The 72,089-nt window shown below is 39.0% G+C and overlaps 2 protein-coding genes across 2 annotated transcripts; both read right to left on the reverse strand.

Moving 5' to 3' along the window:
- Positions 1-2,067: 2,067 nt before the first annotated feature.
- On the reverse strand, positions 2,068-10,470 carry LOC432062 (uncharacterized protein C3orf38 homolog). The gene is made up of 4 exons (XM_041581597.1): positions 9,878-10,470; positions 9,356-9,588; positions 6,059-6,142; positions 2,068-3,973 (listed from the first exon to the last, which is right to left on the reverse strand). The coding sequence occupies exons 1-4, from the start codon at positions 10,002-10,004 to the stop codon at positions 3,440-3,442; spliced, it is 978 nt and encodes a 325-aa protein (XP_041437531.1). The 5' UTR covers positions 10,005-10,470; the 3' UTR covers positions 2,068-3,439.
- A 14,053-nt stretch (positions 10,471-24,523) lies between these two features.
- On the reverse strand, positions 24,524-46,080 carry znf654.L (zinc finger protein 654 L homeolog). Its single transcript, XM_018245988.2, has 9 exons — positions 45,854-46,080; positions 41,071-41,216; positions 37,611-37,692; positions 37,023-37,158; positions 36,087-36,289; positions 35,792-35,931; positions 29,645-29,786; positions 26,749-29,044; positions 24,524-25,045 (listed from the first exon to the last, which is right to left on the reverse strand). The coding sequence occupies exons 1-9, from the start codon at positions 45,983-45,985 to the stop codon at positions 25,035-25,037; spliced, it is 3,288 nt and encodes a 1,095-aa protein (XP_018101477.1). The 5' UTR covers positions 45,986-46,080; the 3' UTR covers positions 24,524-25,034.
- Positions 46,081-72,089: the final 26,009 nt, after the last annotated feature.

A 72,089-nucleotide genomic window follows, 5' to 3' on the forward strand; every position in this document is an offset into this window, starting at 1 on the left:
TACAGAATACTTTGATGTCCAGTCACCCAAATTGATATACTGTACAGTATAGCAGATAAAATTTCCAAGGGCAAAAAAAAGTAGTAAAGAACAATGTGAAATGCAATAAAACCACATAAAACCACTAAAATCAATGTTTTTTTTTCAGGAGTCAGAATCACAGTTTGAATAATTTGGCTTGGCCAAAAAAGTTTTACAGACAGAAACAAGCAAACAACACCTATGTAGAACTGTAAATGCAATACAATGGCTAAAACTGCTATACAATCACCAAGATAACATACAAAAGGTATTGCGCAGTGTGGTTAGCGAATATTCTATTCCCAATGGCTATAAAAAATATTTTTCTTCAAGCAAAAAAAACATGAAAATTGTCAATTAGACAATTTAGTATCTCATTTGACATTCTCTGAACAGTTCCTTTTAATTAATATCTTCTGAAGAAAAGGCATTCAACAACAATCTAAACATTTGAGGTGTGATCGTGTCCCCTGTGCTCAGCAAATACCTCTTAGATGCAGAATAGTACTTGGTTTATTCACTATACCAAAGTTTACTAAACTTCTGCTGAAATTATACAGTGGTAATTAGTTTACAATTTACAATTGTAAATTACAATTTAGCGCACGTTCTGCATTATATATTTTTTTCCCTATATGTACTATTTAAAACATCTTGTTCAAATTCCAAATCCATACCCATTCCTGTAGATTCAATACATCATTTTGCTTTTTACTTACCCTCATCAATTAAAAAACGAAATTGCAGATCTTTTTGCTTCTACCCCTGGGAGAGGTTTAGAGGTCTTGCAAAACTGTACCTTGAAATAAACTCAAGCTCTTGCTCCTGACTTTAGAAAGGGAACGATCAGGTCCCTAAGGAGACTTTGTTTCTATGCTTATGAAATCCTAAAAGCCCCCAGTTAGATTGTCCTAACTATACAGAAAACAAAATCACATAAAAAAGAGAGTAATTGCTGAAGTAATACAAACAATGTGTATAAATATTAAATTTAATTTTCAGGAATGACACTGCTAAAAACCTTCTTAGGAACACTGTACAGCAATCGGACACCCAGAACATTCATTTAAACAAAGCCTCCTCCTCCAATTGTTACTAGATGCAAAATTCCAAAACCACCACGCTGGAGGGATATCAGCCCCAACCCCAACAATCGAAGAATGGATGGCTAATGCAAATGACATATACTTGATGGAGGAAATCACCTCCTCACTCGCAGGAAAGCAACATCAATGTATTATGATATGGCATCCTTGGATCACCTACCTCCATGCACACAACAAACTATATAAATCTTTTCTGTACCATATTGAAATCTTCACTTCCTGCCATATCCCATATCTCTTACCTTTTTCTACTTACAACTCTTTCTCTTGCTCAGTTAAAATGTTCTTAATTACATAGTAACATAGTAAGTTTTAACTCTATTTTAACCTGCCTCTGTTGATCCAGAGGAAGGCAAAAAACCCATCTGAAGCCTCTAGAATTTGCCTTAAGGTGGCCATACACGGGCAGACAAAGCTGCCGATATCGGACGTTTGGACCAATTTGACAGCTTGTGTATGGGGGCTTCCGACGGGTCTTCCCGATCGATATCTGGCCACCCGACTGACCCGTCGAAGCCCCTTAGCGTATCGTAATTCGATCATTCGGCCGATCGTTCGAATTACCCCCGATATAGCCATGCCGTTAGTGGCATATCGGGGAAAGATCCGCTCATTTGGCGATGTCGCCAAACGAGCGGATCTTTGAGTCTATGGCCAGCTTAAGAGGGGGAAAAAATTCCTTCCTGACTACAAAATGCCAATGGGACTAATCCCTGGATCACTATCTTCCATAACCCTGTATTCCCTCACTTGCTAAACACCATCCAACCCCTTCTTATATCTATCTAATGTATCAGCCTGTACGACTGATTCAGGGGGAGAATTCCACATCTTCGCAGCTCTCACTGTAACAAACCCCTTCCGAATATTTAGCCGGAAACCTCTTTTCTTCTAATCGGAATGGGTGACCTCACGTTAGCTGGAAAGACCTACTGGTAAATAAAGCATTAGAGAGATTATTATTTTATCCCGTTATTGTACAATAATGTTTTGAGTAGTTAATGTTATGGAAAATGATGTAAACTGAAATTGTCATCAATAAAATCATTTTTGCATAAAAAAAAAATAAAGTAAAAATAATAATGATATAAACCTGACCTTCAAATGCTTAGCAATTTGCTGGGTGTCACTGACCAGTTATAAGGCAAAACAAAATCTCAAAGTCTCAGAGAAGCAAAATACAAAGGCAAACAATTAAAAAAAACACTGCACAGTGTTAGTGACCAGACTTCTGCCACCCCTAAAGACTGCAGAAGTTTTTCAAGTGGGCTTTCTCCTAAATAGGAAAAAAAAAAATTATATTTACACAAAACTTTTTCTTTTGGATTTTCTGGATTTTCACAAATAAGAATAAATTGCTAACATTTCTCAAACAGTGCACAGTAGAATGAACTTGCATAATACAATATTAAAAGAGCTCTCTAACTGTAAACGCCATTTTCTATATTTTCTATATGCCACTTGTACAAAAACTAAGCTAAGTTAAAAGGGTTGTTTACCTTTAAATTAACTTTTAGTATGATGTGGAGAATGATATTCTTGGACAATCTGCAACTGGTTTTCATTATTTGCGTTTTTTATTTCACTTTTTATTCAGCAGCTCTGTACTTATTATACTATTCAGCAGTCTGCAATATCCTGCAATCTGGTTGCTAGGGTGATTTGCACCCTAGCAACCAGATTGCAGGATATTGCAGACTGCTGAATTTGAATAAGAGACTGGAATATTAATAGGAGAGGTCTGGATAGAAAGATGAGTAAAGCAAAGTAGCAATAACAATAAAATTGTAGCAGTACAGTCTGCAATATCCTGCAATCTGGTTGTTAGGGTGATTTGCACCCTAGCAACCAGATTGCAGGATATTGCAGACTGCTGAATTTGAATAAGAGACTGGAATATTAATAGGAGAGGTCTGGATAGAAAGATGAGTAAAGCAAAGTAGCAATAACAATAAAATTGTAGCAGTACAGCTGTTAAGCTGGTAAAAGTAAGAAGAAGGCGGCAAATAATTAAAAATCTATAAAAAAATAAATAATGAAGACCAATTGAAAAGTTTCTCAGAACTGGCCATTCTATAATTTACTAAAAGATAACTTAAAGGGGAATCACCCCTTTATAAAGTGAAGGGAGTTTGTTATTCAACGAATCCATGAAAAGCACAGCTTACACACATTAAAAAAAAAGATTTTCTTGAATGAATTCAAGGAAAAAATAAGGTATTACAATATTTGGAATTTCCGTTTCGATTCAGATCTTCTTAGGACTGGCAATGTGAAATGTTTTTGTATTAAAAAGACGGAGAAAATAACCTTTAGTTATAAAATTTTTCTAAATCGCTAATCTTGTATTGAATAGAAGGTCTCAGTGCTGATGAACACATGGCACTCTGTCCCAGGATATTCAGATTAACATTTTTGATCTTCCACTTGTCAGTAGCTGGGCAGCGAATAAGCCCAAAGATATGTTCAAATAAACCCAGATATTGGTTGTCCTTGTGGATTGTACCAGCCACTGCCACAACCACCAAACCATATGGACAAGTGGCACATTTCAATCCCTCGGATGCAATGTTTGGGTTGAACAGTAGTCTCTCCTCCCGTGTGAGCGCGAGCAGGCGCAAGCTTGTCATCAGGGCCCCGCAGTGTTCTTCTGTATAGTCTCCTATTGTACGATAGGCAAATTTAAACATGGCATTCTCCCAGAAGTGCTGAAGTCCCCACTCACCATTTGCAAGGCCAAGTGTTGGATTCTGTGAGTTTAGGAGTTCGTAAAACCACCTGCAGAAATGTTCTCCAAGCGCGTAACAGTCAAGTGAACTGCGATGTGAGGGGTCATTGCTCTTTTCCTGAATCAGATGTGAATAAGAATATATTTTTAATAACTAAAGCACAACCATAGAGTCCGAGTACTACCAGGGCAGCAGATGCAAATGTTTACTATGTGGAAGAGTATGTGGTACAGGTATGGGACCAGTTATCCAGAATGCTGGGTACCTGCGGATTTCTGAATAAGGGATCTTTCTGTAATTTGGATCTACAAACTTTAAGATAGAGACCTGAATGGGTCTGTTTTTTAAGACCCGCAGCCAACACGTACCCACTTTCCCTTAGCTTGACCCACACTGATCGTCACGCCGACCAGAAGTGATGTCACAATTACTAGAGTCCGAGTAATACCACGGCAGCAGATGCAAATGTTTACTATGAGGAATAGTATGCGGTACAGGTATGGGACCAGTTATCCAGAATGCTGGGTACCTGCGGATTTCTGAATAAGGGATCTTTCTGTAATTTGGATCTACAAACTTTAAGATAGAGACCTGAATGGGTCTGTTTTTTAAGACCCGCAGCCAACACGTACCCACTTTCCCTTAGCTTGACCCACACTGATCGTCACGCCGACCAGAAGTGATGTCACAATTACTAGAGTCCGAGTAATACCACAGCAGCAGATGCAAATGTTTACTATGAGGAATAGTATGCGGTACAGGTATGGGACCAGTTATCCAGAATGCTGGGTACCTGCGGATTTCTGAATAAGGGATCTTTCTGTAATTTGGATCTACAAACTTTAAGATAGAGACCTGAATGGGTCTGTTTTTTAAGACCCGCAGCCAACACGTACCCACTTTCCCTTAGCTTGACCCACACTGATCGTCACGCCGACCAGAAGTGATGTCACGATTACTGGCTTTTTAACATTAGAAGGCTTTGATTTTGGTGTGTTTCCCCTGGATTAGCCTCCTGTAGCACCCCACACTGCAGTGGATTAGGTACCCACGGGCCAACCGCATACTGGGAAAATCAAGTAAAATCCAGCCGAATTCCGATCATATTGCGGGTATTCTACAGGTACCGACCCAATGCAGAACTCTACTTTATGGAGCCTATTTATAAACAAATATTGCTTTTTTCCACAAATGTCTAAAAATTTGTGGTTTTCCTATTTTTTAAAAAAAATTCAAGATTCATGGGGAAGCCCATTTATCAAAGGTCGGATTTCGAATTCATGTGAGGTTTGTTTTTACTCGAATAAATTCGAATATACTCGATAGAAAAAAATCTGATGCCTAAAACTCAAACGAATTTTACAGACTCGAAAACTCTAATCAAATTTGATTTGAATTATACTGAACTCAAATCAAGTTTTTTTCTCTGAAAAATATCAGGAAGGTTATTAACATCTACAAATGGGTCAGTGGACCTCTGCCGCTGACTTATACATGAACTCGGCAGGTTTTAGGTGGTGAATTGTTGAATTCGAATTATTCCAAGGTTGAATGTTTAAATAAATCATGAAACTCAAATTCGATTAACAGTTTGCATTATTTCCAATTCAAATTTTAAAGTTTTGATCAAAACAAATTCGATTTGACCCTTAATAAATCTGCCCCTAAGTGTAAAAAAAAACACAAAAAAACCTCTAATACAAAACTTTGTCAGGTTAAAGTTGTCGTGGTCTTATAGAAGGCAATGGGAGCTCTGCTGATCCTATTGAGGGTATTTGTATTTTAACTGCATTATTTTCTGTTTGTCCTTTTTTTATTCAAATCTTTTACTAAATTCCATGACATTCATAGACCTTTGATAAATAGGCCTCCATTACAATTATCAATTAAACATTACATAAACCCAATAGGATTGTTTTGTCTCCAGTAACAATTAAAGGGGTTGTTCACCTTCCAAACATTTTTTTTTCCAGTTCAGTTGTTTTCAGATCTTTCAACAGAAATAAACACTTTTTTCGTTTGCTTCCCATTTTTTAATGTTTTTTTCCAGAATTGAAGTTTGAAATTTAAAGTACATTGCTTCATCTTTTTAGAGAAGTGATAGTACAGTACATTATTCATTGCGTCATGGATAGACATAGTGCATACCCATCTCAATACAAAAAGATAGTGTTAAAATAAGGATAATAAAAACAATGGTACCTTTTCCCTGGATTGGAAAGTTTCAGCTACACCTTCTGCAGGGCAGTGCTGGATCTGGGACCATGTCATAGTTATACTGCGAACCTTCAAAAGAAAGGAAGGAGCGTTAAACAATGAAATATACAAAACAATTTACTTACTAAAGGGTGTTTACTGACAATAGAACAACAGGGTATTTACCTTAGATGAAAGAAATAGGTATATACTCTTTGTTAAGACCTTTTGGCCAAAGTGTATCTTATTTTTTAATCCAAAACATCGCCCTTTTTCTAAGGGCCTTCAGTCGATCACCTCCCCTTCTCAGCCTTGGAATCCCATCAATAACCTGAAATCCAAGTTGGCTAGATGTGTGTCTAACAGTGAGAAAATGTGCCGGTACCAGACGTTACAAGTCATCACATACTATAGTTGATTTATGTTCTGAAATTCTGCCTTTAACCATTTGAATTCTCTCCCCCAAGTCTGCAGGGGCATTTTATCAAATAAACCACATATGAGGACTCACAGGTGAAAAACTGTTTGATTTTAAAACTTTTCCCAGTATGGGGATGTGAAAAAGTATTGCCCTTAGTCACATTGGGCCCAATTTAAATAGGAAAAGTCCCTGGTTTAATTCAAGCTAAAAGCTGTTGCCCAGAATTCTTTTGTGGGCCAATGTCTGCTTTCACCAGGGTATCTCTTATATTTTTACCCCTTCTGTAGGCAAGATAGGGGGAGATAGAAACTCTTCCATGTCTGGGGCAAACTTTTGTAATAAATGCCAGTGTCTGCGTAGAATAGAAGCAATGCTTATACTGGCGGATGTGTATTGGCTCACAAGCACTAGTCTTTTATATTCCTTTTGTGTTTGTTTTGCATCAAGTAAGGCTTGTCGTGGCATTTTTTAATATGCTCTCTACTTTCAGCAAGAACCTCTGGTGGGTAACCCCTGTCTTTGAAGAAGTGGAAGTGTACAAACATCCCACATCCAAACATACCAGATAAACCTCTGATTCAGGTAAAGAAATGCTGCTCAGCAGATCCAGTAATTCCATATAATACACAAAAGCCATGAATATCTTATAAAAAATATCCTTATAAGTGGTGAGTAGTGATGTCATCAGTTATAAATTGTGAGTAGTGATGTCATTTGTCACATGAATCACTAAAACTTGTGTATTATAATAAATAAAGTACCCCATTGTTGTAAAATATGAGGATATTAGAAGTAACCTTGGGAGTTCCATGACCTGTATAAAAGCACTCGGCCTTCGGCTTTGTGCTTTAATATGGTCATGGAACTCCTCGGCGACTTATAATATCCTTAAATTTTAAAAGGGGGTACTTTATTCACTATATTAACTCTAAGGAAAGCTCTGGTATGAATTACCAATGGCTGCAAAACCTTATCCAAGAAAATGTCTAGTGGGGAGAAAACAGAATCAGTTCCAGCTACTATTGGTCTCCCAGGGGGGTGTGGTGGGTTTTTATGAATCTTGGTTAATGTGTAAAATACAGGTGTTATCGGATGCTCCCAATTACACCTGATTCAGCAGCCTGTTCAACAATTTGTGCTATATGGTTCTGTCTCAGGAAGGGGGTTCCTGAAACCTCTTTATATAGCTCAGTGTTGCTAAGATGACTTACAATTTCCTGTACATAGTATTCTTTGTTCATTAAGACAAGTGCACCCCCTTTGTCAGCAGGCTTGAATATCAGGTTAGGATTGCTCATCAAAGCCTGTAAAGCCTGTCTTTCATTCCTAGTTATATTCCACCGTGTATTATGGGAAATGGTTTTCACATGTGTCTTTTTGAAGGATTCAACATCCGCTTTTACCAGCTGTGTATAGGTTTCAATAGCACTGCCACCCGGTGGAGGAATGAATGTACTTTTATTATGCAGACCAAGCTTTTTTTAAACTTAATTGAGAATGTCCCATCCCCACATTGCAGATGGAAACAGAGGAAATATTGTATACTAACGTTTCCATGGCTCTCTTGAGCCACTATTGTATCAATTCTAACAGCTGCCTTTAATGAAACCCAGGGATTCTGCTCAGCAGGGACAAAGATATGAAATGTATCAACTAAATGTATCAATGTAGAACAGTTACAGTCGGTGACCCGCCTCCCAGAGCTGCTTCAGAAAGACATAAGTTTGCAACTCTCTCCCAATTTCCTACAGCATTACACCTCTCTCAATGTATTTATTGTTTAGAGGCAATGGTATGTGCATAGCCAGAGGCATGTGAATTTACACTATTTTAAGATTTTGCTGTACTCTTAAGGTTCAAATTGAAAATGCCATTTCCTTCTACAACTGTGAATAGTAATTAAAATGGAATTTGTTTTATGCTCAATAAAAGTTTTTAAAGTTAATTCTCAGGCCGTTTGGCTGATTTGGACCATTCTACTTCGCCAACTGAGCATATTTGCCTATTTGGGGGCAGTTGGACAGACTATCCTGTGACCGTGTGACAGATCCGACTCAAATTCCATCTGAAAGTGCACAATGTCAGCAAATGCGCGATGAATTGCAGACGAGGAAGTGAAGAGGAGCAGTGCAGTTACAAAAGGAGAACTAAAGTCTAACTAAAGAAGTAGCTAGAAATGTTGTACATTATGTTTTTTGCTTCTGTACCAGCCCAAGGCAACCACAACCCTTTAGCAGTAAAGATATGCGTCTCTGAAGATGCCCCAGTAGCTCCTCATCTTCTTTTCTGCTGATTCACTGCACATGCTCTGTGCTGCTGTCACTTACTGAGCTTAGGGACTCACTCACAATATACAGTACACATAGAATAGAAATGTCACAATATACGACTGGTTAGTAATTGATACAGATAATTACTACATGGCAGCACAGAAACCAGTGCAATTAGCATCAGAATTTAATAATCAGCTCTGTAGCATCAGCTTAGATTACAGACCAACCTCATTTTCTGTTTGATAATTAGTGACGAGCCCTAAGCTTAGCTTCTCAACAGCTGCTCTGAGCCCACTGAGCATGTGAGTGTCACAGAAGCTTTCCAAGATGGTGACCCCCTGTGACAAGTTTGAAGTCCTGGATCATTGCTGCTATTGACAAGCTGAAACTTTAGGCTGGTGCAATAAGTTCATTATATAAAATATGGCATTTTGAGCCATAACAATTGTTAGGGTTTAGTTCTCCTTTAACAAACAGAGACACTAAAAAGGAGGCCATACATGAGAATGTCCACGCGTGAGGGATCTGTTGGTTATCCCTGTGAGCTGATTAGTCAGAAACCATATGGGAAAGGCCCCCATTAATTCACTAATACAGATAATTCTTTACCTGTGAGGGCATTGAGATTTGCTTATCTCCGTTATTCCTCTTAGGCGCTGAGGAAACACCAGATTCTGTCCAGAACTCCAGGGCACGCTGGATAAGCTGATTTTTATCGCTAGAAGGGGCCATGGTTATTTTCTTTGAGGCCAGGTACTTAAATATGACGTCACGGTAAACCTTCTTGCGCCTCAGGAGATCAGCCGCAGTCTCGCTGTACGTTAATATCGCATCCAGCGCCTCTTCAAAAGAAAAGGAAAAACAGTCAATGAATTGGGCTTTTGTTGACCTCCATGTTTCATTGCTATTGGTGCATACCCTTATCAATAAGCCCCAGGAGTTACAGTCCAATAACTGCAGGACTGTCACTTGTAGAACATTCCTTATTTGCACCAACCCCCAATATAGGGGCCCAGGCTCCAATAATGCCAGACTGAAAATTCAGTGGTACTACATCTCCCAGAATTCCCTGACAGCCATGTAAGACCCCTGCCCACCCTCCTCCCAGGTTCCATTAATTCCATCACTCACCACCCCTGCTATACACTTGAATCATGCGATTAGTGACGGTCTCAGCCAGAGACATCAAGTCAGGAGTCTCCATCTCTCCCAGCAGCTGCCGGCATCCCGCCTTCTCCCTGCTATTCAGACCCACCATGGTCACAGAGTCGAGAAGCCGCTGGGAAGGAGACAGTAAAGCGACTGCCTCAACTGAGCCAGGAAACGAAACCAAAACACTTCACTTCTACATTCCTACGTCAAAAGCCACAGGCGCTTCCGGTAACGCCCACGAAGCAAGACGATTCTCGCTTACTTAGCAACCGTTGCTATGAAGCTTTTGGGCAGCGGGAGCCGGTTAAATCATGTTAAACTCTATGGAAAGGCGCACGTTAAAGCCTAGGCTATTTTATTTCCCAAAGCAATGTGTGTGGTTTCCAATCTGATGGCTCTGGACGTAATACCACTAGTTTTTATGATGTTTGGCAATAATACCACTAGTTTTTAATAACACACGTTTTGGAGAACAGCTACTTATCCCTGATTTAGGCCAAATCACCCCCTCTGATGGGGTGCCAGCAACATACCTCCCAACATTTGGAAAATAGAAAGAGGGACATAAAAGATTTGCATAACATGGTTGAAATGTTTGACCACGCCCATTTTATGGCCACACCCCCTAAATACCACATCTATATTACAAAATTTGGCAGGCTATGGAAAGTTTTAACACATTTCTGGGAATTATTAACTAGGGATGCTAGATTCGGCTGAATCCCCAAAACCGTCGCGAAAGATTCGGCGGAATAACGAACCGAATCTGAATTCTAATTTGCATATGCAAATGAGGGGTGGGAAGGGGAAAACATTTTTATTTCCTTGTTTTGTGTCATGTGATTTCCCTCCCTGACCCTAATTTGCATATGCAAATCACACTGATAAAGGCTGAATCCTGGCCAAATCCCAAACCGAATCCTGGATCCTTGTTTTATAACAGTTTTGCTAATGAAGGTGAATAGCCCTTTAAGCTGCATGTTTCATATCTCCCAAGAGACCTGCTTATCTTAAATAGTTACAATTGTATCTTTGCTTATCTTAAATTGTTACAAATGTATCTAAATGCAGCCGCCACATATTCTGGGCTCTCTGCCAAAAGCCTCTTATTTACTTAAAGCTTTAGACTTGTATCTTTCTGGCTGTTCAGCGCAGGAGATAAAAGAGAAAGTCAGGACATTTCAGTAACAATCTGGGACTGCAGGCTGAGCTGTCAAAATTGGGACTGTCCTGCAAAAACAGGACAGTAGGGAGGTATGCAGCAATCCTGTGCAAATACAGGGGTCCCTCTTCATTGACTTTATTTTATTAAAGTTAATTTAAAATCATCCACAATTAGTGTTGCCCCTTTGGTTGGTATTTTATAGGCACAGACAATATATATGATCTAATAAACCCAATGTAATTAAGAGTTAAACTCACAGGAGATTTTGTTGGATGGTGTTGGATGGATAAAACACATCCTACAAATTAGATGTAGTCACAGGGGTCAAAATTAGTGATGGGCGAATAAATTCTGCAATGAACAAATTCACAGCGAATTTCCACATTTCGCCGCCGGCAAATAAATTCATGAAACTGCTGAGAAAACTAGGTGGCGAAAAATCAGACGCACGTCAAAATAACTTTGTCAACCATTGAATTCAATGCTGTTTGCTAATTTTTCACCATTTTTGCAAATTTTTCTCAGTTTCAAGAATTCCATGGGAAATTTACGAATTTATCCGTGAAGAGAAACGGGACAAATTCGGCCATCACTAGTTAAAATTGAAATGCATTGACTGTTGGATGTCGATAGAGATGTCGCGAACTGTTCGCCGGCGAACTTGTTCGCGCGAACATCGGGTGTTCGCGCTCGCCGGAAGTTCGCGAACGTCGCGCGACGTTCGCCATTTTGGGTTCGCCATTGTTGGCGCTTTTTTTTGCCCTCTCACCCCAGACCAGCAGGTACATGGCAGCCAATCAGGAAGCTCTCCCCTGGACCACTCCCCTTCCCTATAAAAACCGAAGCCCTGCAGCGTTTTTTCACTCTGCCTGTGTGTGCTGAAGAGATAGTGTAGGGAGAGAGCTGCTGCCTGTTAGTGATTTCAGGGACAGTTGAAAGTTTGCTGGCTAGTAATCGTTTTGATACTGCTCTGTTATTGGAGGGACAGAAGTCTGCAGGGGTTTGAGGGACATTTAAGCTTAGGTAGCTTTGCTGGCTAGTAATCTACCTTCTACTGCAGTGCTCTGTATGTAGCTGCAGTGGGCAGCTGTCCTGCTTCTGATCTCATCTGCTGACTGCTGCAATAACAGTAGTCCTTGTAAGGACTGCTTTTATTTATTTTTTTGTTGTTTTACTACTACTACTACTACTACTACTATAAGAGCCCAGTGCTATTAGTCTAGCAGTGTTGGGGAGTGGGACTGGTGTGCTAATCTGCTGCTCCTAGTAGTTCAGCAGCACCAACTTTAATTTTTTTTTTTTAATATTCATTTTTTTTTATTTTACTTTTTTTTATTTTACTACCGCTGTAGTAGTGTATAAGTTGACCTTTTAGGCATTATTTGCCCTGTAGGCATTATTTGCACACTGTTTTCTTCAACCCGCCATCGAGCTGTGTGACCTTGTTCACATTCTGTCTAAATATCCATAATATTACCGTCTCCAGAAAAAACACCGGAGTCACTTTTTTCAAGCAGCCATAATATATTTTACGTAATCCGTATCCACCGCTGTAGTAGTGTATACGTTGGCCTTGTAGGCATTATTTGCACACTGTTTTCTTCAACCCGCCATCGAGCTGTGTGACCTTGTTCCCATTCTGTCTAAATATCCATAATATTACCGTCTCCAGAAAAAACACCGGAGTCACTTTTTTCAAGCAGCATTCATATATTTTACGTAATCCGTATCCACCGCTGTAGTAGTGTATACGTTGGCCTTGTAGGCATTATTTGCACACTGTTTTCTTCAACCCGCCATCGAGCTGTGTGACCTTGTTCCCATTCTGTCTAAATATCCATAATATTACCGTCTCCAGAAAAAACACCGGAGTCACTTTTTTCAAGCAGCATTCATATATTTTACGTAATCCGTATCCACCGCTGTAGTAGTGTATACGTTGACCTTGTAGGCATTGTTTGCCCAGTTTTTTTGGCCGCAGCCACTGAAGCACAGAGGCCAGAAAAAATATGCCATATAAATGCTGAAAATAGTCATTTTTTGCCATACGTTGACTCAACGTATATGGCAAAAAATGACTATTTTCAGCATTTATATGGCATATTTTTTCTGGCAACTGTGCTTCAGTGGCTGCGACCAAAAAAATGCATATTTTCTGCATTTATATGGCATAATTTTTCTGGCCTCTGTGCTTCAGTGGCTGCAACCAAAAAAATTTATATTTTCAGCATTTATATGGCATAATTATTCTGGCAACTGTGCTTCAGTGGCTGCGACCAAAAAAATGCATATTTTCTGCATTTATATGGCATAATTTTTCTGGCCTCTGTGCTTCAGTGGCTGCAACCAAAAAAATTTATATTTTCAGCATTTATATGGCATAATTTTTCTGGCAACTGTGCTTCAGTGGCTGCGTCCAAAAAAACTGGGCAAACAATGTCTACAAGGTCAACGTATGGCGAAAAATTACTATTTTCAGCATTTATATGGCATATTTTTTCTGGCAACTGTGCTTCAGTGGCTGCGTCCAAAAAAACTGGGCAAACAATGCCTACAAGGTCAACGTATGGCAGTTGTTTAAAGAGAACAGTAGATTACTAGCCAGCAAAGCTACCTAAGCTAAAATGTCCCTCAAATCCCTGCAGACTTCTGTCCCTCCAATACAGAGCAGTATCAAGCAGATTACTAGCCAGCAAGCTTACTATCATCTGTCCCTGAAATCACTAACAGCTCTCCCCCTACACTATCTCTTCCAAGCACACACAGGCAGATTTTTCAGATACATTTTTGCCCTTGATCCCCCTCTGGCATGCCACTGTCCAGGTCGTTGCACCCTTTAAACAACTTTAAAATCATTTTTCTGGCCAGAAATGTCTTTTCTAGATGTTAAAGTTCGCCTTCCCATTGAAGTCTATGGGGTTCGCGAACCGTTCGCGAACCGCTCGCATTTTTGCGCAAGTTCGCGAATATGTTCGCGAACTTTTTTTCCGACGTTCGCTACATCCCTAGATGTCGATGCATGAACAAAACACACTATCTGAATTTAGCTGATCCGACTTTACAGTCTAGGTATTGGGGGATCAGACTTCGTAGGATCTTGTGGTGTTGTGTGATGTTGCATGACAAGATCATATAAAATCTGACTCACAAAATCTGATCAATATCTCATGTGTCATTTTATCCTGATAGGGAACAAATATAACAGATGCAGGAAGGCTGGGCAGTTCTCCCAGAGAAGTTCATAACCCTGGCCACAATGGGGGGACGGGGACAAGAAGTCTCCATATCTCTGATAAAGGGTCATTTCTAACTGCCCCAATAAGGTCTTTATAGTCATTAAAATTATCAGTCACAGGGAGGCACGAGATATTGTCATCCCTACCCAGACACAATTGTGTGCCACCACCTGAGGCATAAGCCTGTATTCCACAATCCCCTGTACCTGGAGTATAACTAAATATGTATAATATTACCAGAATATGCCAGTATAAGGCCCAATCCCTTCTTACTTGCCCAGTGCCCCCTGTTTTCTATTCCCCCTTCCTATGGCATCCCATATTTCTCACTCCATATTCCATACCTCCCAACTATCCCGTTTTTCACAGGATGGTCCCGCTTTTGACAGCTCAACCCGCAGTCTCGCATTTGGACTTTCTATTTGATCTCTTGCACTGAACAGCCAGAAAAAGATAAATAAAAGTTTCTAACTTAATTGGCTTTTGGCAGAGAGCCCAGGATAGATATTTAGATACTTTTTTAACAGTTTTAGATAAGGAGGTCTCTTGGGAGAACTAAGACTCAATTCACCTTCATTAGCAAAACTGTAATAACACATAAAAACCAAAGAAATGTGTTCAAACTTTCATAACCTGGCAAATTTTAATTAGGGGGAGTGGCGCTACGCTTCGCAAAACTTTTTGTCCCTCTTTCTGTTTCCAAAATGTTGGGAAGTATGCATATTCTCCCTTTTCTGAAATCAAAATCTCTCAATGTCCTGTCTTTATTTATTATAATTGTGTACACACTTAACATTCGGTTGATGGGGGGGGGGGGTGGCTAAATCCTGACCATCAAAGGTTGCTTGAGGAAAATAAGGAGAAAAAGGATCATTTGAAACCTCAGTCCTACTGTCCAGCTTCGTGGTACTGGCTCACTATCACGCAAAGCTCAGTGTATAGTACATATATGATTCCCAGTGAACAAACTTGTCTATATAGAATGCAGGTAGGTCTGAACTGGGGCTCAAAATTGGCCCTGAAATTTCAAGTACCATTTCAAGTACACAGAGGCCCAAACAGCTCCTCACAGGCCCAATATTGAATCTTAAAGGAGAAGCAAACCCAAAAGTTAAAAAACCCTACCCTACATAGAATCCCTACCCTCCTCCCCCCAGCCTAAGTGTTACCCCGAGGCAAATGCCCCTAAATTTTTACTTACCCCTCGGTGCAGATTCAGGCATTGGAGTTCACGGGCACCATCTTCTTCTCTTCAGAATGATACCGGCGTGGTGGCGCATGCGCAGTTGGAGTCATTTTATATCGCGACAACCGTGCACGTGCCGAAACTCACGAAAATGCTGAAGCGACGGTCTCTTTCTGAAGATTAACGAATCGGCAGAAAATGGAGCCCATGAACACCGATACCTGAGTCTGCACCGAGGGGTAAGTAAAAAGTTAGGGGCATTTGCCCGGGGTAACACTTAGGCTGGGGGGAAGGGTTTTTAAACTTTAGGGTTTGCTTCTCCTTCAAAGGAATTGTTCAGTATAAAAATAAAAAATGGATAAATAAAAAAAAATTCTAATATATTTAGCCAAAATGTAATGTATAAAGGCTGGACTGACTGGATGTGTAACATAATAGCCAGAACACTACTTCCTGCTTTGCAGCTCTCTTGGTTTCCACTGATTGGTTACCAGGCAGTAACCAATCAGTGACTTGAGGGAGGGGACACATGGGTCATATCTGTTGCTTTTGAATCTGAGCTGAATGCCGAGGATCAATTGCTAACTCACTGAACAGAAATGTCCCATGTTGCTGACTAACTCAGAGTTAGAGAGCTGCAAAGCAGGAAGTAGTATTCTGGCTATTATGTTACACATCCAGTCACTCCAGCCTTTATACATTACATTTTTGGCTAACTAACTATATTGGAAACATTTTTTTATTTTGCACACCCTATCTATTTACCCAGTTTGTATTTTCACACTGAACTGTTCCTTTAAAGCAGCCCCTCTGGCATTTGAAGTCCAAGGTATCATGTCTGGCGTGCCCTGGGTACTTCTAGGTTTGCCTCCTTTTAGACAGAGCAGGGGGCGGGCCTTGACACAGAGGGGGCGTGATGCGGATGGGGCAGGCAGTGACGTCGGGGGTGACGATTGGCCAATCGCTGTGTCAATCATAGGGAATCCTGCTCGGTTTCCTAATTTGGAAAACCAGGCAGGCAGTTTTGAACCGGGCAGCCCTTCAAAATGGCAACCCTAGGTACTTCTTCCTCACAGTTGGCAGCTTCAGGGGTGTTATGTAATGAGGTGAGTTGAGAGACTTACCTCATGTGGCAGTGCCCCCCCCCCCCCAGTTACTAGGGGTAAATTCAAGAGCCGATTTTCAAGTTTGATAACCGGAAATTTAGCTCTTCTAGTGCAAAAAGCGCAATTGAGCGACTGCGGAATGCATGGCATTTACCAATGCCAGCATAAAGTAGCATGGAAGTTGCAGCACACGTTTTTCAGTTTGTGCACGAGTCGCTTTACTTCTGGGTGCTGATGAATGTGTAGTCAATAACGGGGTTACAGTGAGATATACAAGGTGGAAATCCAGCACAGCACCCTAAGGGAAGTAACAGCAACTCATGTTAGGGGTTAATTCTAGGGCTTCTTTGCTCCTTGTAATTTGCACCATGAGTTCAGTAGGTGCAAGTACTTTTGTTGCTTGTTACCAACCACAATCATGAATCACAGCCACGCCAACCATTTCTATATCAACAAAGACAACTTTATTGAGAAAATCTATGTACAATACAAAACATGAGTAATAAAACACCAGTGATTTATTGGAATCCAATGGCTCAGTTTTTATTTCGTTATCAAAGAAAGAAAAAAAAATCATTGAACTTGAAACAAGTTAAGCACAAAAGATGTCGGAATCATCTAAAATATTACAAACACGCTCTTAATGCAACACATGCATTTATGAATTACTTACAAATACTTCCCAGGAATAAATAAAGGATACAAATTGCATCGATCCCCGTTTACCATTATTCCACTAGGTGGAAACAAAAAGTCAGGCTAAGCAAGTACGGCTGAAAGGCGGTTTTTAACCACTTGGTGGCAGCACTTTGCCAGGCGAGGAGAATGTTATTGCACTTTAATTGAAAATACCACGAATTGTTCTAACGCAACTGTCGATTGGTTTGTAAAATGTTAATATTGGGAATTTATTTTTTATACTCGGAAATAGTCAGCGGTTCTGTTATATGAACTTCTCCATAGACCTCAATAGATGGTTATGGCTAGAGCTACATTTGGGTGGAAGACAAGGGGAGTTTGTTGGGAGTCAATGAATGACATTAATACGATTGTTGGATTTACTGGGGCAAAGGAAACAAAGATATAACCCCCTGGCAGGTAAATGCAGCCTTGTCTATTTTCAACAATGGACGATTCACATTCCCTGTTCAGGTTTTGGCATGTTAATTAAATCGACGGATAAAACTTGTACAGTATTTTATTACAGGTATGGGACCCATTATCCAGAATGCTTAGGACCTGGGCTTTTCAGGATAATGGATCTTTCTGTAATTTGGGTGTTCATGCCTTAAAGTGGACCCGTCACCCAGACACAAAAATCTGTATAATAAAAATCCTTTTCAAATTAAACATGAAATCCAATTTCTATATTTTATTAAAGCATTCATAGCTGTTGTAAGTTCATTTAAACATCTCAGCTGTCAATCAAATTTTGTCTGCACCTCCTCCATGTCTTAGGCATAGAGGCGGGGTAGACAATTACTTTCACTTTCCATTCAGCACTTCCTAGATGTAATTGCTCTCCCCACATTCCCCCGTTCTCTTCACTGTTTAATTGTGTAGCCAGGGCATGGAGATGGACATCAGGTTCCCCATTCTGGTGCACAAACAAGATTCTGAGATGATACAAGGCTTGTCTTAATAACAGTGTTCACAAAATGGCTCCTGCCTACTTGCTATGATTATGAGTTCCCAGACTGAAGGAAACAAGATTCAAATAATTTATATTGTGTAATTAAAGTTCATTTTGCTTGACTAATGTGATTAAATAGGATTTTGACTATTTTTTTCAGGTGACAGGTCCCCTTTACTAGAAAATAATTTAAACATTAAATACACCCAATAGGACTGTTTTGCCTCTAATAAGGATTCATTTTATCTCAGTTTGGATCAAATACAAGCTACTGTTTCATTATTAAAGAGATAAAGGAAATCATTTTAAAAATGTTGGATTATTTGGATAAAGTGGAGTCTATGGTAGACAGCCTTTCCGTAATTCTGAGTTTTCTGGATAACGGGTTTCTGGATCCCATACCTGTAAAGGTATGGGATCAGTTATCCAGAAACCCATTATCCAGAAAGCTCCAAATTAAGGAAAGGCTTTCTTCCATAGATGCCATTATAATCAAATATTCCAGATTTTTAAAAATGATTCCCTTTTTCTCTGTAATAATAAAACAGTAGCTTGTACTTAAATAAGATATAATTAATCCTTATGGGAAGCAAAGCAGAGCAGAGTAACAGACATTAGGGAATGCCCATTGCCCCTCGTTCTGACATCCAAGATCTATTTTACTTCTGAATCAAACCCAATGTCCCTTGTGATGTGGCACCTAGAGATGAGACGACAATTTGCGGTTTGTTTCTGATAAACAGCTGGAAATTGATTTATCTAAAGCGTGGGACGACCTTGGAGAGTTTTCTTTAAAAGTTCTTCATTTTGCGTTTTTAAAATGTCTATAAGAGGCAGTCTATTTTCTATACTCCAGATCACTGACCACTCCACCCGATATTTGATCTCCTCAACCGCTGCCCAAACTCTGGCCGACACCTGCCCAGTTTTATAATGAGGATTTACTTTTAACTCTACACTTCTTCCTGCCACTTTCCCCTATTAAGATAATCCCAAGACATACAGATCTGTGTCTATACATTATTGCGGACAGATTCTCTCTCCTCTGATTTCATTTTTTTGGTTGTAACTAGTGATGGGCAAATTTATTCGTCAGGCGCAAATTTGCAGGCAATTTTTTTTTACGCCAGCGACAAGTCAGATGCAGGCGACAATTCAGGCATCAGAATTTTCGCTGCCATCGATTTTGATGCCCGCAAATTGACGCCAGCATCAAAATTAACGTTTTTTGAATTGCACGGGTCAAATGCGACCATCACTAGGGGGTTATTGATCAAAGTCCGACTTTATCTCAATATTTTTTGCTACAAACTCCGATCAAATCCACTCAGGTTTTTAAGGCTTATTTATTATTACATTATCCCGAAAATTTGCTTTGCAGGAAAAAAAAAACAAAACAGATTTTCACGATTTTTCCCATCAGTTTTTCACGATTTTTTTCGGAATTTTCACCGGAAAACCTTGAAAACGTTGGGGTATTGCTCTAAACCCAGCGCACATCAAAAAAAAATCATCATTGGGACCTTTCCCATTGACTTATATGCAACCTCGACAGCTCTGAGATTCTGACTTTTCCATGCTCGGGGGGTTTAATAAATTCCGAAAAAAATTTGATTTTTTTTAAAAAGTCAAATTTTATAAAAAAAAAAATACACACATTTTTCGTGATTTTTGCATTTGGAGTTTAGTATATCACCCCATAGTCATAACCCTTCCATCATACAAAATATAGCTGTACTTGTTTTATGTTGAACCGGCTCTTATTTACTATATTCTTGTAGAAAGAGTACCTGGTTAACCAAACATAGCAGAGGTCTAAAACTGTGTATAAAACTGGTTTAAATGGATTACATTTCTGTAATAGGATTCAGGATCTCTTTTCTTCCCAAATTAATAAAGGTCAAATTCACACTGGGCACCTTGCCAGGCAATTTACAGCAGTCGACCATGTGTGGGTGCGGATGCTTTAGGAGAGCAGATAGGAGGCCAGTATAAGGAGATCCTGATACCATTCATGTTTATTACAAGAAACACTGAGAGGTGAGAACCTGAAATTTAAAACACACAGAAAAGGGGACTTCCAACAATACACAAGCATTAGCCAGAATAGAAGCATCACAGAAGGCTCTATGTCATCAATTACCAATATGCCTTGATCCATCATGGAGCTATCATGAAAACAGAAAACTAACATGAGCTTCATCTTAGGAAAAGAAGAAATGTTCCAAATATGATTATAAATTTTGTATGGTTTCCAAAAAAACTCAAGCTACCCTTTTTCTGCAATCAGTCTCTCTACTGACAAGCTTTGTGTCAGACATTTTTGTTCTGAAAGACAGTTATCCCAAATACATCATCTACAACAGTCTTGTCTATGAGTTTCGATGACGTGGGTCAATTCTCCACTACTTCACATGTTTTTCAGGTTTTCAAAAAGAATGGTTTCTTACCAAAAGGGTCTAAGGAGATCTCCTCTAGACATAAAGGAGCATAAACCAATGATGTTATGATCAGCTGTCTATCAGGAAAAAAACAACAACTCTGACACAAAGTCTGCTGTGCAGAATTTTTAACTTGCTATAAAACCATTTGAAGAGGTGAAGCTTATGTTACATTTTTGTCTTCATCATAATACAGGTATGGGATCAGCTATCCGGAAACCCGTTATCCAGAAAGCTCCGAATTACAGAAAGGCATAGACTCCTTTTTATCCAAATTTTTAAAAAGGTTTTCCTTTTTCTCAGCAATAAGAAAACTTTAGCTTTTACTTGATGCCAACTAAGATATAATTAATCCTTATTGGAAGCAAAACCAGCCTATTGGGTTTCTTTAATGTTTACATGATTTTCTAGTAGACTTAAGGTATGAAGATCCAAATTATGGAAAGATCAGTTATCCAGGTCTCGAGTATTCTGGATAAAAGGTCCAATACCTGTATCCCCTTAAGGTCTGCCGTCACATTGAATGACCCACTCTGTTCATCTTTGAGAGTAACTTGGCCATTGTTACAATACGAAAAACTTTTACAAAAAGAAGTTTACTTTTCATCCTTTGCACTACTATGACTGTAAAATTGTCTTTTCTAGGGGAAACCTGTAAAACTTGAGACACCAATGATAACCACAATTTTCATTTCTTAAAGGGATACTGTCATGGGAGAAAAAAAAAATTCAAAATGAATAAGTTAATAGTGCTGCTCCAGCAGAATTCTGCACTGAAATCCATTTCTCAAAAGAGCAAACTGATTTTTTTTATATTCAATTTTGAAATCTGACATGGGGATAGACATATTGTCAATTTCCCAGATGCCCCAAGTCATGTGACTTGTGCTCTGATAAACTTCAATCACTCTTTACTGCTGTACTGCAAGTTAGAGTGATATCACCCCCTCCCTCTTCCCCCCCCCAGCAGCCAAACAAAAGAACAATGGGAAGGTAACCAGATAACAGCCCCCTAACACAAGATAACAGCTGCCTGGTAGATCTAAGAACAACACTCAATAGTAAAAACTGAGACACATTCAGTTACATTAAGGAGGAAAAACAGCAGCCTGCCAGAAAGCATTTCTCTCCTAAAGTGCAGGCACAAGTCACATGACCAGGGGCAGCTGGGAAATTGACAAAATGTCTAGCCCCATGTCAGATTTCAAAATCGAATATAAAAAAAAATCTGTTTTCTCTTTTGAGAAATGGATTTCAGTGCAGAATTCTGCTGCAGTAGCACTATTAACTGATGCGTTTTGAAAAAAACATGTTTTCTAGTGACAGGATACCTTTAAAGTGCTACACAATATTTTTGGTCTTCCACTATTTAGAAATGGGATCTGTAATCCATAGAGCTCAGAAATACCCCATAATACTATTTTTTTGCTGTAAGAATCAAACAATACCTTGAACCTATTTCGAACTAATCAGAATAATTCCATTGCAGTAAACCATAGAATTACAGTTATGTTATTTTTTTCTTTAGCAGCTTCATTGCTGATATAAAAAAATGTCCCAAGTGACTAAGATGAAAGTTGCAATATTACATTAAAACAAACAAAATAATGGTTAATTTTTAGAATCTTCAAAGCATAATAATCCTCACACTGGTATTGATTAGAATTCAGTAATACAAATACAAAATAAAACTTTAAAGGCTCTGCTTTAACTCCTATAGAATTGAGTGGCTAGAAAACACAAAGAATTACATAAAAATAAATAAATAAAAATGATTAATTTAAAACATTAAACCGTGTCTTAAATAATGTGTGACCTTCACCCAAAAGCTTTAAAAACAAAAAAAAAAACATAATATTTGCATTTACTTTTTCCCTCCACAAATTGTATTTTTTTTTTTATCTAAAAAAGTTTATTTTTATATCTTGCTAAAAATTTGAGAATTATTGTGTAAAAAGTCTAATGCAAAAATTCTCCAAGTAAAAGCGGTTGAGGTCCAACAGAAGCAGCGCTGATCCTATTGGACTTTTTTTCCGTGGATTTTCGGATCTTTTTTCACTAGTAATTTTCTGAAAAAGTCAAATTTTTAGAGGTTTCAGAGATATTCATTTTTGTTTTTGGCTCGTTCTGCATTTTTTTTCATCCGTGCTCTTTATATTCGGATCTTTTAATAACTGTCAAATCATTCGTGGTTTTGGAGAAAGACTAATTGTGGTTCCAAAATTATCTAAAATTTGACCTTTAATAAATGGGCCTCCACATATTTAAAAGAAAAAACCCACAAAAACAGAAAATTATGCTTTCTAGAAGTGATGATACAATGCATATCGAGGATCTTTATTTTGTGGTGTTGGAGGCATTTCCACACTAATGTACATGTAAACAAAAGACTTTGTAATTACTTTGGTAATTATTGAAAAGTGCACTTTCCATTAGCTATGATTTATGTGATCTGCCTCGGAAATTTAAAGTGATTTCTTTGTTACTAGATTTGACATTAAAGAGCAAAATTTGAATTATTTTCCACAAAAAACAAAACCTATTTTTAGGTATCTGCTTATCTGCCATTCTTTTAACATCACACTGCAAAAGTTTAAGGGTGTGGCTTAAAAAGAACACATTTCTATTGGAAGGGCAGCTGCCAAACTACGTCTCAGGCTGGGCACAACTGCAAAGATTTGGTGAGGCTGCCGAACAAGAATGACCTTGCCAGATTTGGACACCTAGACTTAGGGCTAAATCAGGATTATGGATTGTTTGATCACCAGGACAATTATGATATCAAAATGGAGGCATATGGAGACCTGTTTTAAAGGAAAAGGAATAGCATTTTATAATTGGGGTGCCAAAAGTTAGGCACCCCTAAGTGACTATTTTAATTACCCGACACCCTGGGCCTGTGCTTCGATCTAGCGAGCACCACAGAGAGATCCTCTTCCTGCTTCATCGGTTTTCAAATTTCCCGGGGCAGCTTTTTCATTAAAGTCCGGCTCTACGCTCTACTGCGCAACTGGGAGAAGACCCGAAGAAGCAGGAAGAGGATCTCTCCATGTTGGTCGCTTTCCCGGGGGTCGCCCGGGGTTCTTCTAGCGACCAACATGAAGAGATCCTCTTCCTGCTTCTTTGGGTCTTCTCCCAGTTGCGCAGTAGAGCATAGAGCAGGACTTTAATGAAAAAGCTGCCACGGGAAAACCGATGAAGCAGGAAGAGGACAGGAGAGCCGACCCGGGGTGTGAGGTAAGTAAAACTAGTCATTTAGAGGTGCCTAACTTTTGGCACCCACAAGTGTAAAATGCTATTCCTTCTCCTTTAATAGTCTGCATGCCACCAGATGGGATTTTATAACCTGGTCAATGTTTGTCCAAATATCATTAAGGCAAACCAATTAGAAGGCACAATACAAGGCTGTCGAGTCTGGGTATGGAACGTCATCAGCTTATATTGACCCGTGTATGGACGCTTTAAGTAGGGGTTCTCGGAAGAAAGCTTGTGGCCTAACTCAAGCGGTTTTATTTAGGACAATAACACTTCAACCATAGCATCCAATTTGGAAGCACCCAAAAAGTTTGTAAATGAAGTACAGGATCCATGGGTTGTTCACACAGTGCCATACTCCCTCATTTTTCCTATCAAACAAATCAAAGCTGGTCAGTATTTTACAGAATATTTTGATTAGAATGGGATAGTATATTACAGAGGCACTGATTTTTATTTTTAACAAGACAAAGGGAGTTTAAAAAGTTAATGCTCCGTATGTATTTCTTAAAGGGGCACTGCCATCAAAATAAAGAATGTCGTTTTTTTTCAAGATTATATCACTTTGTCAAGCATTAGATCATGTAAAATGGCACAAAGTAGTCCAGGAAAAAAAAAATGTTTATTAAAATTGTTACTTATCTGTCAGTGGAAGAATCCATTTCCTTATATTTGTGTGACTCTTTTCTTTACATTACAACATGTGCTAGACCCCGTAACACAATACAGCAATTCCAGCAAGGCAGAGTAATGTCAAGTGGGTTTGAATCATAGGACTGGGGTTGCACTTTCCAGTTCAAGTGTCATTAACCGCTGCACAGTTTTTCATCATACAAAACAATTTCGATCAAGTCCTTGGTAGCATGAAATCTCAACATAAACAATGTTGGTAAATATAAAATATTTTTTATTTCATTCAGTCATGAATGCAGGATACACCGGTAACGTTACATGGCACACCTTTTTGTTCCCAGTAAAACCAAAACTATTTTTCGGGACTTGTAAAACACATCGCAAACTCCACTGGTATTTGTGAAAAAGGTGAAAGGTGACAACTCCTTAAGGCCAATCTGAACCAGAAATGAGTTCTACTGTCTCCTCCTTCTTCATGCATTTACCAGGCACCTGGAAGAAAATAGTTCATGGACATTAATATGTCTGTGCCTCAAAAATGAAGTAATTTCATGTATAGAGAGTGCAACTAAACTCTGAATCAATGCTATTCTGTATGGATGTTCTGGTATATGAAGATTCATGCTGGTACAGTGGATCCCCCAAAGTCAAGCTAACAAATGAATGATGTCACAGGTAGGTGAGTCAATGTAAATCCTGGAAAGTAAAAGATGGGGGAAGTAGGGTGTTTTAGGGGGAGATTCGGTCATGCTTTGGGGCTGCTAAGAAAACGGTTTCCTAGTCGACTAAGGCTAATGTCATATATGGTGTATATAAACCACAAGTCCTCCGCAAGAGCGGGGGATTATTTAACAATGAATGATGACCGAACTAGGAGCTTGATGGTTCTTAACCAACCCCCTAAGTGTAAAACTAGCCTAAAGGTGGCCATAGACGTAACAATTATGATCTTTCCTAGAAAAGGTGTTTCCAGGAAAGATTGTTTGTTTCAATACACACGTGTAGAGCTAAAATGTCAGATATACAGATAGAAAAAATAGAATTCTACCAGTATCTGACGATTCAGCACTAACAGTGGCCAATGTTTTGGTGCCTTCAAATGCGCCCGATCATTTCTTCTGTGGATATCGGTCAGCTCTTTTCCCACCATACACGCACCGAATATCGTACAGAAATGTGTTCCGTAAAATATTATCGGTGCATCTATGGCCACCTTTAGAGTGTCTAGGGACAAGCTAATACTAATTGGTATCCGACAATCAGCCTACTGGCCAAATGGACCGATAAAACAAAAGGACAAGCGGGCAACCCAAACTATCAGAACAGCAGGAAGCAGAGAGGAGCTGCGGCCCCTGAGCTCACTGGTGCCACAGATCTAACATCCCAATGAGCGGAACAATGTTTAAAGCAATCACACACATTCTGACATATTGGGGGGGGGGGAACGTGCTGTACTCATAGATATACTGTATGTAGGTACAGCAACGATTTAAACTAAGGCACAAATAAATATGAGGCGGAGGCCTTAATATTGGTATAGTTACAGAAGTGACTTGAACAGCTTTATGGAAACTGCCTTTTCTGGACATTGCCAGAGACATCAGATGTGACATTTTGAAGGCTCACCACATATGCAGTCACAGCCCCCCTGATAGAGCATTTTAAAATGTAGCTTGAGGCTAAACTGTACAAATGGCAGCTGTAAGTATTAGGAACCATACAGAATACACTCAAAAGACCATTAAAACCAAAGAAAGATGAGGGGTTTGTAAGCTTTTAAATATCATGTACCATTACCCTTTACTGGTTAGCATTATGGGTTTGCTTCAGACCCTATAATATACTTTATATAACTAAGCTAGTATATAGATATAGGGGTTGCCATGGAAGCACCTGGCAGTCATTTGCATAGAAGAAGAACTTTGTGGAATACAAAAACAAACAAAAAAACATCGTTGCTTGAAATGGTGATGACATAAATGTGTGTTGTTGCTGTGTTGGGTATGGTATGCTGCTTCTTCCACAAGTTTTTATCAACACAAACCCCATAACTATCCGGTCACCATTTTTAATATCCTCTATCTGACCATCATGGGTCACAAAGAACATAAGGTGTGAGAGGGTAGAAAACCAGTGTGGTTAAACCAGGAGCGCTATACATATCACAATATGATATTAGGGTTAAGTCAACTTACTTTCATCATCGGAGTCAAACCCAAAATAAAGCCGACATTTGTTTTGTGCTGTGTGCTCATTGAGTGCTTCTGAGCTTGAGTAATTAGTTAGGCACTTCCCACATCTGAATCTTGCTGCCGATTTTTTAGAAACGTTGTCATTTTCAGGTGCCCGTTCCTCAGCAGTTTTTCTCCGCTTAGGCATACTGATATACTGTTCATCTAGATAACTCGGAGGCAGAGGCCTGACAAATGGCACCTTAGGAGACCTACCATATGTTGTAAGAGGAGAGCTTGGAGACCTTCCGGCAGCACCTTTTTCTTCAGAGTCCTGAGCACCCTCCGTAACCAGACTGTCTTTTGCAACGGTCTCTGCATTCGGCGGTGCGGTTTCCAGCAAGCAAGGTGTTTGCCCTACAGTCTGCTCCGCCATGTTACATTTGTGCAGACTCTTTCCATCGGCAAGGTTACTTTGTGCCAGTTTGCCTTGCTCGGGAGGCTGCAACTGCTCTATCTCTTGCAGATTTGAACTTTCTGGCGAATTTCTATTAACATCACCATTTAATTTTTTCTCTGTTTGAGTATAGGTCTTTGGTTCAACGGTGTCCTTTCTTGCTTTCCAAACAGGTACTGGTAAGTCTTCCGTTCGATTCTCAACAGATTTCTTTCCTTTAGAAAACCTAGAGAAGTGCTTGTAAGTGTCCATTAAGTCCTGCAATTCCCCCAAGGAAGCATTTTCTGCATGAATATGGTCCTTTGTGCAGCCATCTGAAGGAACCTGACCTAAAGGAGCATTGCCTACTGAAGCACTGGAAGCAGGAGCACTGGCTACGACCTCCACATCGGGATAACTAGTGTCAGCTTCACAGGGATTCTGATTATAGTGCAGAGCTTCATGCACATAAAGTGTCGACAGTTCATTAAAAATGTCAAAGCAGTTGACAAAACTACACTGAGCTTGGAATGATTCATGGCTTAGCAGGTGCTCTGCCAGGTGGGTCACTAGCTTGAACCTTTTATTGCAGTTTAAATGCTGGCAGAAATAGACCTCGGGATAAACATGTCTTTGCATGTGATCGAAAAAGTGTTTGGAATCAGCAAACCTTCTCTGACAGAATCGGCATTTACCCTTGTTGTGTTTCATTAAGTGTTGCTGTACTCTTGTATCCGCCGGGTGGGCTATCCTGGCGTGCTTGTTAAGAGATCGTATCTTTTTAAAAAGACGTTTACAGTCCTGAGCGGGGCATTTATAAACCACTGGTTCATTTGCGGCCTGTTTTGTGGCAAGAGGGCACAAAGACCCATTTAATTTAGTAAATTCAGAGACATCTTTGTCACCACCTGTGTCCTCTGAATCATTTATATCTGTTTGAACAGCATGATCGGCTGTGTGATTTTCAACGGGAATAATGGGATGAAGCGATTCCTCATAGGTCATATTTATGGCTGGGGCAACAGTTAATACATCAGTGGTAGAACTAATAGAATTTCCATTTTCCAAGCATGATTTTTCTTTATTTCCACTTGAGGTTGAGTCTGATACACCATCAGAAGCCGTGTCAAGTGAAGCCATTGGCGGCACCTGCATTTTCTTTAAGTGGTTCTTTAAATGTTTAAGAATTTTAACACGATTTCTGAACTTCCTCGAACATAAAACACACGAAAAGCAGCCTTTTTTTTGATGAGCCAGAGCATGTCTGAAGATATGGCCACCAAGAATCCCCTTGTTGCACAGGGTACACTGATGAACGGGAACGTTATGATCGATCTTGTAAGAGCCGAGCATCGGAGTAATTCTCTTTTTAACAAGAGAGATTTTTGATCTGGTGCTCCTGGACTCCCCATGGTCAATGACCCCGTTTCTTAATTCCATATGAGAGGTATTTAAATTTAAAGTTTTTGAAACTTCAGTATCCAGTGTACTTGAATAACAGGATTCTGGGGGGTTATTCTCCCCAAGAAAAGAAGAGCATTTTTCCTCGATCATAGAGAAATTCCAAAACTCTGGATCAAATATCAACCCCCTCTTTAGAATGGGCAGTAACTCAAACCTCACCCGGTTTTCAACACAGCTCAAAAACTCATTGTAATCCTCATCGGAACATTTGTACAAACGCTCAACCGCAGCATAGGATTCGACGGTCCTCTCCAAGAAGAAAGCCGATAAAGCACAGACCCTGCAGATCTCCAAGTCAGTGGGCAAAAGGTAAGCAATTGTTTTATAAATTAAACATTTGGTTTCTGGGTTATCGTGAAGGTCTAGTTGCAAAGCACATCCACAAAGCTCCACTGCCAACTGCCCCCCGACTTCTCCAACCTGCAATGAAAAAAAAGTTTACAAGAGTGTGCACATTTGGATAGTAGCTAAGTTCATTTGTTGAAACTGCAAACCGGAGAGCGGCTGAATAAAAAGCTAAATAACTAAAAAAAAAAAACACAAATAAAAAAGAAAAACGATTGCACATTGTCTCAGAATATCACTTTCTACATCATACTAAAAGTTATTTCAAAGGTGAACAACCCCTTTAATATCTGATTATGTCAATTAAGGTTTGGATTTAGCCTGGTATTCTACTAAATCACAAAATAATGGATTTGGTGCATGCCTGGTGTTATTTTTGTAGATTCCGATCATCATATGAGAGAACAAAGCTGTTAACGAATAATTTCTTTTGCGTCAGAAACACAACTATAGTTTATATAAACTAGCTGCACAAAATACACAGCAAATAACAGATAAGCTCTGTAGTATACAATGGGCTTCTTCAGAACTGTTATCTACTGTGTAGCCTGTGATTGAAAGGCTGCCCCCATGGTTACACAGCAGATTTTCTGCTCATATTTGTGGGGACGATTACACTGGATAGAGCAACGTACAAATACAGATAAATAAAGCAATGTATGAGTGGATACTTACTTCATTTAAAATTGATTTTATGAAAGGGAAGATGACTTTAATGTTGGTGGCTATCCTTAACATCTGATAGCACTGCTCAATAAAGGCTTGCTTTGAGGCGTTCATTTTCAGCTGAAGTTTGCTCCAAATAAATATTAAATCCCTGAGACGGAGTTTAAAAACAAAAAGAAAGGTTGATTAGCTGAATATTTGCATAGAATTTATACTGGAGAAAATGCTCAATGTCCCATTATGGGATCTGTTATTCAGAATGTTCGGGATCTGGGGCTTTGCCAATAAGGGATCTTTCCATAATTTGAATCTTCATACCTTAAGTCTACTAGCAAAGCATTTAAATATGAAATAAACCCAATAGGTTGCTTCCAATAAGGATTTATTATATCTTAGTTGGGATCAAGTACAAGGTACTGTTTTATTATTACAGAGAAAAGTAAATTATTTTTTAAAAATTTAAATTATTTGGATAAAATGGAGACGGCCAACCTGTAATTCTGAACTTTTTGGATAACGCGTTTCCTAGAGAATGGATCCCATACCCATTTCTTGCAACTGATGTTAACTAAGCTACCATAAATCCATGCATTACTTGGGCAATTTCATTAATATGTTTTATTACTACACAAATGTCCTCTGGTTGCCCTAAGACGAGGTGCTCCACATGATCAACATTTTATCAAGAATAAAGTAAAAACAATCATTTTTTCCCAAGGCACACTCATTGCCAAGCTTAGCCAACAATGGTGGTCACAAAGATTTAAGCCCTGCACTGCCCCACTTAAGAGCAATGCACTTCACCGGAGCTAAAGAATGACCAAGCAATGCCAATCCTTCCAGGAACCTGCCCTTAAAAGGCTAAACTTTCAAGATGCCCCAAAATAAATTTGGGTTTATTAAATGCAAAATGGTGTGGCATACCTTTAGCCGTGGCAATTCTGTTGGAATATGCCGAATTATGAGTGAAATGGGGCAGCTATTCAGAGTCCCAGGCGATTTTTGAATCACCATGTTCTCTTCTTCTCTACCTTCACCTTCCTAAAAAAAGAAGAAAGAACTACTTTCAAGCTCACTTTCAAGGTAGCATGCCCTCCTTCATCCAAATTGATACTATCGGTCGATTTCCGTTAGCCAGCCGTATGGAAAGAACTGGCCAAGGGCAAAGACAGTAGTCTAAGCAGAGCTGACCTGATACTACCTCTGTGTAGGGGGACCAGTATATGTCTACCACAATCTACACAGCTTCGAATACTGTCCTATTTATCCACATACCAGGGAACCTGTAGATCAAACCAATCCCTTCCCTGCAGTTCCACTAAACACCATTTTGCATTTAATAAAGAATTATTCTAAGTAATATTCCAATTCATCTTGGGTCACAAGAAGACCCCAATATTTATGCCACTTTTCCCCTTTTAAAGAAATCGGTGGAAAACAACATTTTCTTCGGTAATATTACATCTATTCCATGGCTTCAGTAGAAGAAAAAAAAAAAAAAGCCAGCATCAATAAACATCTTTGAACTTCTCCGTTCGGTGGGTCTCCTACTTGGCATTGCAGAAGAGTGAACATTAGTTCTTTTTACCAATGGAGAAACTTGTGAAAGCAGAAACAGTCAGGGCTCTGGCTCCTAACACAAACATGAATTTTGGCTGCCGAGATGTTATAGTTATTTTACAAAACATTAGCAGAGATGGAATGAACATTGACAAGTCTACAAAAGAGTAGAAATAATGGAAATGCTCTGCTGCAATACAATCAAACAAAAATACAGATTTAATTAATTTAATCAAAATTATTTTAAGAGTTTGAAGAACTCTTAAAGAGAAAGGAAAAAATCTTTCTAGAGTGCCACAGAGCCTAAATCAACAGTGCATGTACAAAAGTTACAGGAAAAAAAAAAACTGTTGAAATTATGGGCCAGAACAAAAACAAAGAAATGATGGAGCCACTGATTCTAACTACATCACACTGTGAAGCTTTGCAAGCCTTCTAAAAAAAAAAAAAAAAAACTTTTCCCCAACTTCCAAGCGCCTTGGACATACGGAACATTTTCTAGGGGTACAAAAAGTAGATTTTTCAGAGGTCTTGATGCTTGATTTTTAATGAAAAGACACTATTCGGTCATGTGGATCTGCGGTCACTGATCGATCATTTTTGCCATTATCATTGGTATCATTGGTTTTCTGCAAACGTTCGCAAACATCCAAACAATTGAGTTCATTAACGTGTATCTTTTAGACTGTAAGCTCTTTTTGGCAGGGCCCCCTTCACCTCTTGCATTAGTTATTGGTCGCTATGTATGTAATTCTGAATGTTCATGGCATAAACCAATGTATTGTACAGTGCTACGGAATATGTTGGTGCTTTAAAAACACTTTTAATGATCTCAAACTTTTTCTGCATTCCATGTACAGGTATGGGATCTATTATCTGGAAATAAATTATCCAGAAAGCACCAAATTACAGGAAGGCCATCTCCCATAGACTCCATTTTATCCAAATTTTTAAAAATGATTTCCTTTTTCTCTGTAATAATAAAACAGTAGCTTGTACTTGATCCCAACTAAAATATAATTAATCCTTAGTGGAAGCAAAACCAGCCTATTGGGTTTATTTTATGTTTATGATTCTCTAAGTGAAGGTCCAAATTATGGAAAGATCTGTTATCTGGAATGCTCAGGACCTGGGGTTTTCCGTATTCAAGCCTTTCTGGCATTTGTTGTGAATTTTTTTTTTTTTTTTTACTTTTTACTAGGGGTGCACCGAATCCAGGATTTGATTCAGGATTCAAACTTTTCCAACAGGATTCTAATTCGGCTGAAAACTTGTGCCTGGCCTAACCGATTTAGAATTTGCATATGTAAATTCGGAGAGGCGAGGGAAATCACAAGGAAGTAAAAAAATGTTTTTCCATCTAATTTGCATATTTAAATTAGGACACTGGGCCAAATAAAAAGCATAATCTACTAAGTGGCGCCTCAAATACACCCAGAAAAATCGATCGAAAGCTGCAAACTGGAGAATTGCAACTACGCACCACATTTGCTCCATTTCGGACAGCCAAGAGAGTAAAACAGTGCCATAAGCTCTTCAGGAAGGCAACAAAGTTTTGCCATTATAACAGGGGCAGAATACAATATCCTATTGATGTGTGTTACAAATTGGCACATTTATCAGATTCGACAACCTGTACCCCTGAATGGATACTGAAGTGAAAAACAAAACCACATATATATTTTTCAACTGACAAATTGGACAAAGAGAAGAATTAATAAACTCATTTGTTTCATTATAAATGAATAAAGCCTAAATAAAGCCTAAAAAAAAAAAAAAAAAAATACCCAAGCACTGCTCTCTCATTGGAACCAGTTGGACATGATTTAAAAAAAAAAAAATTATAAATAATAATAATAATCAAAATCAGTTTACTTTTAAAGTGGACCTGTCACACAGACACAAAAATCTGTATATTAAAAGTCCTTTTTAAATTAAACATGAAATCCAATTTCTATTTTTTATTAAAGCATTCATAGCTGTTGTAAACTCATTTAAACATCTCAGCTGTCAATCAAATATTGTCTGCCCCTCCTCTATGCCCTGGGCATAGAGGCGGGGCATACAATTACTTTCACTTTCCATTCAACACTTACTAGAAATCGCTGCTCTGCCCACATTCCCCCATTTATCTTCACCGTTTAATTGTATAGCCAGGGCATGGGGATGGACATCGGGTCCCCCATTCTGGTGCACAAACAAGATTCTGAGATGATACAAGGCTTGTCTTAATAACAGTGTCCACAAAATGACTCCTGCCTGCTTGCTATAAAAATGAATTCCCAGACTGGAGGAAACAAGATTCAAATAATTTATATAGTGTAAGTAAAGTTAATTTTGCTCGACTGATGTGATAAAATAGGATTATGAATAATTGTTTTGGGTGACGGGTCCCCTTTAAAGCAGCGTAGAACTTTGTACAAAGCTCTCTGTGCACGGGCAGAGATAAAGTCATGTATATTGACTTGGTCAGATGTGGTTCCCAGTGGTGGTTGCAAACAGGTATATTTTCCCACCCATGACTTAAAGGAACAGTTCAGTGTAAAAATAAAAACTCAGTAAATAGATGGGCTGTGCAAAATAAAAAAATGTTTCTAATATAGTTAGTTAGCCAAAAATGTATAAAGGCTGGAGTGACTGGATGTGTAACATAATAGCCAGAACACTACTTCCTGCTTTTCAGCTCTCCACTGACTGGTTACCAGGCAGTAACCAATTGTAGACTTTGGGGGGGGGGGGGGGGGGCACATGGGCTTTTCAATCGGAGCTGAATGTGGAGGCTCAATTGCAAACTCACAGATATGTCCCATGTAGTCACCCTTCTCAGACTTAGAGAGCTGAAAATCAGAAAGTAACGTTCTGGCTATTATATAACACATCCAGTCACTCCAGCCTTTATACATTACATTTTTGGCTAACTAACTATATTAGAAACATTTTTTATTTTGCACAGCCTATCTATTTACCCAGTTTTTATTTTTACACTGAACTGTTCCTTTAAACTCTAACATAGGGGCCAATCTTTGACAAGGACCAAAACAATGGCCTCTTAAAGGAAAACTATACCCCCCAAACAATGTAGGTCTCTATAAAAAGATATTGCATAAAACAGCTCATATGTAAAATCCTGCTTCATGTAAATAAACCATTTTCATAATAATATACTTTTCTAGTAGTATGTGCCATTGGGTAATCATAAATAGAAAATTGCCATTTTAAAAAATAAAGGCCGCCCCCTGGGATCGTAGGATTCACTGTACTCACAAACATACCAACAAACCATACATGTTAGGTCACATGAGCCAATTAACAGACAGAGTTGTGTCTTTTGCTTCCTCACTTCTTCCTGTTACAGTTAGAGTACGAGTATTTCTGGTCAGGTGATCTCTGAGGCAGCACACAGACCATCACGAAATGGTGGCTCAAGGAAAGAGATGTAAAAGGGCAATATTTACTTAAATATATATTCCAGTTTGGTGATATTCTTTAATATGCCACTTAATATGATATGAACTATCTGTTGCTTAAGTGTTCATTTTGGGGGTATAGTTTTCCTTTAAGCAGATTCCACACGAGGCATTTACATGGAGACAATGAAAATGTATTCATTCCCATTATCTTTGCGGTGTAAGTGCACTGGCAGACATGGCATCAACCTGTGGGATCATACACAGAGTGGAATTTTAGCAGCAGAAATGCGAAAGTATCCGTTTTCATTCCAAAATTTGCTCCATGCACACACATACCGACGCTGTGCCTGGTTTGGCACCAGTCTTAGACTAGAGGGTCCTGGAAGGTATCAATTATCGGTCTGGAAAATGGTGAAAGGAAAGGACAACACTGGGCAATGAATGTTGTCCTTTCCAAAGGATTGGACAATTATTTGCACACTGCCAGAGACAACAGCAGGCCTCACAGTCACAGTTCTGCAATCCTTCGCCATTAACCAAAAGACTCAAAATCCAGGCCATCCACTTTGAGCCTAAAGCTTCAAACAAAATAAAGGCACAGTGCCATGTGAAGGGTGATGCCGGTGCAGTTCAGGGGTAGAGGTATAATATAAGATTATTTTAGTCCGCAAGGGTATCAATCAATAGTACAACCTATACCAGGGAATTTAACAATGCCTGTATCATGACAATGAACATTGGACAGAGCATTGGTGTGCTTTACAAATACAGGTATGGGACCTGTTATCCAGAAGGCTCGGGACCTGGAGTTTTCTTGATAATGGATCTTTCCATAATTTGGATCTTTCCATAATTTGGATCTTCATACCTTAAGTCTACTAGAAAATCATTTAAACATTAAATAAATTCATTAGGCTGGTTTTACTTCCAATAACGATTAATTATATCTTAGTTTAGATCAAGTACAAGGTACTGTTTTATTATTACAGAGAAAAAGGAAATCATTTAAAAAGAATCTGACATTATTTGGATAAAATGGAGTCTATGGGAGACAGCCTTTCTGTAATTTGGAGCTTTCTGGATAATGGGTTCCTGGATAATGGATCCCATACCTATATTCCATTAGGTTTTATCTTTACGGCCCAACTAAAGAGCATATTTCTGGCACAGAGACTCAAGTACTTACCATATGTAATCCATCTCCCCAGTCTGTAACTGTGTGATGAGGAAAGCTTCACTCAGCTGCAACGCCAGTACCGTTTTACCTTCCTGCTCAGTTTTGCAGATAATTTCTACCCCATCTCTTGGGTTTATTCTCAGAACGTGCTGCATAAAACAAATCATGTTATAAGGTAACAGTGAAAATATCTTTCAAACGTCAAAATAGTAGAGAAAGCTAAAGATGGTTTATTTCTTTAGTTCATGGATTGTACAAACTTTATGAAAGTATGGATAAACAAGGGGAGAGAAAGAAATCAAACCTCATGCAGAAGCTGATCAGTTAACCGGGTCATATGTAGGCATGTGAAGTACGCTTGATGGTAGTACAGGTTCTTACTGACATCAGTGTTACTTAGGCAGGTTGTGATGAGAGCCACTGCTTCTGGAATACGCTCACAGGCAACGAGGTACCTCACACGCAACTCAAAGAAGAACTCGTGCTCTGACCTCAAATACCTATCCACTGCATGAAAAAGAGAGAACAAGGCTCAACACAAGCAACTTAATGGCCTGTACATAAATGCAGTAAAAGCACAACACAATAATTTGTCTAAATGTAAGGATCATGAATCCAATAAGAAACTTCTTAAATATAGGGGCAATCAATGGATCCCAAGCAACCAATCCAGTTCAGTCAGCTCCGACTGGTTCATTTCATATTATTAATAAAACCCTGTCTAGACTACTTAGGGGTGAAGAAACATTTTCTCCAGCGAGGTTAGAGAAGCTTGGTTCTTTGTTTCCCTTTCTTACTTTGTGTAAAATCTAAATGACTTCTTTGCTCGTATTATGCACCTAGCAGTGCAGCAACACAATGCTCGGGTATCAGGCCCTTAAAATTAGGGATGCACCGAATTCAGGATTCAGTTCGGGATTCGGCCTTTTTTCAGCAGGATTCAGATTCGGCCAAATCCTTCTGCCCGGGCCAACCCAAACCCGAACTTGCAAATGCAAATTAGAGGTGGGGAGGGAAATCACGTGACTTTTTGTCGCATAACAAGTAAGAAATGTTTTCCCCTTCCCACTCCTAATTTGCATATGCAAATTAGGATTAATCGGTTGAATCTTTCGCAAAGGATTCAGGGGTTCAGCTGAATCTAAAATAGTGGATTTGATGCATCCCTACTTAAAACCTCTACGTAATAGAACAGATTATAAAAATATTTCAAGCATCAAAACGGAAAATGAGCAATCACCTATATCCTGTGGTTCCGATCTTCCCTTGAGTATAGCTTGTAATACTGGATTTTCCCAAGGCCCGCCATCTTTAATTACGCAAGTGACCAGCTTCAGGTCTGTGTTATCATATCGGATCAGATGGTCGTGGCACTCCTACAAAAAAGGTGTTTTGTCAGAGACAATTGTAAAAACACAACCAGGACAAGTAAAGCCCCTCAACAATTTCCCACTATATACTATATGTTGTCTTACTGCAGGTGTAAAATGTCCCACAAAGCTCACCATTCTCTGTCTGTCTAGACGCTTTAGTTGTATCTGGGATAAAGCTCTAAATCTGGCATAAAGCACTACATCTGGCATTCAGCTTTGCTTCCCAAAATTATGGCCATTAAATAATGTCTATTTATACCTACAAAATTAATTATGCTGTGGTGTTCTTTGTACATAATCAAGTTGTATTGATTAAGACCAACTTTATCTGGCTCAAAGTGCATTAAGTTAGATCTAATAAAACATCACCCTCTTTTGAATAGCAGCTTTACCCTGCAGTTCAAAAACCCAGAAGACTATTTACTTTCCATCCCTACACAAACAATGACCATTACCTGCACCGAGCCAAGAATGTCTTTCAGAGGAGCCTCATAAAATTCATCTTTTCCGAAGAAGAGCAACAATTCAAACAGACTCCTAAAATCGGCAAAATAAAAACACAAAAAGAGATAAACAGAGGATCTTGTAAGCAAATATAAAGGGAAATTCACACACAAGCAAAGGTCGAGCATAGATACAGATTTACTATTTTAATGCCATGTTTATTGTTTTTGGTTAAGCCATTTTTTAACCTTGTGCCACCAAATGTTGCTTGAATAAAGCTCCCAGCTTGCTGTAGACCAGCAATGTCAGGGGAGCAAAGGTTAAGAAACAGGGAGCTTTAATTTTGAAAAATAATAGCACCACCATAAAATAAATATACTTTATATGCATTTAGAAGTGAGCTGTGCTAAAAAAAAAAATATGTTTTACTCCAGAAACACTACTGTAGTCTATTTAAAAAACTGGATACACTATTGGCTACATCACATTCAAGGTGAATAAGGTAAAAAAGCACAGATTAAACCGTATATAACTGACAAAATGCATAAAATACAATGGGTTTAGGTCTTACACAGGAAGATAAACAGAAGTCAAATATCATTCATGGCTCTTTACAGGACTAGAGAACGAATGTGTCCGTCATATAAAATAGGGAACTTGTTGCCAATAAATTGTTTAATTGAAAGTGTTGGATGAACAGAAGCAAACTTTAAATGTAAATAGTTTCACTTTTTAATGTTACGGTTTCTGTAGGAAAACAGTGAGTTGCTCTAAAGCAGTGCTCCTCAACCAGTGGCACATGAACATGTTTCTCACCAACCCCTTGGATGTTGCTCTCAGTGGCCTCAAAACAGGTGATTATTTTTGAATTACTGGCTTGGAGGCAAGTTTAGGTTGCATAAAAAAAAAACAGATTCACTGCAAACAGAGCCTTCTGTAGTCTGCCAGTACACGTAGGGCCTACCAACAACCACTCACAGTCCTCATTTGGCACCCCCTAGGATTTTTTCATGCTTGTTTTGCTCTCCAATTCTTTTTAACTGTTTTATTTTTGCTCACTAGTAAGAAAGGTTGGGGGCTCCTGCTCTAAAGTATGTTTCAGTCAAAGCAAGCGACATGGAAACTCCTATCAAACATATATAAAGGTTATTGTGAAGGACAAAAAAACATTACCCTGTGCATAGAGATACAGAAGAAATCATTTCAGGTTGTACACCTTTGAATTAACCTTTAGTTTGATGTAGAGAATAATATTGTAAGACAATTTGCAATTGGTTTTCATTTTTTTTTAAATTATTTGTGTTTGAGTTTAGTTTTTTTATTCAGCAGCTCTCCGGTTTTCAACTTCAGCGATCTGATTGCCAAGGTCCAAATTACCTTTGCTTTGATTGGAATAAGAGACTGGAATATGATTAGGATAGGCCTCGATTGAAAGATGTGTACCGGTAATAAAAAGTAGCAATAACAATAAATGTGTAGCCTTACAGAGCATTGGTTTTTAGATGGGGTCAATGACCCCCCCTCCCCCATTTGAAAGCTGGAAAGAGTCAGAAGAAAAAGACAAATAATTAAAAAAACTATTAAAATAAATAATGAAGACCAATTGTATATGTCTATGAAGGTTTTCATTCATCCAGATCATGGTATATCTAGTAGAAGTAAATCTAGAGCAACTGGACTTGCTGATTAATCATTGAAGACGTTTCACTACTCATCCGAGCAGCTTCTTCAGTTCAACTGACTGGTATGGCATAGATTACTTGCTTAGAATTGGCCATTGAATAACATGATGCAAGTTAATTTAAAGGACAAAGAAAGTGTACATGCAAGTTTAGCTCCACTGAAAGGCATACTTCCTCTCTCTTTTGTAGTGCACTTTATTATCATAATTGTCCTGCCTTTTATCTGTTTAAATGTGTTGATTTTCACAAAACCGCAGATAAAAAAAAAAAGTCCCATCATGCAGATCTCTAAGACTAAGACTATACGCAGAAGACATTCTTTCTAAATGGCGCATGCACTCAAAACATTTGCAAAATAGATTTCTTTTGTTTGAGCAGGAGCACTCACAAACACTGACCCATATTATATTTTCGCGCACGCGTAAAGCATCGATGGCAGACATATTGGTGATATCGGCAAAGGAAACAGGCTCCCGCGATGGAGCGGCAACAGAAAAAATATACCATGGCACCGTAAAAGAAACATGCAGTATTTTAAAAAATAAACTTAGCGATCTGCTACAGCAAGGGGGACTTTATCTAAAGGGTTTCCTTGTCCTTCAAAGGTGAACGACCCCTTTAAGGGGACACTATACACTTTGGAGATATTTTATATACAGAATTGTAATACAAAGAGAATATTTAAGCTATTCTAGCTTAACAGTACAATGTGTTTCTTCCCAGGCTATGAGCAAGCCAAGGGACTGCTTCTTGCAGCTAGAGCAGTATAGGTATGAGATCCATTATCCAGAAACCCGTTATCCAGAAAGCTCAGAATTAAGGAAAGGCTTTCTGCCCTAGACTTAATTTTATCCAAATAATCCCAATTTTTTTTCCCATTTTTTCTGTGATAAAAAAACAGTGCCTTGTACTTGATCCAAACTAAGATATAATTAATCCTTATTGGAAGCAAAACCAGCCTATTGGGTTTATTTAAGTTTACATGATTTTCTAATAGACAAAGGGGTTGTTCACATTCAAATATCTAGTTGCTTTCAGATAGATCAGCAGAAATAACGACTTTTTCAGATTACTTTCTATTTACTATGTGTCACAGTTTTTCTAATATCGAAGTATAAAGTGTCATTTTTCGCCTTCTAAAGCATATCTATGAGGGGGGGTCGCCAACCCTGTAAACTTTTCTAATTTGATACATTTAGTTAATACATTTCTTATCTTTGTCCCTGCTGAGCAGAATCTCTGGGTTCCATTACAGGCAGCTGTTAGAATTGATACAAAAGTTGCTAATACTCCAGGGATGCTGCTGAGAAATGTATCAACTAAAAATTGTAACAGTTTAGAATCTGCACCAGAATTACTGAGATGCCAGACAAACACCAGAGACAAGAAAGTTAAACTTTAAACTTAGATTTTGGAAAAAATGTAAAAAGTAAATAATGGAAAGTAATTGAAAAAAGTCTTTATTTCTGGGGAACAATCTGAAAACAACTGAATTAAAAAAAAAAGTGTTTGGAAGGTGAAGATCCAAATTACAGCAAGATCCATAATCTGGAAAACCCCATGTCCAAAACATTCTGGATAACAGGTCCCATACCTGTATTAAACCATTTTAAGATCCTACTCTCCTAACCCTGTTGAGTACTTTTAAGGGCACTACCATGCTTCATAAAAGCTGTGGCATAATATAGGGGAAAATAAAAAATATATATGGTGACTTGAATAATAAAAATTGCAATACAAAACAAAAGAAAATCAAATCACATATTTTACTAAGAAAAAAAGTACTTACAAAGCTAGTCTACTCAAAACATACTGTACTTGCTCACATTCGACTGGGAAGGATATGGTGGCAGATGTGAAGCAACACAGAGCTGTCTGAAGGACTTGGAGTTGGGGTAAAGGAACTTGGTATCTCGATGTATAATCTTCAACAACCTGAAAGTAGAACAAGATGCATCAGTCAAAGAATAAATGTAATAAGACTAGGGATGCATCGAATCCAGGATTCTGCCTTTTTCAGCAGGATTCGGCCGAATCCTTCTGCCAGGCTGAACCGAATCTGAATTTGCATATGCAAATTAGGGAAGGGGAGGGAAATCGCATGACTTTTTGTCAAAAAACAAGGAAGTAAAAATGTTTCCCCCTTCCCACCCCTAATTTGCATATGCAAATTGGGATTCAGATTCTTTTCGGCATTCGGCTGAATATTTCGCGAAGGATTCGGGGGTTCGTACGAATCCAAAATAGTGGATTCGGTGCATCCCTAAACAAGACACACAGATTGGGTATATAGAAAAAAACAAGGAGAACAAGCATGGCACTTTTCTTCTTTTTATGTTGACATTCAAACTATCATGGGAAAGACAACCTGGAGGTTTTTTTGTTTGTTTAACAAATGTACTGTCGTTTTAAATAATTAAGCAGATCTGTTTCAGAAGATACAAGTTAAAATAGAGTATATTTTATTTCAGATATTTTGGCCCATACCCAAGTGTGTTTAGACCTGTTACATATCAAGGTGCCATTTCCATGGGTCTATCCTCCACAATGTTGATGGACAGGAGAAGCACCAGGAATAAAATATGTCTGATGCACATAAATGCTAGCTGGGCCATTTACATGCCTCGTGTGTTTACAGCGTAACTTATATGCTAAGTGGATAGATACATTACACTAGGAAACATCCATGGGCACACAGTCATCAAAATAATGTGAAAGCAAAACTGAAAATAAATATTATGCCGGTCTTTGGTGATGCTGCAAGCCAAGGCTTTAAAGGAACAGTTCAGTGTAATAATAAAAACTGGGTAAATAGATAGGCTGTGCAAAATAATGTTTCTCATATAGTTAGCCTAAAATGTAATGTATAAAGGCTGGAGTGACTGGATGTCTAACATTACAGAACACTACTTTCTGTTTTTCAGCTCTCTAACTCTGAGTTAAGGTGGCCATACTTTTATCGTTCTGCGATGAACGATCGTATCGTTAAACGATAGTCTGACGATTATTTTACCATACGATATGCCATCCACGGAGAACGATCATATTATCAGCTTATAAATTTATGGATAAGACTGTCGGCTGAAAAGAGAGATCTGAGGGAGGAGTGATGAGCAGCGAGGGCGAAGGGAAGAGGACTGAAGGAAGAGGTCTGAGGGCGGAAGGCAGAGGACTGAGGGCGGAGGATTGAGGGCTGAGTTCGTATGACTGGCGGCTGAGAAGGGAGGGTAGAGGACGGAGGTGTGATTGCAAATTTGGACGATGAGTGACGGTTAAAGCAACCGATGCGCCATTCCGAAGGCATAGGACATCGCATGAAGGAGATGTATTTCGCTGCAGGATGTCCTAAAATGCTTTCCATAGGTGCTAGCATTGTGTCACTGTCTGTAGTATATAGTCAGTTTCTCCTTCCCTGCTCCATGCAGACATATGGATTAATGTCTTGCTATGGCATAAAACTTCTTTTTACAGGTGATAGGGTGATATTCCTGCAGTCAGCACCAATTTATTTCTTTACATAGTTCATATGGTTACAGATGAAGTTTTGAGCAAAGAACATTCGGGTCCTTCGGTATATGTTCGTTGTTCTGTATATGTTGGCTTGCGCTACAATCCTGACATGCGCAAAGAGGGATTTTGTCCCTGAACGACTAAAATTTTTAAACTCATCCGATCAATTTTGTGAATGATAATGTTGAGACGATTGTTTGTCCGACGATTGTTTGTCCGACGATTGTTTGTCCGACGATTGTTTGTCCGACGATTGTTTGTCCGACGATTGTTTGTCCGACGATTGTTTGTCCGACGATTGTTTGTCCGACGATTGTTTGTCCGACGATTGTTTGTCCGACGATTGTTTGTCCGACGATTGTTTGTCCGACGATTGTTTGTCCGACGATTGTTTGTCCGACGATTGTTTGTACACCATCAACTATGAGATAACTTACCGATATTATCGGAACGTTTTGAAATCGGTCGTTTGGAAGTAAAATAAATCTGCCCGTGTACGGCCACCATAATAAGTCAGTTACTTTAAGGGGGGCCACATGGGACATAACTGTTCAGTGAGTTTGCAATTGATCCTCAGCATTCAGCTCAGATTCAAAAGCAACAGTTATGTCCCAAGTCCCCCCCCCCACTCAAGTCACTGATTGGTTACTGCCTAGTAACCAATCAGTGTAAGCCAAGAGAGCTGCAAAGCAGGAAATAGTGTTCTGGCTATTATGTGAGACATCCAGTTACTCCAGCCTTTATACATTACAATTTAGAAAAATTTTATTTTGCACAGCCTATTTACCCAGTTTTTATTTTTATACTGAATAATTCCTTTAAGAGCAGATATTTAGCCATATAATAGAAGTAGACATCCTGACTAGTAGGAAGTGGCCAGGAATCCCAGTACAAAACAATGTATGTTGCTATAAACATCCGTGCAATTACATCAAATTATACAGCTATGGGATCCATTATCTGAAAACTCGTTCTCCAGAAAGTTCAGAATTACAGAAAGGCCATCTTCCATAAACTCCATTTTATCCAAATAATCCAAATTTTTAAAAATGATTTCCTTTTTCTCAGTAATAATAAAACAGTAGCTTGTACTTGATCCAAACTAAGATATAATTAATCCTTATTGGAAGCAAACCCATACTATTGGGTTTATTTAATGTTTACATGATGTTCCAATAGATTTAAGGTATGGAGATCCAAATTACGGAAAGATCTGTTATCCAGAAAACCCCAGGTCGCAAACATTCTGGATAACAGGTACCATACCTGTACTCATCTTACAAGAGAGCCAATCAAGATTCTGTCTACTGACTGAAGCAGGGCTACCTTCACTTCTGCTAGTGGTATGCTTCGGACCACCCTTATTTCTGCACTGAATAAGGAAGAGGTATGAGGATTTACAGAGATTCTAGGTGTTCAATTTAATTTAAATGGAAAGAGTAGTTACAGGAATTCCCCCATTTGTTAAAGAAAAGGAGGAACGAACACTTCCTGAAGCTCCTTTTGTTTGACATCAACAGCTAAATGTGCAGGAAGAATTTATTAAGTATTTACAGGTATGGGACTGCTATCCAGAATGCTTGGGACCTGGGGTTTTCCGGATAATAGACTATAACTATTCCCTTACTTCCCACACTGTTAATTCAATATTCGTTTCATTTTTCTTTTCTTCTCTTTTGGTTCTCCTCCCCTACTTTACCCACTCCATGCTGACTGTGGTGTTCTCCCTTGTTTCTCTTCTTTTTATTTTTGAAGATAAAGGGAAAAAAATAGAGTCTCACAAGTTGTACCCTATGCTAATCGACTTCAAACTATTACTGGCTATCTAGAGACAACTATGTGATCTATGTTTATCTTTAAAGGGATACTGTCATGGGGAAAAATAGTGCTGCTCCAGCAGAATTCTGCACTGAAATCCATTTCTCAAAAGAGCAAACAGATTTTTTTTTATATTCAATTTTGAAATCTGACATGGGGCTAGACATTTTGTCAATTTCCCAGCTGCCCCAAGTCATGTGACTTGTGCTCTGATAAACTTCAATCACTCTTTACTGCTGTACTGCAAGTTGGAGTGATATCACCCTCCTCCCCCCCCCCTGCAGCCAAACAAAAGAACGATGGGAAGGTAACCAGATAGCAGCTCCCTAACACAAGATAACAGCTGCCTGGTAGATCTAAGAACAACACTCAATAGTAAAAACCTGCCAGAAAGCATTTCTCTCCTAAAGGGCAGGCACAAGTCACATGACCAGGGGCAGCTGGGAAATTGACAAAATGTCTAGCCCCCTGTCAGATATCAAAATTGAATATAAAAATCTGTTTGCTCTTTTGAGAAATGGATTTCAGTGCAGAATTCTGCTGGAGTAGCACTATTAACTGATGCGTTTTGGAAAAAAAACATGTTTTCCGATGACAGGATCCCTTTAACGACGTAGACCAGAACATTTTGTATTTTGCTTTTGTTTACTCTATAATAAAAATACAAGTTACTTAAAAAAATAAAAAAAAACAAATGTTGCGGACTCCCGTCTTGGTGTAAGGTGCTCAGGGCTGTCCAACAGGTGAAATTCAGTTGTGTAAAGAATTTGTGTGTTCCTCAGTCTGCCCATAGACTTCTTTTTAAGGACATTCATTTGTCCTATCCAGTGAGGGTGTGGGCCCAAAGCATAGAAGTAGCTGGAACAACAGTGGTGTATCTGAAAGGCTCATGGATATATAGAACCCACTGCTGCTGACTCTGAAGTATTAAATATGAAATGAGAAAGAGCATAAAGAAGTGCAATAAGGAGATAATACATCACATGTGCAATTCTGGAATCAGAAGAAATTACAGAACATGACTTATCATGGCACTTGATTTAAGGTCTCTTAAAATGATATTTAAAGGCAAAAAGGGTGAGAGGTCCTTATAGGGGGGAAGAGTTGCTGAGTAATAAGAATTCTACATCCGTGTTGGAAGTACATATAGGAGGAAATCATCTGACTGCTGCTGCTGGAGAGAAAGAATGAAACAGAACCCCAGAGTCCAATCACTTCTAAAAAGAAGCGCCATCTTTGCTCACCTCGCAGAAGCGCCGGCAGTATTCCCCGCTATTAACACGACACAAGTCACCATTCCCCACGTCTTCATCCGTGATCGCTACCAGCTCTTCTACCAGTCTCTCCGACTCTTGATCGCTCTCGTCTTCCGCCATGCTGCTATGCCCGACCTGCGCGTACTACTACCGCTAGGCAACGGCTGCTCCCTCCCTTTCCGGAATCGCGAAGCTCTAAGCTGCCGTTGGTGAGAATTGCTGTCAATCAGGATGAGAGCCCGCAAACAACGAGGAAATGCTCGCGAGAAAGGCAATTGGCTGACAGCTACATCCGTCAACATTCGGCAACCAGAAGATGTGACGTCAGGTCACAGTCGTTTCTAATTGGTTGGTCTCTCAATTAAACAGCAATGATTGGATGAGTGTTACGTGTGCTGTGTTGCGGTTCATCTGTTTCACTGATCTAGGATTTTAGTCAGTGGCGTAACTACCATACCTCCCAACATTTTGCAAGTAAAAAGAGGGACAAAATTTTTTTTCCGGCACGTAGCGCAGCAATTTTTTTGATCACACCCCTTTCTGTGGCCACACCCCCTAATTACCATGTTTGTTTTACAAAATTTGGCAGGTTATGAAAGTTTGAAAATATTTCTCCTTATCTAAACTGTGTTTTTGTGTCTCAAAATTGTTACAAAGTATCTTATTTGCACCTGTTAGCTGTTCTGGGCTCTGTTAAAAGCCAATTAAGTGAGAAACTTTGTTTCTTTTTCTGGCTGTTCAGTGCATAGAAAAGAGGGACTTTCCAGTACAAATGAGGGACTGCGGGTTGAGCTGTCAAAAGAGGGACTGTCCCTCCAAAAAAGGGACAGTTGGGAGGTATGCTAGACTCCTAAGGGCCTCGGTTCAGAAATGTATAACTGGGACCCTTCTGGATTGTTCACCTATTCGTTCACCTTTAGTATGATGTTGAGAGTGATATTCTGAGATCATTTGCAATTGGTTTTCATTTTATTTGTTGTTTTTGAGTTTAGTTTTTTATTCAGCAGCTCTCCAGTTTGCAATTTCAGCAGTTTGGTTGCTAGGGTCCAAATTCCCCTAGCAACTATGCACTGATTTGAATAATAAACTGAAATATGAATAGAAGAGGGTCTAAATACACACATTTACATTAAAATGTAGCAACAATAAATGTGTAAAATATTTATGCTGCCATAGTTTTATGGTATCGCTCTGTACAGCAAACTTAGGGATTGTTCCTGCGGAATTGTGCTTATTACAGGGGAATATCTATCCTGCCTTAGTTTTATGGGATCTCTGTTCAGACTATGAGCAGATGGAGAGATGGTGCCTATAGTAACAGTGGGATAATAGTCTCTGGGAAGGGAGTGTGACTGTGGGATAGCAGGTATAGTAGGGAGAGATGGTGCCTATAGTAACAGTGGATAATAGTCTCTGGGAAGGGAGTGTGACTGTGGGATAGCAGGTATAATAGGGAGAGATGGTGCCTATAGTAACAGTGGGATAATAGTCTCTGGGAAGGAGTGTGGCTGTGGGATAGCAGGTATAGTAGGGAGAGATGGTGCCTATAGTAACAGTGGGATAATAGTCTCTGGGAAGGGAGTGTGGCTGTGGGATAGCAGGTATAGTAGGGAGAGATGGTGCCTATAGTAACAGTGGGATAATAGTCTCTGGGAAGGGAGTGTGACTGTGGGATAGCAGGTATAGTAGGGAGAGATGGTGCCTATAGTAACAGTGGATAATAGTCTCTGGGAAGGGAGTGTGACTGTGCGATAGCAGGTATAGTAGGGAGAGATGGTGTCTATAGTAACAGTGGATAATAGTCTCTGGGAAGGGAGTGTGACTGTGGGATAGCAGGTATAGTAGGGAGAGATGGTGTCTATAGTAACAGTGGGATAATAGTCTCTGGGAAGGGACTGTGTCTGTGGGATAGCAGGTGTAGTAGGGAGAGATGGTGTCTATAGTAACAGTGGATAATAGTCTCTGGGAAGGGAGTGTGACTGTGGGATAGCAGGTATAGTAGGGAGAGATGGTACCTATAGTAACAGTGGATAATAGTCTCTGGGAAGGGAGTGTGACTTGGGGTAAGAAGGTATAGTAGGGAGAGATGGTGCCTAAAGTAACAGTGGGATAATAGTCTCTGGAAGGGAGTGTGACTGTGAGATAGCAGGTATAGTAGGGAGGGATGGTGCCTATAGTAACAGTGCATAATAGTCTCTGGGAAGGGAGTGTGACTGTGGGATAGCAGGTATAGTAGGGAGAGATGATGTCTATAGTAACAGTGGATAATAGTCTCTGGGAAGGGAGTGTGACTGTGGGATAGCAGGTATAGTAGGGAGAGATGGTGTCTATAGTAACAGTGGGATAATAGTCTCTGGGAAGGGAGTGTGACTGTGGGATAGCAGGTATAGTAGGGAGAGATGATGTCTATAGTAACAGTGGATAATAGTCTCTGGGAAGGGAGTGTGACTGTGGGATAGCAGGTATAGTAGGGAGAGATGGTGCCTATAGTAACAGTGGATAATAGTCTCTGGGAAGGGAGTGTGACTGTGGGATAGCAGGTATAGTAGGGAGAGATGGTGCCTATAGTAACAGAGGGATTATAGTCTCTGGGAAGGGAGTGTGACTGTGGGATAGCAGGTATAGTAGGGAGAGATGGTGTCTATAGTAACAGTGGGATAATAGTCTCTGGGAAGGGAGTGTGACTGTGGGATAGCAGGTATAGTAGGGAGAGATGGTACCTATAGTAACAGTGGGATAATAGTCTCTGGGAAGGGAGTGTGACTGTGGCATAGCAGGTATAGTAGGGAGAGATGGTGTCTATAGTAACAGTGGGATAATAGTCTCTGGGAAGGGACTGTGTCTGTGGGATAGCAGGTATAGTAGGGAGAGATGGTGTCTATAGTAACAGTGGATAATAGTCTCTGGGAAGGGAGTGTGACTGTGGGATAGCAGGTATAGTAGGGAGAGATGGTGTCTATAGTAACAGTGGATAATAGTCTCTGGGAAGGGAGTGTGACTGTGGGATAGCAGGTATAGTAGGGAGAGATGGTACCTTTAGTAACAGTGGATAATAGTCTCTGGGAAGGGAGTGTGACTTGGGGTAAGAAGGTATAGTAGGGAGAGATGGTGCCTATAGTAACAGTGGGATAATAGTCTCTGGGAAGGGAGTGTGACTGTGAGATAGCAGGTATAGTAGGGAGGGATGGTGCCTATAGTAACAGTGCATAATAGTCTCTGGGAAGGGAGTGTGACTGTGGGATAGCAGGTATAGTAGGGAGAGATGGTGCCTATAGTAACAGTGGGATAATAGTCTCTGGGAAGGGAGTGTGACTGTGGGATAGCAGGTATAGTAGGGAGAGATGATGTCTATAGTAACAGTGGATAATAGCCTCTGGGAAGGGAGTGTGACTGTGGGATAGCAGGTATAGTAGGGAGAGATGGTGTCTATAGTAACAGTGGGATAATAGTCTCTGGGAAGGGAGTGTGACTGTGGGATAGCAGGTATAATAGGGAGAGATGATGTCTATAGTAACAGTGGATAATAGTCTCTGGGAAGGGAGTGTGACTGTGGGATAGCAGGTATAGTAGGGAGAGATGGTGCCTATAGTAACAGTGGGATAATAGTCTCTGGGAAGGGAGTGTGACTGTGGGATAGCAGGTATAATAGGGAGAGATGATGTCTATAGTAACAGTGGGATAATAGTCTCTGGGAAGGGAGTGTGACTGTGGGATAGCAGGTATAATAGGGAGAGATGATGTCTATAGTAACAGTGGATAATAGTCTCTGGGAAGGGAGTGTGACTGTGGGATAGCAGGTATAGTAGGGAGAGATGGTGCCTATAGTAACAGTGGGATAATAGTCTCTGGGAAGGGAGTGTGACTGTGGGATAGCAGGTATAATAGGGAGAGATGATGTCTATAGTAACAGTGGATAATAGTCTCTGGGAAGGGAGTGTGACTGTGGGATAGCAGGTATAATAGGGAGAGATGATGTCTATAGTAACAGTGGATAATAGTCTCTGGGAAGGGAGTGTGACTGTGGGATAGCAGGTATAGTAGGGAGAGACGGTGCCTATAGTAACAGTGGGATAATAGTCTCTGGGAAGGGAGTGTGACTGTGGGATAGCAGGTATAGTAGGGAGAGATGGTGCCTATAGTAACAGTGGGATAATAGTCTCTGGGAAGGGAGTGTGACTGTGGGATAGCAGGTATAGTAGGGAGAGATGGTGCCTATAGTAACAGTGGATAATAGTCTCTGGGAAGGGAGTGTGACTGTGGGATAGCAGGTATAGTAGGGAGAGATGGTGCCTATAGTAACAGTGGGATAATAGTCTCTGGAACGGAGTGTGGCTGTGGGATAACAGGTATAGTAGGGAGAGATGGTGCCTATAGTAACAGTATGTTGCGCCTTAGGTGTGTTCAGGGGTACAGGTACAATAGAAAGGAATTGGCTATGTTAACATATAATAATGCATGAATTTTGTGGGCTTTATGGGGGATGGGGCAAACCCTGGGGAATTTATTGCTGTGGGTTACTAGATCTGAAGTAAGCTTTGCAAGTGTCATTACATTACCCTCAAGGCCTTTTTTAATTGCAGTATATGTTCAATTACAGTTTCAAACTTTGGGTTACTTATCAAGGCCCAGATGGGGGAAGTTAAAGGGCATGTCAAGTATAAAATAGAATAAGGCTAGAAATGCTGTATTTTGTATACTAAATATAAACATGAACTTACTGCACCACAAGCCTAATCAAACAAATAATTTATGCTTTCAAAGTTGGCTACAGGGGGTCACCATCTTGTAACTTTGTTATACATCTTTGCAAGACCAAGGCTGTGCACATGCTCAGTGTGGTCAGGACTGCTTAGGGATCGTCATAAACAAAGCTACTTGAGTTCTGCATGGCTGGGAAGTAAGGCGGGGGCTCCCCCTGCTGTTCATAAGTATGATTGTTTCCCTGCTCAGCAGTTAGGGACCGTCTGACAATTCCTATCCACAGCAGTAAATGAAGGGAGAATTTCACTGCATACAGTCAGGTTTCTTATAAAAATGATACACATTTTTAATTAAAGTATATTGGAGATGGGTTTCTTTTTCATTAAAGAAAGTAAAAATGGGATCTTTATTTTTTTTGCCCTTACATGCCCGTTAAGTGTGAAGGCCCTGTTACTTTGTTTCCCCATAACTTGTATAGAGAATGCAATTTGCATATTATCAAGAGCATCGTTTTCAATTCTTGTTTTGAATGCAATCATCCAAAATCTATTTCTAGTTTGCAGTATTCAGTATTCAATAATTGATCATATTCTGAGATACATTGTCCGAATGATATTTTGGAAACGTGTTCATAATTTGACCACTAGAGGGCAGTGTAAGGTTCCATATACCTTATATACATCTAGGTCTGTGTCCAGTGCCACAATGTGGTTATTACTGTATTTAAATAAACATGACACAAGAAGCTTTACTGCAACTGTGTTGCCTGTCAGTGAGATGGGGCAGGGGGTTGCTGTGTTTGCTGGGTCCCACTCAGGCAGGGTTTGTTTATTGTATCACCAGACAGGCTTGAAAAAGGGGCGAGAGTAAGCCTGAAAGTTTTTTTTCTTATAAATCTATGGCAAGATGCACTGATCACTTTAATAGAGTGCCCGTACTTTGTCAGCCCAATGCAGCCCACCCCACTCACACCCATGGGGACACCGTGGGTCCTGTCACCTCGCCCCCCCAATGTAAATGTAGGGGTGAACAGGAGCAGGGGTATATGGAGGAGGTGAAATATGAGGTGGAGAGGGTACTGAATGAAACCTTTCAAGCCAGGGAGGAGGAGTTCTTACAGTATTTTCCTATATGAGAATTTAATCTATTGTTAATAATGAGGAAAGAAATGGTGTATAGGCTTAATTTTCTTATTACAGAAAGGCAAAAAGTATCAGTTCAGATACAGCCAAAACACTTATCTAGTCTTTTATCATCTCCTACCTTGATTACTGCAACCTACTCCTCGCAGGTATTCCAACAAGTCGCCTTTTACAACTCCAATCTGTTCTAAATGCTGCTGCCAGACTCATCTCAGTGAGATTCATCTATCTCACTGCTCAATATCATTATCTCTTCTAGAATTAAATTCTAACTACTCACACTTACATTCAAGCCCTTCCCTATATTTCATCTTTGGTCTCAAAAATACTCTCCTTCGTGCAAACTTCTCTCTGCTTCTGACCTTCGCCTCGCTTCTCCTCTCATCACTTTAAGCCGTTTTCATCTACAAGACTTCTCTCGGGATTCTGCTTTTATCTGGAACTCTCTACCTCGAAGACTTTCAGACTTTCTCCTTCTTTCCAGGGTCGGACTGGGGAGTAGGGATGTAGCGAACTGTTCGCCGGTGAACTTGTTCGCGCGAACTTCGACCGTTCGCGTCCGCCGAATGTTCGCGAACGTCGCGCGATGTTCGCATTTTGAGTTCGCGTTCGATTCGAATACAAATCGTTCGACCATTCGAATTCCTTCGACCGCTAAAAATCGAACGATTTCCATTCGTTCGAACGATTGTAAGCATTCAAATGAATGAAAAGCATTCGATCGAATGCTTCGATCGTTCGATTCGAATTAAAATCCTTCGATCGTTCGATTCGAACGATTTTAGCGGGTGTTCGAAGTTCGCAAACTGTTCGCGAACGTTCGCATTTTTTGCCGGTGTTCGCGAACGGCGTTCGCGAACACCAAATCGGCAGTTCGCTACATCCCTACTGGGGAGCCCAGGGCCCACCGGGGCTGCTGTCTCAGGGCCCCAAGCCCTGAGCCTGCCGCAAGTCCTTCTCTGGCCCCTGGCCGCAGCCACCTAAAGCATGCGCGCAGAGCATGCACGCACCTGTTTCTGAAGCTATCGGGGAAGATTAGGGCACAGCCCACTTCAGCACGAGCTCCTGTCATGGAGAGCGTCCACACATGCCTGCCCTGCGCAGAGCTCACACGCGTGTGCCTGTTTTTGTAGTGCCCGTGACCAGAGACGAGACTGGGGCAGCAAGGGCAGGGAGCAGGGCACACGAGAGTTGGGGCCCACCGGGTATTTTCCCGGCGCCCTGCCGGCCCAGTCCGACCCTGCTTCTTTCCAAACTTTCAAATGCTAACTAAAGATCCACCTGTTTATTCAATGTAACTTAATTAATCAGTCATATTATAAATCACAAATTTGTTTCTAAAATCTCTATGTCTCAATTGTACTCTAACCCTTGCAAGTAGGGCCCTCTAATCCTATTGTACTCTGTAAACTCACATTTGTTATTTACTGTTTGCTCCCTGTTTGTTATCTAATATAAAGCACTGCATAACTTTTTGGCGCTATATAAATAAATAATGATGAAAAAGTAGATGACCTAAATTAGGGGGCAAATTCTATAACCGGGGAAAAGTCGCCAGCTACGACTTCACAGCCATCACAACACACCATCACCAGGCGTAAATTCGGTAGGACAACGGCAATTCCCTAAAGTGCTAAAACGCTGGTAATTTCTTGCTAGCGTTACTTCGGCAACCAAAGCCAAGATGTCCTAGCGTTGCCTAACTTGCATATGGCGGGAAATGATAAAGTTACATGGACGTATATGTGCAAATAAATTACATTTCCAGGGAACCTTAATAAATAAAATAGAGTTGTTATAATGCCCTGAACATGAGCCCAGTGTATAGTTTATGTTCCATATGTTAGAAAATGGAGAAAATTTACGAAGTCCTATGCACTCCATTGCACTTCGCCTGGTCTGAGCTGGCGAAGGCAAATCTGGCGAATGAGGTAACGTTTAGTAAAATCTGCATCTTAGTGAATTTGTGGAGTTACATCCGTTCGCCAGAGTGAAAATTTTAGTATGTTATAGAATGGCCATATCTAAGCAATTTTTCAATTGGTCTTCATCTTTTAACTTTTTGTAGTTTTTGCATTATTTGCCTTCATCTTCTGACTTTCCAACTTTGAAATGGGGGGTCACTGACCCATCTAAAAAAGCACTACTTTTTATTACTCATCTATTCAATCCCTCTCCTATTCATATTCCAGTCTCTTATTCAAATCAATGCATGGTTGCTAGGGGAATTTGGACCCTAGCAACCAGATTGCTAAAATTGCAAACTGGAGAGCTGCTGAATAAAAAACTAAATAAATTAAAAACTACAAACAACAACTTTAAAATGTACCCATATATGGCTTTTCAAAGGGGACGTCATTAAAGTTCAATGTTAATAAAATCAGATTTGGGATCTGAAAGAACTCTTAGAACCTTTCGATGTTGTACATTTAATTGTTGTACAAATGGCATAAAGGGATGAATATGTTTATCATCCGAGAAAGGGAACCATGATATGGATATGCGGGTGCCGGTTGCTTCACATGTGCAGCTGCATTTGCACTTAATATGATAAATTGTCCATGTGAAAAGTTGGTCAAACCACTAGAATTATCCGCGATCATAGTAGAGAGCAAAAGTCATCTAGTAACACTAAGAAAATGGAACAGGCAGTTTCAGGTCACTTTAAGTTCATATAAGTTGATATAATTTAAAATTTCAGGTAGTAATTGATGCTGAGTGTAAATTCCACTGTAGTGTAGATAGGGTTAAAGAACCTCTGCATTTTGCAATAAAAGCATTTTTACTTAACAAAAATATTGGAGTTCATTCCGAAATGTAGACCTTTCGGCCATTTCCGGGGCCGGTACAGGTATGGGATCTGGGTTTTTTTCAGATAACGGATTGTTCCGTAATTTTTATCTTCATACCTTAAGTCTAATAAACAATCATGTAAATATTAAATAAACCCAATAGGCTGGTTTTTCCTCCAGTAAGGATTAATTATATCTTAGTGTGGATCAAGTACAAGCTCCTGTTTTATTATTACAGAGAAAAAGGAAATCATTTAAAAAAAATTTGACATTATTTGGATAAAATGGAGTCTATGGGAGACAGCCTTTCCGTAATTTAGAACTTTCCAGATAATGGATCCCGCAATACAAGGCTGATTAGTAAATAATTATTGGTACACAGCACGCAGCTTAGAAACTAACACTATTAGCATCAGAATTTAATAATCAGCCCTTGTAGCATCAGCTTAAATGACAGACGAAACTCATTTTCTGCTGATGACTTGTGACGACTCTTAAGCTTAGCTTCTTAGCAGCTGCTCAAAGAACACTGAGCATGTGCAGTGTCACTGACACTCCTAACAATATCCACGATGGGAAACTCCTATGCACAACTATGAAGGCCTGGATCATTACTACAGGTATAGGATCCCTTATCCGGAAACCCGATATCCAGAAAGCTCCGAATTACGGAATGGCTGTCTCCCATAGACTCCATTTTATACAAATAATCCAAATTTTTAAAAATGATTTCCTTTTTCTCTGTAATAATAAAACAGTAGCTTGTACTTGATCCCAACTAAGATATAATTAATCTTTATTGGAAGCAAAACCAGCCTATTGGGTTTATTTAATGTTTAAATTAATTTCTTGTAGACTTAAGGCATGAAGACCCAAATTACGGAAAGATCCGTGATCCGGAAAACCCCAGGTCCCGAGCATTCTGGATAACAGGTCCGATACCTGTACTAAAGAGAAGCTGAAACTGTAGCCTGGATCAATTTGTTCTATAAGTATATAAGATATGGCAATTCTAGCCTTATTCATTTTTAGGGTTTAGCTCTCCTTTAACTACTGTATTGTCTACTTAATGTTAATATACTAATCTTTGAGTCTGAAATTCAATTCATTCCATACTTTTGCTGTACAATGCTGCAGTTTCTCATATGCACCACCTCCTAGGGAATCCACTAGAGGGCAATATTATTCTGTTGCTTGATCGATAATCACAACAGTGATCGCCCAACAGGTTGCTTATACGCTTTTATGGTGCACTGTTTGAGTTTGTTTTTAATTTGAGGTCATTTCTGGAGGAAAAATTCAAGCATACACTGTCAAAAAAACTGCTGGCTCTTTCTGATGGCATCACAACTTCAGTGGTGCTTGTAGGGGTGCTTTTTCTATAGTTGTATATGGCTCATAGGTACAGAAGCTTGGGGGCATCTAGCTACAGGTATGGGACCTGTTATCCAGAATGCTCGGGACCTGGGGTTTTCCAGATAACGGATCTTTCCGTAATTTGGGTCTTCATGCCTTAAGTCTACTAGAAATTCATGTAAACATTAAATAAATCCAATAGGCTGCTTTTGCTTCCAATAAGGATTAATTATATCTTAGTTGGAATCAAGTACAAGCTACTGTTTTTTTATTACAGAGAAAAAAGAAATCATTTTTAAAAATTTGGATTATTTGGATAAAATGGAGTCTATGGGAGACCATTCCGTAATTCAGAGCTTTCTGGATATCGGGTTTCCAGATAAGGGATCCTATACCTGTATATATTTAATTTGCTTATACACAGAGACATTCCTGTTGCGCCGTAATCACGTCATCTAGCAAAAAGTGCGTATGTATTATGTGCCTTTTTCCCAGTAGTTGTTGTGTATATCAATTTAAAGGGAATATCAACCCCAAAAAATGTTAATGCCTAATAAAAGAAAATATAATTCTGAGCAACTTTGAAATATACATTTATTACATTTTTCCATGTTATTTGTATATTTATTGCTATTAAAAGCAGTGTTTGTCCCTTTCTGTTCCCTGCCCTGGTTGCTCAGACTGTTGATACAACGTAAGACAAGGCAGATGATTAACAGACCTGTCTGTGCTGCTTGGGGGACTTTTGCCACATTGTTTAAAAAGTAACAGCCAGGAGTGAAGCAAAGGCTTAAGTTAAATATCATTATAATTATCTAATTATGATTTATTTTATTAGAGACATTTTTATTTTGGGATTGACTTGGCCTTTAAATGCCTCCCGGAGGATCATGCACTCTGTTCTTCTATTTTGGCTTTCCCTTGAGTGTCTGCAGTTCTGCCATCAGCTGTGTTACTGGCAACACTTTAAATTAATAATGTAAAACAATGAGTTGAGAACACCTTGCACTGCTGCTTTTCAATATGTGGAATATTAGAAGGAATGCTTCTAGGAGAATGTTATGCCTACAGAAGATTTGCTCTCCCTTCTGCTACAGCTAGAGGGAGAAGTGTGTGTTAATTGGAATTTCCCATTCTTTGCTAAACGGAGGAAGAGCAAAAGCATTCAACATTTTATTCATTCAGTTTCACCCTTTCCCATCTCAATGACATACAGGGGCACATTTACTTAGCTCGAGTGAAGGAATAGAATAAAAAAAACTTCGAACTTCGAATGTTTTTTTGGCTACTTCGACCATCGAATTGGCTACTTCGACCTTCGACTATGAGGATTCGAACTAAAAAACGTTCGACTATTCGACTATTCGATAGTCGAAGTACTGTCTCTTTAAAAAAAACTTTGACCCCCTACTTCACCACCTAAAACCTTTCGAACCTCAATGTTAGCCTATGGGGAAGCTTTTTTTTTTTTTGGTCGAAGAAAAATCGTTCGATCGACGGATTAAAATCCTTCGAATCGTTCGATATGATATGTTCGAATTGCGGTAAATCCTTCGACTTCGATATTCGACTGTCAAAGGTAAATCCTTCGACTTCGACTATCGAAGTCGAAGGATTTACCGCAATTCGTTCGTTCGAAGGAAAAATCGTTCATTCGACCCTATGTAAATGTGCCCCACAATGTAGCAAATCAAAACTGCCCACAGCAATATTTCCCATTCCACTAATTAATAAAATAACTAGAATAAATCAGATTGGAAAAAAAACCACTGTTAAAATTGAGCGAAAACCCAGGTTACTAAAGAAATCACTCAATATAAAGTTGCTAATGTTGATCCCATTCTAACTGATATGAAACTTAAGCTTAGACGCTGGGCTCATTTGCCACTGTCACTATATGGCAGAATTAACCTGCTAAAAATGAAATATATCCCCAAGTTTTTATATGTATTTAGACACATTCCTATATTACATTGTCCTTTTTTAGATAGGTAAATTCTGTGATAAACACATTTATTTGGGCTGATAAACAACCCCGGATTAGTGCGGCTATCCTGCAGCGGTCTGTTCTGACAGGGGGGCTTGCATTGCCAAATCTGTATTTCTATTATCTGGCGGCTGTACTGGTGACTTCCTGCTGGTGGTTTGAATCAGACTGTACTAACTCTGCGGTAACTCTGGAAGCCTCTCTGTTGGGCTCTAGAGAAACTTTGAGGTTGCTACCATATAGGGGCAGGGAGGCATATCCAGAAATAACTAGATCTATGGGCCTGGAAGGTGGCTCAGAAACTTCTTACCCCCCTCCCCCGATTACAGTACTGTTTGCCACATGCTCCTCTATGGCGCAATAGTACTCTCAGGCACTTTATGGATATGCCGGACTGCCAGTTTTGGGCCAAGGTGGGACTTAAGTTTGTTAGAGATTTATATCCGGAGGAACAACTTCTGACTTTTGACCAGATACAACGCACATTCCAGGTGAAATATACCGCCCCATTAAGATATCTGCTTCAACTCCACACACTAGGATTGCAGCTACTATCCTGAAAACGGGCCTACAACGCCAGGTGGTCCCTAAGCCACTATCCACTATATACCAAACGCTTCTGTCCCCAGAGGAAAAGAAATAACTCACCTCCTACTATAAATGGGCAGAGGACATTGGGGACCTAGACCAGGACAAGTGGTGTGAGATACTGAGAAACTTGCTGCCATCTACTATATCATCCAGAGATAAATTGAAACAAATTAAATGTATTCATCGCTCTTATCTGACTCCTGAGCGTCTTAACCCAGATGAACCCTGCAAGGGACTCTTGTTGCTCTCGAGGGTGTGGGTCCCCAGGCGCATGGGTTCATGTTGTATGGACGTGCCCTAGGCTGGTTAATTACTGGTCGCAAGTTTTTGCCTTTATCTCCAAGGTAATTGTACTTACAATTCAGCCGGACCCAGCCGTGGCACTATTAGGACTGACCAAAGGCATAGTTACTTCAATGGAGGGGAGAACATTGCTTCAATTGCTTATGTACTACGCAAAAAAGCAAATAATTCTCAAGTGGAATAGGGGTGACGTACCAACCTTTGCAGAATGGAATGCTGCGGTCAATAAGGCTTTGCTGTATTACAAAGCAACCTATCTCTCTAGAGGATGTACGGATACATTCATAAATATTTGGATGCTATGGGTTCTTAATACAGAAACCAACAGCCCTCATGTTTTCTAAGCTTATTTAGCAGATTTATTTAACTGGGATTGATGTCTATGATGCAATATGAATACTTCCCCCCCTCCCTCTTCTTTTTTTTTTTTTCCTTTCTTCTTTTTCTCTCTATACTTCTATTCTTTCTTACGTCCTTTCTATTTTTTTCAGTTCTCCAGAAATCTCTGATCCAGAATTCATTGAAATTATTTCTTTTTTCTCTGTGATAATAACACAGTACCTTGATCCAAACTAAGATACAGTATTAGTAATCCTTATTGGATGCAAAACCATTGGCTTTATTTAATGCTTGCATGATTTTTTTTAGTAAAATTCAGGTATGAAGATTCAAATTATTATAAGATCTCTTATCTAAAAAACACCATATCCAAGCATTCTGGATAACAGATCCTATACCTATATGTAATTTTGTAGTGATGGGCGAATAAATTCGGCAGGCACGAAAAATCAGAAATTTTGCCGGACGTCAGAATAGTTGCGCGCATAAAAGTTGTTGCACGTCAAAATTATTTGGATGGCCATTGACTTTAATGCATTTGGACAAAATAGGCACGCGTTTAAAAATTGCCGCGGGCGTCCAAATTGACGCGCGTCAAAATAATGTCCACGCCCACTGACTTCAATACGTTTCGCAAATTTTTCCCTGCTTCAAGAGACAAATTCACCTATCAATAGTAATTTTTCTTAAATGCCGTTTTTACAAAAGATTCACTCGAACCACAGAAATATAAACATAATTTCATTACGCAAATGGTATAAAGGGTTCAAATTCAGTTCAGCTGTAATGTTAAATTCAGCTGAATCCAAATCTTAAAAAAAAAAAATATATAAAAATCCCAGGCTTTAGCAAATACACAAATTGGCCCCTGGATCCCATGCGTCCCTACAAATCAATTCAGCATTTTATATTATAGTATGTATGAATAATAGCTCACTGTTGGGTACGGTCTTATCTAATGAAATTCTGTTGACCATGTTGAATAATATTTACTACGAGAAAATCTGGTTAATGCTATTCCTTTGGGGTCTTGAATCTACATTTTATAATCCATGTGTCTGTGAATGATTTGTTGGATGGCCCATCTATGTTTTAGAAGGCTGTATAATAGATGAGATTAGATTATTCAGACATTCATAAGACTTGTTCTATAAATGTGTAGTTTAATACACTAAAGCATGCTGTATAGCTACAGAAACATTTTTGTTTTATCATATTCGCAAAATAGAAATGATGTTTAATTGGCAAATGTGAAATATTAATGCTGTAAGAAGCAACAGAAGGAATCCTTTGGGAACAGTAGCCTGAAGTGAAAAGGCTGAGGAAGAGTTGCAAGGTTCCCCAGTAGGTGGCAGGCGTTCAAGGTGATTAGAGGAAAGTGAAATCATAGTCTACAAATTGGACAGACAAAGTACTTAAATCATCAGTAATCCAAGAAGCATAACAAGGAATTTTAACAAGGCAGGACAGGGTAGAAGGAAGTGATTCAGACTAGGATGCCACGGGGAGGCCAATTTATCAGTTTTTGAGGTTGTCCATTTTTTTTAAAAGTAATTGCAAATAAAAACAACTTAAAGGGGTTGTTCACCTTTGAATGAATGTTTAGTATGATGCAGAAAGTGATATTCTGAGACAATTTGCAATTGGTTTTGTTTGTTTTTTTGTTTTTTGATGGGGTCAGTCAGTGTCCCCCATTTCAAACATGGAAAGAGTCAGAAGAAAGTGGCAAATAATTAAAAAAAAACTATACAAAATAAATAATGAAGACCAATTGAAAAGTTGCTTAGAATTGGTAGCTCTGGAACATACTAAGTGGCAGATTTATCAAGGGTCGAAGTGAATTCGAGGGAATTTTTTAAAGTAAAAAAATTCAAAGTAATTTTTTGGATACTTCGACCGTCAAATAGCATACTACGACTTTGAATTTCCTTCGACTTCGATTCGAAGTAAAAATCATTAGAATATTCGACCATACTGTCTCTTTAAAAAAACTTCGACTTCAATACTTCGCCAAATTAAACCTGCCGAAGTGCTATTTTAGCCTATGGGGACCTTCTAGACCATTTTCTAAGTTTTTACACATCAAAGGTTGAGGTGAATTTTCGAATTTCTAGCTATTTTTGTGTACTTCGACTAGGGAATAGTCCAAATTCGATTAGAATTTGAAATTTTTTTTTAAAAAAAATGAGAATATCGAAATTTATCATGTACAGTCTCTTTAAAAATTCGACGTTTTGCCATCATTCTCAATTTGCCGAATTGCTGTTTTAGCATATGGGGGACCTCCTAGAACCTATTTGGAGTCAATTGGTGGACTTTGAAAAATCAAAGTTTTTTCGTGAAAAACGTTTAATCGAATTCGATCGAATGCGAAATTCCTTTGATTCGAACTATTCGAGTTTTGGTTGTTCTTTTTGAATTCGAATTCCAAAGTTTTTTCAATTCGAAATTCGACCCTTGATAAATATGGCCCTAAGTTGAATTTTTTTTTTTTGGATGAATAGGTCAGTTTTTGTTTGAATAGGTCCGTATTCTCCCGAATTTGAATCATCAGTAGTCCAAGGAGCATAACAAGGAATTTTGACAAGGCAGGACAGGGTAGAAGGAAGTGATTCAGACTAGGATGCCACGGAGAGGCCAATTTATCAGTTTTTGAGGTTGTGCATTTTTTTTAAAAGTAACTGCAAATAAAAATGAATGTTTAGAATGATGCAGAAAGTGATATTCTGAGACAATTTGAATCGTACGAATCAAAGGAATAGCGCATTTGATCAAATTCGATTCAAAGTTTCTCCCAAAAAAACCTTTGATTCTTCAAAAACCACCAATTGACTCCAAATAGGTTCTAGGAGGTCCCCCATAGGCTAAAACAGCAATTTGGCCGGTTTTAGATGGTGAATGGTCGAAGTCAAAATTTTAAAGAGACAGTACACGATAAATTTCGATATCCTAATTTTTTTAATTTTTTCAAATTTGTATTGAATTTGGACTATTCCCTAGTTGAGGTACACAAAAACAGCTCGAAATTCGAATTTTTTTCAGTCGAATATGAAAAAAATTAGAATTTCAAATTATTTTTGTGCATTTCGACTAGGGAATAGTCCAAGTTCGATTCGAATTTGAAAAAAAATTGAAAATTTGAATTTCGAAATTTATGGGAGTTGATGGGAGTTTTTAGAAACTCCCATAAACTCGAAATTCGAACCATGATAAATCTGCCCCTAAAAGTTAATTTAAAGGTAAAACTCCTTTCATCTTCTTGTAGGCATGGTCCACTCTCACAAGTGGGGGTCGGAACCTCTGCACTTGCTCTTTATACATCTTGGAAATGCTTCACTTTTAATGCCACTGGCTGTTCACTGTCGGGCATTTGTCTAAAGGCAGACATCCCCTTTATTCTCTCCTTTAATATACTGGAAAAAAAATGAACATCAACTTGAGGGAATTCTGAAGATACAATTTTAGCAGATTGTGAAATTTTTCATTTTTATTTCTTTTACTTGAGAAATTTAAGTTTTAAAGACTCTCAGTATGGATTTGAGATTGCGTTTTTTTACACAAACTCTGAGTTTAATATTTTGTCCTACTTTCTTGTATTACAGTAATATCTAAACATCTGCTTCTGGAGCCTATTTCAGGCACCATTTGGGAACACAGTCTTGCTTGGTTTTCTTCTTTACAAAGCTGCACTAGAGACAAAGAGCTGCATAACATGTCAGTGCTGTATAAATAAAGGATGGCAATAATAATAGAAGTACAGATGTATTTAGGGCTGACCTCCAGGCTGAGTAAGGTCACTAAGCAATATTAATGAGCAAGCCGCCTTCGCCTGGAAATGTATATTCTCTTGAAGATGGAATCAAGACAAACTTTATATTCCGGCTCTGAGTTTCTTTGCGGGGCACTAAAAGGATGTTTGTAAATTAGAGGTAGAAAGGGCACTTGCAGAGGTTCTGTATCTCTCATATGTCTTAGGTTTATCAGTCCAAGCCAGCAAATTGTTTGACCTGCTATTAAAGCTGTGCAAGATGTGTGTTAATTACATTGCTTCTATCCATGCCTCTAGCTTCACTGATCACCCACGCAAGTCATTACATTGTCCTGAGTGCCTCCATTCTCTTGCCACTGAGCTGCCCTTGTACATTCCTGTCTAATACCTGCGTGTAGTAAACCTTGATATATGCTGGGGTTCTTTAAAACATTTCTTAGTTTATCTATCGAACTAGAAAGAATGAGTGTACCTCCATGTTGCAGTGAACATATGGGGCAAATTCACTATCCGGCGAAAATCCCCCAGCGATGGCTTCGCGCACATCGCAACACTTCGCCAGGCGTAAATTCACCAGGACACCGATAATTCACGAAGATCCGAAGATGCGCACAGGGTACCAAACGCTGGTGAAGTTGCGCTAACAAAAATACGCTCAGCAATTCGAAGTTACTCTAGCGTTGGTTAATTTGCATACGGCGTGCAGTTAAAGTACAAAGTACAATGGCCGTATGATATAGAGGTGTTATATTGCCCTACACATGTGCCCACAGCTTAGTTAAAGTGCCATATGTTATCAAAATTTTTTGGAACTTTTTTTTGAGGAACTCCTATCTACTCTACTGCACTTCGCCTGGTCTGAGGTGGTGAACACAAGTCTGGCGATAGAGGTAACGGTCAGTAAAATCAAAAACTGACTAGTAACGCTCTTTCGCCAGAGCAAAAATTCGCCTGGCGATAGAGTGTGAAGTTGCGCCAGAGTCTATCTCCTTGGCAAAATTATGCCAGCGCCCGTTAGTAAATCAGCGAAGTGCCAAAATGACATCACACTGGCAAATTTTCGCCAGCGTTAGCCACTTCGCCCTTTAGTAAATTTCCCCCATTGTTGGGCTAACCTGCGTGTAACTCTTTTGGGGGAATGTAATAAAAGTGGCAAAGGGAAAAACAATTTGCACCAATGAGAATACAAATTTGCATTTCGCAATGTAATATTCTTCCTTAAACTGTTATTGCATTGCAATTTTTAATTGCGCATTACAAGTGCTTAAAGGGGCCGTCATCTTTTGTAGGAACATGACTTTTTCAGTAAGAAGTTACATTCACTGCACATTGGCGCAAACGATAAAACTCTCAAACTTTCTTTCAATGTCGGAAGAGGTCGCTAAACAGCTTCCGGGTTCACAAAAGCTATATTAAATTAGCGCAAAGGAAAATTCGTTCTCGTAAAGGCATAACTTTTCACATTGCGGATAGTTTATCCGTTACCGACTTTTATTACATTCCACCAATAGTGTTTTATTACAAGGAGAACTTCTTTTCTGTGTTTTAAACTGTAACACCTTAGGAGTACAGCTTGTTGAGTTTTAAAATTTATCAAGGGTCGAATTTCGAAGTAATGGGAGTTTTTTTGAACTCCCATAATTTCGAAATTCGAATAAACCTAAATTTATTGAAAAAATCAAAGTTTTTTTTCTGCGGGTGAATAGGCTGTATTCGATTGTTCGAATCGAAGTAAGATTGTATTACCGGTAGATCGAATTAGATTCAAAGTATTTTCAAAAAAAAACCTTTTTTCATTTTTCAAAGTCCACCAATTGACTCCAGATAGGTTCTAGGAGGTCCCCCATAGGCTAAAACAGCAATTCGGCAGTTTTTATATGGCGCATTGTCAAAGTCGAAATTTTAAAGAGACTGTACATGATAAATTTCAATATTCTAATTTGCTTATTTCTTTTTAAAATTCAAATTGAAGTACACAAAAAAATAGCTCGAAATTCAATTTTTTTTTACTTCTAAATTTCACTTCGACCCTTGATAAATCTGCCCTTAATATATCAAGGGGCACATTTACTAAGCTCAAGTGAAGGATTCGAATTTTGAAGTATTTTTTTGGGTACTTCGACCATCGAATAGGCTACTACGACCTTCGACTTCGATGATTCGAAGTAAAAAACGTTTGACTATTCGTCCATTCAATAGTTGAAGTACTGTCTCTTTAAAAAAAACTTCGACTACATACTACGGTAGTTTAAACCTACCGAGGTACAATGTTAGCCTATGGGGACCTTCCCCATCACTTTTCTAAGCTTTTTTTGATCGAAGAAAAATCGTTTGTTCGATCGATCACTTAAAATCGTTCGAATCGTTCAATTCGAAGGATTATATCGTTCAATAGAACGATTTTTATTTGATTGTTTGATCGTAGGATTTGCGCTATAATTTTACTTTGAGGGTCGAATTCGAGGGTTTATTAACCCTCGATATTCGACCCTTAGTAAATGTGCCCCTAAAAATCAGAGGTTGCTTATTAATCTCTTGTATATGAAATCATTGCAGGTCACTGGCAATGTGACACTTCTAAAATATAACAACTTCTATCTTTTCTTAGTATTTACTGTATTCAAATAGTAGGCAAATAATGTGTGATCATATACATTTTGAAGGTTAACCAATACTTCTATAAAGAAGGATTATATAATTTTTGTATATGTTACTTTGACTAGGGTCCGCATCCAGATACTGTTAATGAGCAGATTTATTAAGGGTTGTGTTTTCCATGAAAAAAAATTGTTTTATAGGGTATTTTTGAGTCGCAAAAATTGATATTTTTGTTGGTGGGTAAAGTTTTTATTTTTGAAAATACACCATCTAGAGTCATGAACTATTTGAAGAGGTTAAAAGCCTTCATGATGTTTTTTTTGGTGAGTTTAATGGGCATAAAAAGGGCCACACATGGTATGACTTCCCTTATGTTGTTCTGATCATTTGTGCAAAGTACTCAAATATTTGTGTCGTACAATTTTATTGGTAATTGTATGCCCAGCTTTTGACTTAGAGGGTAGGTTTGAGATAGTTAAATCCTAGTGATTGGTAAATCTGTGGCGAAAAAAAATGCCAAAGTCAACAGGCGTCAAGATAATTTTGACGCACATCAATTTTGACTCGAGCGTCAATTTTTATACTTGCGGCTATTTGGTCCAAATGCATTAAAGTCAATGGGCGTTTTTTTTTTGTTGACATGGCAGATTTTTCATCTGTGAATTGTCGCAGCATTTTGCGATTTAATCGCTGTGAATTTGTGTCTGACTAATTTATTCGCCCACCACTATTGAAAACATATCTATATAAAGTAGCATTACCCTGCTTTTGTCAAACATGTTTGTTTCAAAAGCTGTAATCATTTTTCTATTAATGATCTCCTCTGTAACAGAAGCGCTTACTTTCCCAGGCCTCTCACTGCTCTCAAATGTCAATGAGCTGCAGCATTTCACAAGTGTTTTCATCACCGCTATAAGCACGAATGGCTCAACTTACTGTCTAGGATGAGACCAAAATAAGTCAGATTGCACTGTACTGTATATAGCACAGAATTATAGCAGTACATAAATAAACACTAGGGGGAACCTAATTATTGGAAATAGTGAATTCTGAAAATAATAAGCAGGCTACAGCTACTTTGTAGCTACAGAGTAGAAATCATAAATTTGATGACCGAGCAGACTGAGATTAATAGGAGCGGCTGAATCCTGTTACCGCCACTTTTCCATATCATAGATTCATTTTCGGATATGTTCTCAACTCTCGAGTTTAGCCAGATCATTAACATCTTTTTATACAGTTAGACAAGCTGATCTGAACATGTGCTGACAGATTTATATAAAAATGTAGCTTGCTCGCTCAGATAGACTGCAGGCCAGGCAGGTAGTTGGAAGATGTGAAAACCATGAGACAAACTACGTCAACTCTGCATAAAATTAGAATTCTCTCTAAATTAAAGCCCTGCAGCAGTCTCAGTGTAAAGCTTCACTCAGAGCCCACACAACATAATAAAAGTGTAAAAATGACTACACACGCCTTCCGGCACTTTAATTGGACATGTTTAATGAGAGCTGTATATTGATGAAACCAGTGTTAACCCTGCAAATGAAAGAAAAGAGAGTGGGGTGAATACAATGAAAGCCACATTTTTTATAAAACATACACACTAGCAATAATGTTTCCACTAAAACTTTCTCATCATGGGGTCCCACTTATATAATGAATGCATTTGGGCCACAGGAAAAAAAACAACTGGCAAGGTAATGGCTATGAGCTTCTATACTAGTTGTCAAACTATAATAGTTGTCATAGGCATACTTAGGGGCAAATTTACTTTAAATCCTTTGAATCGTTTGATTCGAAGGATTTTAATCCATCGATCGAACGATTTTTCTTCGACCCAAAAAAGCTTAGAAAGCCTATGGGGACCTTCCGTAGGTTTTAGGTGGCGAACTAGGGGGTCAAAGTTTTTTTTAAAGAGACAGTACTTCAACTATCAAATGGTCGAATATTCTAACAATTTTTAGTTCGAAACGTTCGATTCGAAGTCAAAGTCGTAGTCGAAGGTCGAAGTAGCCCATTCAATGGTCGAAGTAGCCAAAAAAATCATTCGAAATTCGAAGTTTTGTTTTATTCGATTCCTTCACTCGAACTAAGTAAATGGGCCCCCTTAGTATTTACACACTTGATGACCGCTTGACCACCCCTTTAGTGGCTGTTAGATGTCGAAGGACATCAATGTGAGTAAATGTGACTCCTACTGGTATTTGATACTAATGTTAAAGGAACAGTAACAACAAAAAAGTATCCTAAAGAAATAAAGATATAATGTACTATTGCTGCACCAGTAAAACTGGTGTGCTTTAGAAATACAACTATAGATTATATAAAAAAGCTGCTGCGTAGCCATATTGGACAGCCATCCAAGCTGGAAAAGGAGAAAAGGCACAGGATAAACAGCAGATAACAGATAAGCTCTGTAAGTATACAATTGAATTCTTTAAAACTTATCTGTTATCTATTATATGTTCTGTGCTTGAATGGCTTCCCCATGACTACACAGCAGCTTGTTTATATAAATGAAAGTTATTTTTTCTGAAGCAAAGACACCAGTTTTATCAGGGCACCAGTACATTATATTCTCTTTCCTTTAAAACACTTTAATTTTTTGATGTTACCAATTAATTTTTAGTTTACTATCAGGACTATTTTACTTCACTATTATATGTCGATTAAATCTTCATAAATAGACTCTATGGATTTACCAACATTTCATTCTAAAACTACTGGAATTAATCTGTAGTTGGTCTTCTCTTTGCTTCTTTAACAGCCTCAACTCTTCTGGGAAGGATTTCCATGGGATGTTGGACCATTCTTGCTGGAATTTGCTTCTTTAGGGGTCTGGTATATTAGCCACCCGTACTAAAATTGGCAGTTAAAATCTCAGGGGCACATTTACTTAGCTCGAGTGAAGGAATAGAATAAAAAATACTTCGAATTTCGAAGTATTTTTTTGGCTACTTCGACCATCGAATTGGCTACTTCGACCTTCGACTACGACTTTGACTTTGAATCGAATGATTCAAACTAAAAATTGTTCGACTATTCGACCATTCGATAGTCGAAGTACTGTGTCTTTAAAAAAAACTTGACCACCTACTTCGTCACCTAAAACCTACCGAGCTTCAATTTTAGCCTATGGGGAAGGCTAACATTAAGGCTTCGAATAAACCCTCGATATTCAACCCTAAGTAAATGTGCCCCTCAGTATCATAGACACCTAAATGGGTCCTAATAGAGGACCTATTTCATTATTCTGCCTTGAGGTATGCCCTTGGAGTTTTTGAGTGACCAGTAGCTGGCACTGTGCTATAGTATAAAGGTCTGGGTAACCATGTGCTCAAGGTCCTTTGCTTTAGCCCTTACCTAAGTGAGCAGGAATGGAATGGGTTGTTGGACCTAGGTACAGGCCTAGTAAAGGATAAGCTTTTTAGTTAGTTGAGCAGCCTAAGGCTCTGACGAGGAGAGTCGGAGGTATTAAGATCCCGGGACTAATTGCCCAGAAGTAGGGACTAGATGTACAGACTTAAGGACATAGAGATTCCACTGGGTTTCACTTAGGGAAAACGCTGAAAGCTGGGTGAACCTTCAATTGCTGCTGTGTATGTTCACTTGCCTGCAGGGCAATTGCTGTTGATATTCTCTGTTGCTATATATTCTTGTTGATTTCTATTAACTCCTATGCTTAAACAGTTCTCTGGTTAAGCATAAAGAACCAATGGCACTCAATTATTGTGCATAGCACTATGTTACAACTCCACTACACCCTGCCTCCACACCGTTGCGAGGGCTTCACACCTGAGAGAGGTCTCATCCGGAGCACAAATATATGTTAGTATAAGCTCTGAGTAGAGACAGTCCCACTCAATTTACTATAGCGCTACACTTACATTCAGACATTACTGATGTTGGGCACTGATGTTGAGATCATGCCTGGCTCACAGTGGGATTTCCAAAACATTCCAAAAGTGTTCCGTTGGTAACGTTAGTAAGGACATTTCTTTTGAGCCCTTCTCAAATGCAAGACATGCACTGAGAGCCTCCTTAAAGCAGAAGGTATTTGCACAGATAAAGCCTTATTATTTGAGCCATATATCCAAACTTGCAGACAGCTTGTTTTGATATTCTTAGATCTCATCAGTGCAAGAAATTGGAACGTGGCTTCTGAAGGACTTCTAAAGCAGCAACGTGCCAGAACAGGAGAGGGTCTTCTCCAAACTGTTGTCACACAGAAGAAAGCAAGTAATTGTCAATAATGACCATGTACACTGTAGGGTAAAAATTTACTTTCACTGGAATCAGGAGCACATCTGTATGGCCATGATTGTTTCTGGTGATATGACAGATGGTGTTAGAGTTAAGTTTGCATTTGGTGCTATTAATGTACCCAAACACAAACATTGTTATTCTCCAGGCTCTGGTTGATAGAAAGCAAAATGCATGACAAATCCACCTTCGAGCATCGAGATAAGCTTACTGTATTTGCTAGAAGTTCCCCTTTGAGCAAGTGAGATTTTAATGATTTCATTCACCATGGGAGGCACTTTATATGCTTGTGGGAATCCAAACTGTCATTCACTCTGTGCTTCATATTAAATTCAAGAAAAATATATTTTTGAAAAGGCTTAGGCATAGAGGCTTATCTATTCCTTCCTGGACAATTGTGTACGTTTCTTTTACAATATTGTCTGTTTTGATTTTGCTACTTCTAGTGGCCTTTTATTTAGAACATTAAGAGTTTTCTGCCTTGTGCGATGTCACCCAGTCCCTGATCATATGATTAGTCTGTGTATAGATACTAGTGATGTGCGGGCTGGCCTGGCGGGTTTACACACGCTCCTTTCCGGGTCGTGAGTGGATGCGGCTTGAGCTCTTCTAACTGCTCCTTCTGCGCACTACCTTCCCAATGCCAGTTTCCAACTTCTGGGTTGAGATTTTCTAGGCACACACCTCTTGCCCCACCTCTTTTGTGATGTCATCGGCGAGGTGGCGTGGGTCTATACAAGAGACCCAAAAGTTGGGCTCGGGCAGGCATGGGTGGTGGGAGGGTGGTTGGCGAGCAGGTGCGGGTCGGCAAAAGCCCGACCCGCATGTCACTAATAGATACATTTGCTTGATTTGTATGGAAATTTATGTTCCACTTGAACTTTACTTTTATCACATTTGCAGTAAGCAGACCATTACTATTCTTTTTAACCTGTGAGCCAAAATGGTAAATGCTCTTTAATATTCACTTTAGTAGGCATTTAACTTTTTATTACTAGAATTACTAGGATAACACTGTAGGCTGTTATTCAAATTACTGTTCCATCTTTATCTTTATGAATTTCCTGGGGAGAGCTTCCATGGAAATAAATATTCTTTCTAATATGTCATTTGTCATTCTCAAATGAATTGGTCAGCCGATGATACGGGGAAAATGTTATATTGATGACATTATAAGAATGTGCTCTTTTTATTTCTCTTTGCATTTAATGAGTTGATCGTTGTTATTTTAATGTGTTTTCTGAAAGGCTTTAGCAAGATTTCCAATTTGTTTTCAACAGTAGGTGAATAATTCCTATTAAATGTGTTAAATATTCACAGGCAACAATGCCACTTAAATGTTTGCATAAAATGAGGAGGATTTGCCCTTTTTAAGAGATCTCTGTGGACTCTACCAAAAGGGACATCCTAATAATATGGTTAATATTTTGTTCTAATTGTTTTGTTATTAATACTATGGGGCCTATTTACTAACATTCTGATTTCCTTTTTTCACAAATTGTATTTTCTCTCTAAAATGTTGTGTTTTTTATTTCCGTAAAACTCAAAAATTAAGAATTAAGTGTAAAAACCATGAAAAACTCTAATACAAAATTTCTCCAAATTAAAGCAGTCAAGGTCCCATAAAATTCATTGGAAGCTTTGCTGATCTGATTAGACCTTTTTTTTTGACCATTCAGAGGTTTTTTTTGTCTTAATAAAATTTTTTTTTTAGAGGTTTTAGACACATCATTGAGTTTTTTTTGTTCGTAATTTTCATATTTAGATCTTTCAATAAATTTCAAGAAATCATGGCATTCATGTTTTAGAAAAATAGAGTTTACTCATGGTTTCAAAAGTTCTAATAATGCTAAAATTTGACCTTTAATAAACGAGCCTCTAAATATACAGACATTTAGTAGGTAACTACCTAATTAAAGACTCCATAAACATGATTTTAGAAAAAAGGGCCTTTATAAAACACCAAACTTCATATACAAAACAAATTAATAAAAAAAATGGTTTATTTCACTGCACAAAGAAAAACCTAGAGCTGCATGTGTGCAAATGATCAAGTGACATGATGTCCAGGAGAGAATTTCTGTGTGAAAATGAGTTTTAAGATTGTTGTACTTGACAGAAAATCATGTCACAGAACACATCCAGTAAAGACTGAGGACAGATTCAAGCTTGAGGCATGAATCTAAAAGAATTGATTGCTCTTGGAGAATCCTAACATGCACATTTCATGGTTGGGGAAAATAGAAGATTACACGCTCTGTTAGTCTGAGATACTGCTTGGTCAACGTGCGCAGAGAATTTTAGGTTTAACTGTGTAAAGAAAGGCCTGTATTGTATTGAAGTTTTACATTTTATTTGCTTGTGCTTCAGTTTCCGAAGT

This window comes from Xenopus laevis, chromosome 2L, assembly GCF_017654675.1.
Source record: "Xenopus laevis strain J_2021 chromosome 2L, Xenopus_laevis_v10.1, whole genome shotgun sequence".
Classification (NCBI taxonomy): Eukaryota; Metazoa; Chordata; class Amphibia; order Anura; family Pipidae; genus Xenopus; species Xenopus laevis.

Bases quoted from the DNA above. Each gene is read 5' to 3' on its own strand.
- LOC432062 (XM_041581597.1), bottom strand. From the start codon at position 10,004: ATGGTGGGTCTGAATAGCAGGGAGAAGGCGGGATGCCGGCAGCTGCTG. The intron at 9,589-9,877 runs GTGAGTGATGGA...TTTCTTTTGAAG, and splicing joins TCAAGTGTATAGCAGGGGTG to AGGCGCTGGATGCGATATTA. The intron at 3,974-6,058 runs GTACCATTGTTT...CATCTGATTCAG, and splicing joins CTTTCCAATCCAGGGAAAAG to GAAAAGAGCAATGACCCCTC.
- znf654.L (XM_018245988.2), bottom strand. From the start codon at position 45,985: ATGGCGGAAGACGAGAGCGATCAAGAGTCGGAGAGACTGGTAGAAGAG. The intron at 37,159-37,610 runs GTAATGGTCATT...CCTTTTTTGTAG, and splicing joins ACATTCTTGGCTCGGTGCAG to GAGTGCCACGACCATCTGAT. The intron at 29,787-35,791 runs GTAAGTACTTGA...ACTCCGTCTCAG, and splicing joins GGGGAGATGGATTACATATG to GGATTTAATATTTATTTGGA.